The sequence below is a fragment of the Mytilus edulis genome, chromosome 8, assembly GCF_963676685.1.
Source record: "Mytilus edulis chromosome 8, xbMytEdul2.2, whole genome shotgun sequence".
In the NCBI taxonomy this organism is placed as follows: domain Eukaryota; kingdom Metazoa; phylum Mollusca; class Bivalvia; order Mytilida; family Mytilidae; genus Mytilus; species Mytilus edulis.
This window is the reverse complement of record NC_092351.1, coordinates 49,659,946-49,732,034: the sequence shown is the minus strand read 5'-3', so window position 1 is coordinate 49,732,034 and position 72,089 is coordinate 49,659,946. Positions and strand designations below refer to the sequence as shown.

Sequence of the window (72,089 nt, the reverse complement as noted above, 5' to 3'; positions counted from 1 at the left end):
AATTCAGAATGGGATTGAAATACCTGTTGGTTTTTACCGATGGAAAACAGTGTTAAATATTGAGTATATTAAGAGTGCAGCATGTAATATACTAAAATCTGTTTATCATTATTTGAAAGAAAATAAGTATAAAGTGTTTCGTTGGAAATTGTTACACTTTATTTTACCTTGTAACACTTTATCAAAACAGTGGAATATCTGCAATACTTCAAATTGTAATTATTGCAATACTACTGAAGATTATGATCATATGTTTCTGAAATGTCATTTTCTTGATGACTTCTTTAGTAAAATTGAAAATCTTTTTGGAAAACTGAATATTGATAATAATATTCTAACATTGAAGAATCTAGTATTTGGTTATAAAATTAATGATGAACAATATTATGAAAAAAATTATTTGATTACATTAATAATGTTTTGTAGATATAAATAAAATTGAGAATGGAAATGGGGAATGTGCCAAAGAGACAACAACCCGACCATAGAAAAAAACAATAGCAGAAGGTCACCAACAGGTCTTCAATGTAGCGAGAAATTCCCGCACCCGGAGGCGTCCTTCAACTGGCCCCTAAACAAATATATACTAGTTCAGTGATAATGAACGCCATACTAATTTCCAAATTGTACACAAGAAACTAAAATTAAAATAATACAAGACTAACAAAGGCCAGAGGCTCCTGACTTGGGACAGGCGCAAAAATGCAGCGGGGTTAAACATGTTTGTGAGATCTCAACCCTCCCCCTATACCTCTAGCCAATGTAGAAAAGTAAACGCATAACAATACGCACATTAAAATTAGAAAAATATGTCAATCATGTATAAACATGTATAAAGCTTACTACATGTCTGAACAGAAAATGCTGTATTCAAAGCAGAATTTATGTACAGTTACAAATTACAGGCAAAATGTAAGACTACACAATAAAATTGTTTTCTGGAAAAAGCTGTCAAATTGTTGAAACAATTTCTTTGTTTGAGAAATATATGATCTAGCAAAATTAAATGAATGAATAAGTTAATTAAAGTTATAAATTTTACAAATTACACATCAGGAACTGACTAAGTAATATAAATGTTACTGTTCACCACCACACGTGACGAATAATAACAGCTATTTAGATCAATTTATCGCTATAAAAAAAAAGATTAAAAAAGAAACAAGTATTTATTCTTGATCTTCTTTATACTACTGATTCATTTTGATTTAAACATACCTGTTAAAATGCTACATCACTTCTGTGTGTTTTATTTCTAAAGTAATATAAACCGGTGTGACAATTTTGTTTCAAACCAGGAAGTTATTTGATAGAAAAACAATGCACACGTTAATGGAGAAAATATGGAAAATTTCCGAAAACAATACTCAAAAGTCATTTATTGCTAGATGATATATATATTATATAGTATTTGTTTTTCTTTATATATATATATATATATATAGGTAAACAAATAAGTCTCGCTGATACTTACTTGTTTATTATTTCATTGCTGATGATAATTTTATAACTTAGTTGTTAGATAATAAAACTAATGTTGATTTAATATGATGATGCTTACCAGAAAACAACCCTGGATTCCTGGTATTAACAAACAGGGACTCTTCACTGGTATGCTGGACTAGTGAGGTATATTGTTAACAGCAGAAAGTGCAATTTATTGTTGAATAAAAAAAAAAAGAAAGTTACCTTGTATAGATTTTGAGTATATGAAACGTTTTTCTGGTGAACTTACAAAAAGCAAAACAGGAAACAAACATCGTTTATTTTGGAAAAAGTAAAAGGTATGATAACGCTAACTTAGTTTTCCCGTAATCCAAAGCAATATAACAAAAATACCAGAAAGTTCCTATTCCAATGGTTAACGCCTGTACAGACCCAACGAATGGAGAACTGCATATTCCTGAATTGGTACAGTGGAGTTAACACGGTTTTATATTTCGATAAACCTCTCCCTTGTATGACATTTGCATACATTCCCATTACATTAAAAACAATTTGTCAACAAAACAAACAGACATAATAGGTAAACATTTCAAATATAGGACTACAGTAGTCAACATTGTGTTCTGATATTATTCACTATAAAACAAACATTTGTTTTTGTCAAAAATGTTGAATGAATTAACAGATCTGATTCATTGAGAATAAACTTTGTATAAATTGCCAAGAAACTATGTCTTGTGTAGAATATCAAATGGTTGTAATACCCATGTAAGAGTTCAAGTTATGTCTTTTCATTACCTTTAAATCATTTTTTTTGTTCACTTTTCTATTATTTCGTTAATATTTCTAAACTTAATTACTGATAATGGAATATAAGTAAACTATCGTCGACTCTTACAGGCACATATACCTGATGATTGTGTTGCTGAATAGTTACCAAATAAGTGTATGTCATCATGCAAGAATGTGCATACATTGTACAAGTTTGAAATGTGGAATACGTTTATCTAGTTCTAATGTATTTTATGTAGTATGTCTAGGTCTTTATGGAAGATTATAGTTTAAATTGTATAAATATCCTAAAACTATAAGGTGATGTTAACTAAGGTCAGAGCAATACTGGACCGAACGACCTCTAAATTTCGAGAGACCAGTACTTATAAATCATCATGATCATATATATATAAAAACAGTTATTTGATTTTTTTTAATAATTGTATATTTTTAGACAGGTATTTACAAAACAAAAACATTTATAAACTACTTACCAGGTACAAATCCTGTTTCTGTTGATTTAGTTCTGAAAATACAATTTTATGTATTTGACATCCTCAGAAGAAGCAAGGAGAATTATTACGAATGATAATTGTTGTGACATATCAATTTATATTCTGTTACTGTTTAACTTCTTATTTATTATATGCAAATGTATATATTTTATCAACTGTAACAACTTCAAATGGCAATCTGGATTATTTTTTTTTTAGATCAGCTATCAAGTTTTACGAACCATAAAACTTAAAATCGTTTTCTCCATATGCGACAAAACAGCTTTGATATATATTTGTATTTGATATCGTATTCTGAAACGAGTTATACCTTTCCCGATCAGTGAATTAAAATAGCTTGAAAATAAACATGCTGTTTGATAACAAGTAAAGTTTTCCTGTTTTCCTCTAAATAACTTTTTTTTATGTAGAAAAATGGGCAACCATTGCATGATGACGTAATTCATAAAGAACATATCTTTTGCAGATCATTGAAACAGAAATATAAAGATGTTCTCATTTATTTGCTGCTTGTTCTGTTTCTACAATTTTGTCATAGATTGATTCACCATGTTATATATATTTAATATCATATGTAATATTGAATATCAGAATGATATACTAGTATTGGTTTTATTTTTGTTGAGCGAATTTTCACATAACAAAATCATATATGATCAAACAAAGTAAAACAAACAAAAGCTAAAATGATAAGAACGACAGCTGTCTTATTTCGATCTCATAAAATGTTTTAACACTTATGATATTAAACGTATCAAATTACTTTGTAGGGATGCTGGGGTCGTTTGTTGTGCTTCCATTGTAACTTGAACTTCCTGTTACACATTGATAACCTGTAAACAAATATTTATTTGTATCAAATGCAGATAAGAACAAAACTTTACACTTTTAATAAATAGTGTTTTGAAATTGGCTTCAGAATGGAGAATGAAAAAAGATTAATGCTTATTAATTAATTGTTGGTTGCTTAACATCAAGTGTAAAATAATGCATGCATATTCAGGACGAGAAAAATATTATAATAAATACAATGGATAGGTTCTATAAGAGAGGTGTCCGGCATGAAGGTCGGCGAAATTCAGACTACCATGGAAAATGAGTATATTGGATTAGGACGGAAATTTAGCACTGTAACACGTCACCTACAGGCCGCTCAAAGAGTTGTTGCAAACCTTCCGAACTTTCATAGGTTGTGGCACTCTTTTATCACGAAGCATTGGATTAAACGTCCCCATTATGACTGGCGTGGATGCAAAATATGTATATTCCGCACGGCCAAATGAGCACACTTCTGTGTCGAGGGTTTTACTGCTGGTCGGAGGAAGACCAATTGTGACCATACTTCTATTTCCTAGTCTTTTTTGTTTGTCCTTGTCTGCAGCATGTTTTGCAAGTGCATGTATTTCTAAATGATTTGGAAAAAACATTAAGTATAGTAAAATTTAAACACAGTTGTATTAATCAAAATCCATATGACTGTATGATTGAGCGATGGGTATTAGTGGTCAATGTTTCCCGTGCATTTACAACAACGCTAAATTGAAATCACGATGCTTTCAATAAAGAATCAACAACCGGATATAAAAAGCAAACATTTTTATTTTTTAGTTACGTTTCTCATTTATGTCATAAACGTTACCAGTTTTTACTACTTGTATGTTTATAGTGATGTACCTTTATTTAGTATATATCCACCAAGACATTGTTTATTGTAACATGAACAGTCTTCCTTAGAAGGCACGCAATAAAGGATATTCTTTGGTTGTATAACAAAAGAGTACCCTCTCATGTAATCACAACGGCAAGTAGTATCGGTCCTGGTTAATTTGTCAATAATCTGACCCTCTCCACTGCACAATGATTTTTGGAAGATACATTCACTGCTTCCGTTTGTCCAAAATATAAATGGCTGGTATCGGTTAAAGGCACACATTTTCCTATTCAAACTACCCAAAATTACCAGTTTAGATCCTAAAATAAATTATGTTATGCACTTAACTCACATTTGGTAGAAAACACCTCTAACATGTCTAAAGTAACATCTTATAAATAAAAAAAATACACCTTTGTTTTTTAAAATAATTTATTTAAACTCCAATTATTACATAACTATTTGATTCGGTTGAAACTGAAAATATGTCAAATTTGTAAAAGACCTTCAAGACTAGATCAGGCTTACAGTTTTGGCGTTCAGATTTTTTAATAAATTGTCATAACCAAAATCACCCCTTTACAACTTAACAACACATAGTAATAGGATCAAAATCGGATTGAGAACAGAAATTGAAAGAACATCTGTGTAATGTTGTGATAATATATGTTTTATTAATTTGATACACGTTGAAATGTATACTATAATTCTCTTTCAGTGTATCCATTTCTGATACTGTAAGTACCGGAATAAGTGAGTAACACAATAGTTCATCATGTTGTTGAATAGAGTGAACAGATGGTGTCGAAAATAAGATGACAAGTAGAATGACTTGTGATGCCTCAGTTTCGATGAAGATATAGTTTTAATAAATATTTTTCTAGTTTTGTTTTCTTTTTCATGTCCGAGCCTGATATTTGCGTTTTGGTATTTTTTGCACGACAAACTGTGACGTTTTAATATTGCCAAACGATCGATTGAGTTGACATAATTATATGAATCGATCAACTTTTAACAATCGCTCAATTGCGTACGCATGCTGTTTCAAAATGCTACAACAAAATAATCGCATTCTGGTACAAGTTTGTAGGTTTCTTTTCTAGACACCACAAATAAGCGATATAATGCTAAGAGTTACAAATCAATTCAAAGAGGGTCAATCAACAATTTGAAATTATTTTCATCAGTGTATTACTGTAAGACACATTGTAACATAGAAAATGTAGAAATTTGAAATGCAATATAAATCAATATGTTGATATGATAAGATTTTTAGATATGGATGTATCACAAATATAGTTACCTTTTTACCATTTTGCCAAAATATCAAATAAATTTCACCAAAAAATCACATAATTTAGAATTGAAATAAGATTGTTGTTACACCGATACATACACTTTACTATTAATTTTATTAAAACTAATCATATCAACATACTTATTTATACAGGACTTTCACATTCGTGCATTTCCTATGTCAAAATGCGTATTTTATTATATCACAGTACGGACATATAGTTCGATGATGTAAATAAGAATGATTGATTACTGATCAACAGATATATCATAGATGAAAAAGAAACACGACTTTTTGGCGGTTTTTTTTTTACCAAAAAAAAACTTTATTGTCGTCTTCGATCCTACATAATTATTTTAATATAACGAAAGTGTTTTGTGATATAAATTAAATATTCACACTTTAATTCAGAAACGTCAACTGTGAAGTAATTGAGGTGTCACAAACACGTTGATATTGACGCATACGAGTAAAGCATCATATCTCCAAAATCTCTATAGTTTGTACTAGTTTCACACCAAAGACGATTTTACCTTGATGTTTATGTATATATATCATGTGAATTTATCACCTTTTTTAAGCAATTTAAAACTATGTTGATTGACGTCACTACTAAACATTGGAGTCTGGATTTCGGAAAACATGAAATAGTATTTTATGTAGCACATCTACCATTCAATTGTAATGGAACGCTTCGTAAATGCTGAGGTTCGATTCGTTTACTCAAAAACTCCAGAAGAAACAACTAACAAGACTGTCCTTTAACAATCAGAACTCATATAATTAGAACTACACGTTATATAACCATCTGCTCAAAAATGTTTAAAAAACATGTAATCTATTATAATACACTGTTCAACTAAACTTAGTATTGCGTTTGTGATTGCAATAGGTTTAGCTATCATAGCAAATCTCCATATTTCATAAAGCACCGTTGTAGTGATTGTTCTAAGGAGTGTCAGTTGACAATGCGATGGTAATCAATTACACTGATTTTGAAAAATACTTTAAAAATGAAGACAGCTGACCCAGAGTGATTAACGAATGCAGTGTACCATTGTTGGAAATAACTATAACATATGTAGTATACATCATGCCAACAAATTGTTACAAATACAATTTGAGTTCATAGAATAAATATCATCAAAATTAAAATCACAAAAATACTGAACTCCGGGGAAAAGCAATAAAAGTGTTAAGCAAATAAATACCTGATCTTATATAATTTGGTGTTCCCCTACAAAACTCGATGTACATAAGGGTATTTTCGTCGAACAAGCAGTAATATTGTGAAGTCTCTATACAAAGTTGATATGCCCTCAAGTTCCAATGTGAAGTATGAGGACACTGGATATCATATGTTTTGTATAAACATATGTATATCAAAATCTGAAAACATTATTATAAATAGATATCAATATGATGTAAACACAAAATTAAAAAAAAAATTAAAAAAATTGCAGTGACCCTTAACAGGTTTAAAATCACTAACTTGTGGAAAGCAATAACACACGCCAAATAGGGAAAGCACATCCAAACTGTGATCGCTATTACAAGAGATAAGCTTAAGTAACCGTAGTTGTTGGTTTGAAAATGCTGCCCTAGAAAACATAACAACGTAATACGTTCTTATATCATTTGCTGACAACTTACACATTTTTCGACTTTACAAAAAAGGAATTGTGCTTTCAGCACGAGTAAAATATAGGGGAAGAAACTTTCGATTACCCGCATCTTCGACAATGGCCATATTTTAGTAATTATCGTCATTAAAGGGTATACTGATAATTTCAACCATGATGACATATTTGTAGATTTTACACTGCTAATTATTCGTATTTTTTACAGATGATATTTATCTTTCAAAGAGTGCAATATAATTGGCATTTACATTTTTCAATTGTTAAATTCATCATTTAAGGGCAACATTTATAAGAAGTCGCCTGACAGTTATGACGTAAACAAACAATAGGAAGAGCTCAACATTCTGTACATGTTTGTTCTGTCAGATGTTCTCTTTTAATTGTGCTTTTAAAAATAAATAGGCAAACATATTTCCCCCATGTTCTATTTGTAGCCAGGTAGACCATCTAGATTTGCAAACGGAGTCTTTAGACACATTTTAAAACAGAACACCCCAATAATGTGGACAGATTTGATTAAATTGCAGTTGATTGGCTTTGCTGTATCAGAAGAGGCGGTAAATAGTGTTTTAAACATTCAATAATAATCTAATTTAAATCTAATTTGAGCAAATGTATATACATATATTACAATTGTGTTCAAATTTATTTATATACTCACCATTTGTGTCACACAGTGCTTGACCGACATTTCTAGTGTGCAACTGGAATTAAAAATGTTAATGATTTGAGTTTGTCAAATTACAATGATACTTTAAACGAAAGTTTGTTACCATAGGTCATCGTACGGCTTTGTGCAATAACCAAAGCGAAGAATTCTAAGCTATGAAAGAATGCCTCCAAAATGACAAATCAATAACAACTCAAACGAGAAATCTAAAGACATGATTTATGTATAAAACAATAAACGAAAATATATATATATATATAGCAACAAACGACAACAACTGAACGAAATGCTCCTGACTTGCAACAGGCAAATTCAGAATGTTGGAGGAAATCCATCCCAAATGCATAGGACAGTGGTGTAACAGTACATTATAAGAACAAAGTATAAATATCATTTGAAAATGTAACCACAAAAAAAAACTAGTCCTTAGCAACTACTAAAATGTATGTTTCTAAGACATATATCAATCAGTTCACATCTGTACAAACCTACTCTATTTCATATTAAGACCAATTACTAGTACAATGACTATGTCAAAATTGATAATCTCTTCAGGAATTGAGCAGTCGAATGTCGTCCAACCATTCAACCTCTCTATATATATATATGAAAAGAATACGTTTGACAAGTGTTTGAATAGGAAAGTAGGAGCAATCGTAAGTATAACTTTCTAAGGTTTTTTTACACACTGGATGTAAGTGCGAAATAAACAAGAAGTGTAATATACAAAAACAACTTTCAAAAATCATAATTACAATAAGTGGAAGATAATCTGAACACGAAATACAAAAAAAGACGATGAAAACATAAATCAGCCCATAACATACTTCATAAAATTGGTATATTTCACTGAATGAAAAATGTAACAGATAAAAATCATTCAACATGTTCAATATGGAGTCGCCTTACAATAATTTTTGTTATCAAAACAGAGAGAAGATATATCTAGACATTGCTTAAATTGCTTCTCTTGCCAGATATTCCTCCTCTTTTATACATCATGCGTTTCTGTATGTTTTTTTGTTCACCGTTTATATTTAATAAAAGTATCTATGAATAAAATTTTCAAACAAAAACACTTAAGTCATTCAGAAATCGTCGATTTCCTGCAATAAACTCTCCTTTTAAAAGGACTAACAGTATATGCACACTTTTGTGAAAATCGAAAATAGATCCATTGTGAAATTACTTGCATTTTGTGACGTGTAAGATTGTCCTTTTCGATAACACATTGAAGATATGACATAAAAACGCATCCCTCCACCCCCCACCCCTCGCCAAAAAATAAGAAAGGGAAATAAATCTTCATTAAAGGGTAATAACTCTAATACGGAGTTTCCGAATATTTTGGCAAGGAAGACTTATTTGTAGATTTATTGTATTGTCTTGATAATATTTTATATCTTTTCAAATGTTTCAGTCAATTATAATGTTGAAGATGATAGACACGAATCATTAACTTAAGTCTCTAAAGAGCATGTATCGCTCATCTTGGTATATGTGCATGTAAAACAAAGGACAACCAGAATAGACTTCTCTATTTCCCTATGGTGTTGATCTTGAATCACAGATCTCGTAATTTGTTTAGTTTTTCTTAAACTTTTTTAATTTTTGCTCAAAACTCAAAAGAGGGTCAACCGATCCTCAAGTAAGGGCAATCACTCCTATAAAGAGTGACAGTCTACTAACTATATGGGCAAACTTTGACTGTTTCATAACTATTGTGCTTATTTATCTACCTTCATTTAAGAAAGAAAGAAAAAGTTTCTCTCTAAATATCATGCCTTTCATTTTATAAGGCAAAGATGAAGACAAAAATAGTAAGATATTTCATTAATGAACGATTACTCCTATAAGAATTTATCTAATAGTTTTGACGTATATCATATAGATGGAATTTGCTATAGCATATTATTCGGACCAATTCTTATAAATATAACTGTTCAAAAAGTAATAGACAACACTTGCATTTTAACCCTATGTTTTTTTAGCTATGTCGGCCATGTTGGTTGGTAGGCCGATTCATCGGAGATATTTTGTAAAACTAGATACCGTAATGATGATTGTGGCAAAATTTGGTTAAATTTGTCTAAGTAGTTTTGGAGTAATATAAAGATTACAAAAATTGGCAAAACTTTTTAAAGATTTACAAGAAAGACCATTAACTCCTTAAGTGTCAATTGACCATTTTGGTTATGTCGACTTATTTGTATATCTTACTTTTCTGAACATTATGGTTGCTTATAGTTTATCTCTTTTCTTAATAGAATTCAAGATAATAACCAACATCTGCAAAACATCATTAAATTCACCAATGCGGGGAAGCAACCGAACTACGAGTCGTCTGATTGTCTAAAAAAAGGAGGGCAGGTAGACCTTTAGAATTTTTTTTACACTTGTCAGATCTGCTTTTATGATTTAGTTTCAGAGATATAAGCCACAATCTTTATATTTAGCAATATAGACCATAATGGTTTGTAGGTGGGGTCATCTCACACATTTTTAAAACTTAAAACCTGTCAGGTGATTATGGCCAAGTTTGTTTGAATTTGTCTGTTTCAATGCAGAAGTTTTTTGTTAAAGAATACAAAATTTATGAAAAAGTGTAAAAAAATTACTAAAAAGGGCAATTGCTCATTAAGTGGTCAATTGAAAATTTTGGTCATGTTGACTTATTTGTATATGTGACTTTTTGAACTGTATTGCTTTTTACTATTTATCTCTATCTATAATAGCGGTCAACACAATAACTTTAAACAGCAAAATTGCCTTAAACTACTAACTCGGGGGCAGTGAACCAACAATTGGCTGTCTGATACGTCTCATATTTTAGGGCAGATAGATTTTAAAATGTTCACCTATGTCAGATTTACTCTTAATGCATTTAAATAAGTTTCAGAAATATGAATAGAAAAAAACTGCATTTTGTCCCTATGTGTTTTTTTTTTACCATGGCGGCCATGTTGGTTGGTAAGCGGTGGTTTTTTTTTAAATTAAGTACACTTACCCCAAAAATAAGTTTAGGAAAATTTTCCCCAATAGTTTCAGTGGAGAAGAGTTTTGTAAATGTTAACGGACTTCGGACGTTAAGCTCACTTGGCAAATAATTAATTATTATCAAAGTCATTGATGATTTTGAACAAGTATGGTTCAATTTGGTTCAGTAGTTTCGACGGAAAAGAATTGTGTAACAGGTAACAGACGACGATAGACGACGGACATCAAATGGTTTTAGACCATGTAAGCCAAAAATAGACTATATTTATTTTTATACTTTGGATAGAAGGGATGAAATCGTTTTTACTAAAAAATTACTCAGTATGGTATAGATCACTAGCCTACCTGAATAATTAAATCATGTATAGCGTCATCCGATGGCGATACAACGAGAAGTTGGGCACGTCCACAACATTTTTGAATTACAAATTCATCCACAAAAATATTTAACGTCCCCTAAAAAAAAATTTACAATTCTTTTCTTCTCTCGTTAACATATTTCGACTTTACGTCGGGATTTATTTGAATCGATATTTTGAAAATATAAGTATTTAATTGGGTTTATGGTATAAACAAATGTATAAAGTGCTGACTTTCAGTCTCTCTTATTTAACAACTTCAAAACTATATTTAACTATAACTATATTCAAAATGTTGAGAGCTATTTTGTTGATTTATGCTACATGCATAGGTCCATTTTTTTCATTTCACGTTTTGCTGAACATTTGTTTAACATAGTCAAATTAGATCACAAGGACCTTAACTTATTTGTCAACAATAAACTTATTTAAATTTTAATGCAGATTTTTAAATCATTTTTCAAATAATTTCCACTTTTTTCTCCAATGTCTCCTACATGAAGTCTCTTTTTTTGTGTTCATATTTCTTTTAAAACCACACAATCTTCACTGTTCAGACACTTATAATATCTCACTAGATCCCGATAACAATGTGTGGACAATGAAACTTGTATGTGCCTTTGAAGAAACAAAGGAAACGTTTATCATATCGAACTTTTGATGTCACATAATGTTTTTATGTATATAAAGGCAACAGTAGTATACCGCTGTTCAAAACTCATAAATCCATGGACAAAAAACAAAATCGGGGTAACAAACCAAAACCGAGCGAAACGCATTAAATATAAGAGGAGAACAACGACACAACATCGAAACGCAACACACACAGAAACAGACCAATCATCAGACAAAACACCACGAGAATAACAAATGTAACATGAAAACCAAATACATGAATTTGGGATAGACAAGTACCGTGCCACGTCTTATCTCAATATCTCAAAAATAAGAGAAAACACAAACGACTCAACGTTAAAATGCAACACAAAGAGAAACGAACAATATATAACAATGACCATCTTCCTGACTTGGTACAGGACACTTTTAAAGGGGAATAAAAGTGGTGGGTTGAACCTGGTTTTAAGGCATGCCAAACCTCGCACTTTAATGGCAAAGTTAAATATAACATTGAAATGACAACATAATATTACAGGACTACAATACAAATAAATAGGAGAACATATTAGACACAGAAAAACATGATTAATAGATAACAAAAAGCATCAGGTTTAAAATTCAATACGCCAAAAACGCGCCTTGCCCACACAAGACTCACCAGTGACGCCCAGATATAAAAGATCGAAAGTGAAAAAATATATGTATTTATAAATGGTGCTTTCCAATGTATATATAGATATATACATCATCAGTCTATGGAAGAAGCGATTCGATAAAAACTTTTCTTATATCAACGAGTGATATTGTCTTATATCAACAAGTTGCATTGTGGGAAATTTCAGACAAATGTTAGCATTTGTACGAAGAAAGGCAGATTTCTCGGTATAAAGTAATGACTCTTTTCTTAAAACAGGATGACATTTAACACGACATACGTATGGTGTGTAATTTCCATGAATTATTTTATGTAATAACAAGCAAGGTGTATTTAAACGAGAAAATTGAATTGTTGAATAAATGAAACATAAATGCACGATTTATTATTTGTAGATGTAAACATTCTATAAATATCATGTAGCAAATTCAGTGGAATGCAATTGAGATGAATTCAATTGTTTGCTAAGCCAAAATCACCTATAAGTCAAAGATACTGCTATATTTTATTATATCAATGCGATATTTGTCTTATATCATAGCGATGATTTTTTAATATCCAAAATTAATGAATGCGATACTTTTCTAATATAACTGCTATACTTTTCTAATATGAAAATTAATACGATGACATGTCACAATGCATGTCAAGAAAACTGCAAACATAATTCACAAATTTAGATCATGACTGGTTTAATGTTTTAGGATCAATATCACTAAAATTTCGTAACTGTACAAAATAAACGCTTACATGAACTTATCATTTCAAAAATGTTGCTTGACCCTATTGATAGTTGAAAGTGTTAACAACCTGTTCAGTCTATTGTTTTCAATCACATGGTTTAACGGACTAACTAACATGTTTAACCGCGCCACATTATTTATTTATGTGCCTGTCCAAAGTCAGGAGCCTGTAATTCAGTTGTTGTCGTTTGTTTATGTGTTACATATTTGTTTTTCATTCATTTTTTTTTATATAAATAAGGCCGTTAGTTTTCTCGTTTGAATTGTTTTACATTGTCTTGTCGGGGCCTTTTATAGCTGACTATGCGGTATGGGCTTTGCTCATTGTTGCAGGCCGTACGGTGACCTATAGTTGATAAGTCTTTGTTATTTTGGTCTCTTGTGGACAGTTGTCTCATTGGCAATCATACCCCATCTTCTTTTTTATAATTCTATTTGAATAGATGATGCAATGGCGGAATTTAAATGCGGTTGCACATACGTCTACCGACCTATTAGATTCTAATATACTGGTCACACTGCTATAGCCTATCCACCTTGGTAATATCGAAATAGACAAAAAATATCATTACTTAAAAGTAACATTCATTCAAACAATCCAATCCATTACAGCTCCAAATTACAATAAATAGTCAAATGGTAAAATAAATAATCCAAAAAAATTGCAATGTACATATGCTGATGTCCCGAACTTTGAAGATACCAACTGAATAGCCTCAGCCTATAAATTGGACAACTTCAGATACAACGAAAATCAAAAATCTTGTCAAACAAAAAATGTATTTATAAACATAGAGAAAAATATTGAGAAGGAAAACAGTCTTTTTGGATATCAAAGACTTTCCCGTTGGTAAATCGATATCTCTATGAACATAGTAAGCTCGCCGAGTGGACGCTCTTTTCTATCGCGATGACCATGAGGAATTCCGATGTAGTGTTGCCACAGAGATTTAATTTTCGTTTTTGACTAGTTAACGATCGTATAAATACACGAACATTTCTTAGTGCAAAATAACAATCCGTATCGCTTGTTATAAATTCATTTCTTCAATGAGTATTGAAAAAAAATGTTTAGAACACAAATAAATAAGAAGTAAATGTCTTTTGACGTTAGAAATGTATATATATATTTTCTATAATTATAAATTTAGATCGTTCAGTTGGAGGACTGGAAAGCAGTTATTTATAAGGGGAAATTTTAAAGATTTATAGATATAAGAAGATGGTGCATGAGTTCGAATGAGACAACTTTCCATCAAAGTAATAATTTGTTTAAGGTAAACCATTATAGATCAAAGTAGGGCATTAAACACGAAGCATTGGCTCACAGCGAACACCACGCTTTATAGGAACAAAAACATTACTAGTGCTAAACCATTCAAACAGGAAAACCAACGGTTTAATTTTTATAAAAAAGGAGATTCAAAAGTACAGGTCAGATTTTGTCGAATCAATCTGAACGAGGACAGTATGATTCATCTTTGTCATAAGTTAGTTTCGATGTTATCAATAAAGAAAGTCTTCCATGCGTGCGTTGCGAGTACATCGGATATATATTATTTCGGTGCGTTCATTATAAAATTTTCTAAATGTTATATATGTGAACAATCATTTTAATACTAGCTATTTGATTACGGTATTGTTTATTAAACCCTTATTTGATTAGTTTTGCTTCCAAAACTAATTGAGAAATTTGTAAGATGTTACCAAAACAATTTGAATTTAAGAAATGGTCTTAAAACTGCTTATTTACATACAATACTACTAAGAAGAATAATCACAAAAAACTCCGAGGAAAATTCAAAACAGAAAGTCCCTTATCAAATGGTAAAACACACCAAACGAATGGATAACAACTGTAATATTTCTGACTCAGCACTGGCATTTTCAAATTTTGAAAATGGTGGATTGAACCAGGTTTTATAGCGCTTAACCTCCCACGTGCATGACAGTCTCATCAAATTCTGTCATATTTACAACGATGCGTGAACAAAACAGACATAATACGTAAAATTGTCAAAATATGGGTACAACAGTCTAATATTAATACTAATAAGTTCTAATATTTATATAACAAAAACACCGCTATGATATTTAAAAGTATTGCATAGATATAAGAACTAATAGCATTTGTTTATTTATGTATATAAGAAAAACACAGCGCTTCAAATTTTACACGGACATAAACTTTAGCTTCTTACTAAGTTCTGAATGTATATTTAGACTCAACTGTTGTTTATATTTGAACAATAAGTTTTAAAGTTAGTATTTTCTTAAATTATCGTTGCCGAAAACAACATTTTCTGCATGGAATGTCTGCATATTTACAATTAATATTAGACAATATCGCTATATGATATAAGAAACGTTTTTATCGATACGCTTCTTCCATAGACTGATCATGTACATATTTATATCTATATATTAAAGATAAGTCTTACCTGTATATGTATATTCTTTTTAAATGCGACTCTTAAATCTAAACATAGTAGGGACTGTGTCAAAATATATTAGTTTATTGATTTTATTCAGGTATTCAACACACGATATTATTCATTTAAATTTAATCATGTATAACATATATGGCCATGTTCACATCTCGGTGAAGTGTAACTTATCTTATTATTCTGTTGTAGCATCAAGGTTTTGTTTACACCAAGGAGGTTATATACATCTGTAAGATATACCCTCCATGATAATATGCAGTTGACAGACAATGTTTGGCTTGTTTGTGTTAAGGGATTTAAACATGAATATTTAAAAAATAAATATCAGTGAAAAAAATATATGATTTTAAATGGTATTACAAATTAAGTCAAATACCGAATTCTTTGTTGAAAACCCCATACATTGTTATTTTATGTTATGTGTTACAGAAATATTCATACTAACTTTTTCTGTTATAATATTTTGAAAAGTTATATGTACATTTATATAGTAGTATGTCGTTTAAGCACAAGCAAGCACTTTTAAATGTTCTTTTTGTGTTTTGATACGATACCCCAATTTAAAAACCATTCAATTTTGTGAACAGGAAATATTTGATAACAAGGAGGCCATTGAGGGGAACGATAATTACGTTAGAACAGTAATAAATATAGGTGCGTTTTGCTGTACTCTCGGTCCTTTGATTGACAATCTATACTCAATTTTCACAAATCAATCTTTACGTCCTCTGATGATTGAATTACAAGGATTTGACACCTAAAGCCTAGCTCCGACCAAACCTTTAAAGGGTTGAGGGGATTGAGGTCTTTGGGGGCATTATGTCGACTAACTTTTTAAAAGGAAAACTACGAGGAAAGAGGAACAATTTTTTGGGGAAACTCAATAAGGAATTTATTTACTTTTAAGTATTAAAAATGTTGGTAAATCGGAAATGGAAATATACGTTTTTTTTTATTTATTTCATTTTCTATAGAAAAAACACATGAAATTTGAATAAAACAATGTATTTGAAAAAAAAAATTACTGACCCCCCTCCCCCTCCTCTTAAAAATGTAATTGAAATAACAGTATTGCATTTAATCATGTTTTCTTTAAATAACTTTACATACATCAATCACTGAGTGCTCTGAATTTCAGGTTACATATACTTTTGTGAACTTAAGTTTTTTTTTTAAAAGAACTATTCATTTTACTCCGCGTATTAAATATAATTTAAACATAAAGTTTTTTACTTGAATAAAAAAATATATTATAAAGTTTATTAATAAAGACTTGGATGGGGAGTTGTCTCACACCATATCTTCTTATATCTACAACAGCAATAGTTTTGACTAATTTTGAAAAGCATTATTCGATTATGGTGTAGCTGAAATAACGTGAGCTCAAATCGGTTAAATGCAAAAGATCAGTAATGGGCTGATAGTATGGGTATTACATCATGTGCATGTATTAAGCATGAGGGAACGACTAGTTAGCTTCAGGAGGAGGGAGTACAGTTTTTCATAGAAAAAATATTCTGATCCCTAATTTGACAAAACAATTTATGTAACCAAAAATTCTGATCAAGCAGATGACAACACGTTAAAAACATTTTGACCTTATAGTGATAAATTTTGAAACAAAAAGTTTGATAGACGTTAAATGGTTGCTCCCTAAGTGTGTAAATAACTGGAACTTTTCAGAAAGGAAAACCATCTGTGACCTGAAAATATTGACACTATTTAAAGGGGCACTAGCTGTCAAATTCATGTTCACCGATTTGACTCAAGTTATGATGCTGAATTTATAAAAATATAAAACATTTATCCAAATGAAAAAAGAGTCTAAAATAAACAATTTACAGGGCGTTTTCATGAAAAATGTAACATTTAAGTATAGACGCCAACTTATTAACTATAATAGCCATATAAGCGATATAAACATACACATAGATACATGTATAAAAAGATATGGAGATCGTGCATTTAAATTTTTCCTGCTCTGTTTAATGTCATATCATAGACGATAATCAGTCTAAGAATGAGTTTTTGTGGATCGAACCAGTCATTAAGTGATTTACTTTTGTTTCGCTTTCAATGTTGACATTCGTTTCCTTTAAAGATGCTACACGCACGATTCATGCGTAATTCATCTCTAGTAAAGGGGTTAAATTGAAGTTCACATGAGATCAAAGTATTCACTTGCAAGTTAATAATTCATTGTCAATGTTTCTTAGCTTAATTCGGAAAAAATATGAACCATACTGGCCGCTAAAAACGAATTATTATTTCATACTTTTTCAAATGGTTGAACAAAGAAAATCATAAATTAGATATTTTTTATGTACATATATGTCGTAGCTAGTGCCATTTTGAGTTGTTAAACGTCTTATGTCTAAATCACACCATAAATATGTCGATTATTGGCAAGCTATTTTACATTCTAATAAATATTTATCGGGTAGAGGTGGCAATAAGCTACGAACGTACATATTGTATTAAGACAATTTTGAATGAGTATTTGGCACAACTTTTTGTAATTTTGGATTCTAAATGCTCTTCAACTTTGTACTAGTTTGGCTTTATAAATATTTTGATATGAGCGTCACTGATGAGTCTTATGTAGACGAAACGCGCGTCTGACGTACTAAATTAGAATCCTGGTACCTTTGATAACTAATTGAACCGGATAAAAACTGCATCATAGCTTTACCCTTCAATCACAGAGGTGCTGTCGTCAAATTTAAATGTGGTGTTGCTCCCCTAAGGATTAAAACTGAAAAATATGAAAATATTGTTTAAGTAAGCAGAGTGGGCAATACATGTGGTGTTTCTTTTTTATATATTGTAAATATCACTTTATTTCATAGTGTTTAATGCATTTCATCTATGCATTTTGATAGTCTCTTATAATTCTGTATAGAATGGCTCTCATTTTATTAACCAAGTTTACGAAGTAAAAATCTGTAATTGATATACAGCGGGCGGCGGTCAAACAGATTTTGTGCATTTTCTCATGAACCTTTCATATTTTGATATGTTGTTAATGATGACATAATGGAGGTCAAGTCTGACATTTTACTTTAAACGTTCAGGGGTTATGGTTCTTGAAAGATCGATGTTTCCGGTCGTTTCCTTGCTGTAACGCATGAGCCATTTAATCAAAGCTTTTCAAATATCGATAGGTTGTTACTGATGACATCATGGAGGTTATGTAAGATGGTATTTCTAGTCGTCAACAGTATTTCAAAAGAAAACTGATAAAAAGTGGCAAAGACGTTACCGTACTACGAAAGTCAGGTACACTTTAGTTGTGTTTTTGTTAACATTTTTTGTTATATATGTTATGAATAATTTTGCTTCAGTTTCCTTTTCAATGATTTTGTTCTATGTAAAATTTTAAAAATTCTTATCAATTAAGGAATGTATCTCCCTCATGTAAAGCTCTGATTCCTTTTACGGATTTGGCTATACTTTTTGAACCTTTTGTATTATAGCTCTTCATCTTTTATATAAGCTTTGGATTTCAAATATTTTGGCCACGAGCATCACTAAAGAGACATGTATTGTCGAAATGCGCATCTGGTGCCGGAAAATTGGTACCGTTAATTTAATAACGACTTAATAAAGATTTAATAATTGAATATTCCCCATCCCAACCCCGTCACATTTAATTAATGAACTGTACTTCATAGCTTAAAAATGAATCATGTTTTGTAAGTGATTTTTTTAGGTCATAAATGACTGTCCTTCACCTCCAAAATTGTATAGTCTACCCTTATACAAAATTTTGAGATGAAATTTGTTGATTGTTTTATTGAATTTTAAAAATCTACCTGACAACTACTTTTAATAACAACAGCTGACAAAATGTTTTAATTCATATTCAACGTATCTTAGCAACTAGAAGACAAGGTGTACTTAATTTTCATGTAAATATTTCCGAATTCAAGATCTATATATTGAAAGTGCTTCTATCGGGAACGGCTCTAATTTCACGATTGAAATAGTTGCATTATGAGCAGTTACTTTTGACGAAATATTATCATAGCTACATAAGATATATGATCTTTAATGAAACTACTTACAAAATGACGATGCTTGGTTCATTACTTCGAAAGATAATAATTAATCTAGTATTACCATAACATCCATTAAACCATTTGTTTTGAATTGACACCAAGTGACATATTAATGATTTAATATAAGGAAATCACTCTCATCATCAAAACAAATTTTGAATTCCGGACATTTTGTACTTGATCGATTCCGGTACTCTGATTTATATAGTACATTATAAAGTCAAATGTTTCCTTGCTTTACAACTACAGCGAAGATGTAAACCATGTATACAAAATGAAAGTGTACATATTATTATTAATACAGCATTTGATTACGTTTGGAAATGGAGCTAGATTTTTGCCAAAGTCAGGGGGGATTTGTCATAGGTAATTTGTATACATACATGTCTGGTATGGTACTGTATTTAATCTAAAATCATTTGCACATATCTTATTGGAAGGTGGATGAAATTATGTAATATTCTGCCAAAATGTAATGTTCTTTTTAAATTATAAATTTTATAAACAGGTACGATTCACAGTCTTTTTCCAAGATATAGGTTTTCAAAATATCTGGGCCCAATATTATTTTTTTTGGATAGAAATATGTATTGATTGCTAATTTGCTCAACTTATGAATAATTGTATGTACATGTCAATGTATGTTTTTATCCATAATTTTCACATTGGAGCCTTAAAAGAGTCTCTGTACTCGTTTTTTTAAAGCTTCTCTTCGACCAATTTCAATCAATTATTTTCTTTTTGTCAAGGTAGAGTTTGAATTAAGAGCTCACAATAGCAGCGTTGTTTGTAGAAATATACAAATGTTCATTTACACTTAGATATTGTAATTGTTGTGTTAAAAGATATTGGAGTAGATCTTGGGTCACATTTTCAGATTTTTCATCCATTTAAGGTGCAATACCACCATTGATTTCCACCTATTAATCTTTGCTAAATTTACACTTTTCGAAAAAATGTGCAGAATTAATTTATCTTTGTTACAGATAAAGAAATACTTGGCACGAGTAAACTTTTTTCACGTCCAGTACTATAGAAAAAAATTCACATAACATGTCATTGCATGTAAACAAAGAACCATCATGGTGAAGGAAAAGATACTATACTTAAGAAATACCGAAAGCACGTTTAGTATGAAGCGCGGAAGTACTTCATTCTATAAATGTACCCACGATCAATATTTTAAAACCCTTTAAAGTTACTAAAAGAATCATGCAATTCTCATAATTATATTTTAAAACGATGGTTATGGAAATGGATTCCTATCATTTACTTCTTTAAGTAACTAGGGCACTTTATTGTGATGGCACGTTTCATCATGAGTGTTACTCTTCATTGGGACATATAAGGTTACTTTTAATATGACGCATAAGCGTTGTTAACCACATAAAATGACGGATTCTTTGGAAACATACATGCAATGTAAGTATTTCATAATATAAATGTTCAAGGTATGCTAATAATTTCTGATCGGACTACAAGCGTATTTTATTCCGGGACATAATGGATGTATATTCAGTTAATGACATATACAAAGAAAACTACTTGATCAATAATAAATTTGGCGTTTCAAAAACCCTCAAACACTTGTTCAACGTGAGAGCCATGTGGATCGTGCTTTAAAACCTTTCAATCGTTTTCTACATTTGAAAATGCCTGTACAAAGTCAGGAATATGACATTTGTTGTCCATTCGTTTGATGTGGGTTTTTTTTATTGATTTTGCAATTTAATAAGGGACTTTACGATTGAATTTTCCTCGAAGTTCAGTATTTTTGTGATTTTACTTTTTATTGGTAAATTTAAATTACATAAATAAAATTAAAAACCTAAAAAGCGATGAATGAGGTTGTTACATTTGATATATGCCTTTTTGTGCATCTTTGTTAAGTATTTGTTTGATTGTATTGTTATTACGATACATGTACGTGTACATTCTGTCATTATTGTTTATGATATTATTGTAATCTTGTCTTTCATTTTGCTAATGTGCTTTGTCTATATGCCTTTTGGTGCTACTTCGAAAAATTGTTTGTTGCTCGCCTTCATATTAGCTATGAACTTTGTCTATATGCCTTTTTATGGTTCTTCGTTTCATATATGACATGGCTATGTTCTTATACATCCCGTCATTGCGTTATTGTATTATGGTAGTTTTTTTTTATTCTTGTCTTTCATTTTTACAAATATGCTTGGTCTGTATGTCATTTTGTGCTTCTTTGGGACATGTTTGTATATATTCTTAGTGATAAGATTATAGCACAATGTTGACAGATGTATTATTGACATTTTTACCTATCATGTCTGTTTGTTCTGTTCACGCATCGTTATCAATATGATTGAATTTGATGCGACTGTCATACAAATGAGAGGTTTAGCTAGCTATACAACCAGGTTCAATCCACAATTTTCTACATAAGAAAAAGCCTGTACTAAGTCAGGAATATGACAGTTGTAATCCATCCGTTTGATGTGTTTGAGGTTTTTATTTTGCCATTTGATCTCGGAGTTCAATATTTTTGTGATTTTACTTTTTGTGATCGAATTTTGAGAGTAAAGTCGTCTGCAGTGTTACATCATTCAATGGTTTACCAGGTTCAACCCACCATTTTTATCTTTAAAAATGTCCTGTACCAAGTCAGGAAAATGGCCATTGTTATATTATAGTTCGTTTCTGTATAACATTTTAACGTTGTGTTTCCGTTGTGTCGTTTGTTTTCTCTTATATTTGAGTGTGAATTCACATTACTATAAGACGTGTCACGGTACTTTTCTAAAAAAAATTCATGTATTTGGTTTTGATGTTATATTTGTTATTCTCATCAGATTTTGTATAATGCTTAGTCCGTTTCTGTGTATGTTACATTTTAATGTTGTGTCGTTGTTCTCCTCTTATATATAATGCGTTTCCCTCAGTTTTAGTTTGTTACCCCAATTTTGTTTTTGTCCAGAGATTTACGAGTTTTGAACAGCGGTATACTACTGTTGCCTTTATTTACTTGGAACCAGATTTTAAAATATACCATAATCAGGCAGAAAACCCTAGCCGTATTGGGCACAACTTATTCAAACTGTTGGTCCTCAGTGCTCTTCAACTTTGTACTTGTTTTGGCTTTCGAACGTTTTTCATCTGAGCGTCACTAGTTACATGTAGTCTTGTGTGGACGAAACGCACGTCTGGCGTATCAAATTTAAATCTGGTACCTTTTGTTAGCTATTATTCGTGGGTTTCTCTGTCCTATATGTTATCCCATTTATTTGTATTGTAGTCTTGTCATATATACATGTCCTTTAAATGTTATATTTAACATTGCCACAAAACCAGGTTCAACCCACTATTTTTCTCTTAAAATGTCCTGTTACAAGTCAGAAAAATGGCTATTGTTATATTATAGTTCGTTTCTGAGTGTGTTACATTTTAATGTTGTGTTTATGTTGTGTCGTTGTTTTTCTTTTATATTGATGCGTTTCCCTCAGTTTTAGTTTGTAACCCGGATTTGTGTTTGTCTCAATCGATTTATGAGTTTCGAACAGCGGTATACTACTGTTACCTTTATTAAAACCAGCACAACGGTTAGAGTGTATACTTGTTTTATTTATTGGTGCCTTTAGCTTTCTTTTAATTTCTACACGATTCGTAGCTATATATATTTGCAAACGATATGTACGCAATCAAGAAATTCATACTTAACAAGTGAAATGTATGAATGGTTTCCTTTTGATTTGACTATCGTATGCATTACTTAACATTAGTTTGTAAATAGATAACTTCCATTGCACTTACGAAACAACGAATAAAAGGCTGGTCCTTCTCTTGTATTAATGCCAACGTTAAGACATATTCAGTTCAGTAATACAAGTACTTTTACTACTACATTGTGTAACAGTTTACCCGAAGATTTTTGCGCCTTTACTGTTAATACAGTTATAACTGATAACATATCGCAAATATAAAATACAAGCGAACTTGTTTAAAATACACAATTTGCGAAAATAAGTACAATTACATTGTTTCGCTCGGTTAATTTCAGATGTGACAGTATAAATGGGAACTGTATGCCATGGACTCAAACAATTGGAACATTCAGTGAACATTCGACTGTTATGCGTAAGAAATATTTGCGTATAACTCGGTAGATAAAAAATATATGCATGCTGTCTTAATCGTCTTTTCAAACAATGTTTTTGAAATGTTAATGCAAGTTAAAACAATGATTAGTAATAAGTTGCATTATAGTTTATTATGCATTATTAAAGTTGATATTTTTCAGTTAGCAGTTTACATTTGTCACTTTCATCTTATCATTTTTGAGTAACAAGTCGTCATTTCTAATATTTATCAAAGTTGATATAGCAGAGTTGATATAAGCTGTAGTTTATTTAAAATTGTTTATAAAAAGAAGCATTAAATACTCATAATTTAAGCTGTATGCTACAACCTTGGAATTCAGAGTTGTGTCAAACTTTTTCGTTCGGTTTTTAGTGCATCATTTTAACACACGAATGTATATAATGTGTATACTATACGGAAATAAAATATCATTTTGGAATGCCAATCGAATTGACAGACTCTAATAAAAGATATAATTATGTAATGTATCATAAATAGACATGCTGTTATTTTTTTCTATGGTCGGGTTGTTGTCTCTTTGGCACATTCCCCATTTCCATTCTCAATTTTATACCTCATTTGAATACGAAATATAAGAGGTCTAGAATTTTATTTGTCATCGCATTTATCTGCTGAAAGTTGATTCTTTCTGTCCTTATATCATTTTGTATATTTTTATTGTGTATGTTATGTGGTTGCCATAAAACTGTGATTTAAAAACATACAAGATGATTTTAGCATACACAAAATAGGTCAACTGGAGAAGACGAGAGACGAGTTGGTGCAAATCACACAAGATCTATTGGTGAGAACTACAAATTAAATGTTAAATACTTATCAATGTTTATATAGGATAGTTATCAAGAAACATTGGCTTTCTTTACACCGCTGTATGCTTATTTCCAACTATTAAAAATGACGTCTTCTATACAAATTATAACACACGTGAAAGACTTTCGTATCACCTCAGTTGAAAGGGAACCATTACAAATAAAATATTAACTGGTGGATTTCTATTATGATGATACATGTATTTCATTAGATTAGAGTGGTGTGAGAGAATAAGGCAGATGTAGTTCTACATAATATCACGTGTATACATACAGCCATGATATAAGTATAAACATTCAAATGACATGCTCAATGTCAATGTATCGATTCAAGTAAAGGATAAATAAAACATAGTTCAAACAACTGTTTAATTTAAGACAGATCTTATAAAAAGACATTATTTCTGACTAGAAACATACATATCTACATCTACCTTTTGAACACAGGTCTGCCAGAAATAAGTTCCGAAAATAAAACTATGCGTGTTGTTTAGTGTTTTATTTGTATATATAAGTACTAGAACACACCCGCGAAATCGCGGGTAAATAGAGCGTATGTTAACTGTAACAAAAATTATAACTGAAGACTTTCAGGAGAGGTGTCAAAAGTCAAAGGTACTTGGGGACTGGGCACATTTTTTTGCCCTCCCCCTTTTTTCCAAATACCGATTTTGATTCCTTCTGATTTTCTGTATACTATGAACATACATATATACTATAATTACTATAAACGGTCACTGATTTATTATAAAAAATTTATCAATGACCGCCGTAAATAGTAAAGAGCCCCCCCCCCCCCCCTCCCCACCCACCCACCAAGTAAACCATATGAATTTATAGTAAATCATAGCAAATACAATTGTTTCAATGTATATGTATGTATTAGTATGTAGTATACAGAAATATATCAGTGACCGCCGTGGATAGTAAACTATTGATGATTTTTTGTAAAAGATTTTATGACTGGAAAATTTCAGAAAAGGTATCAACAGTCGTAGGTACTTTGGGACATGATAATTTTTATTCTAAGCCTGCTCCTCATTTTTTGGTTCCTTTTTGTGGTCTTTAAATTTCAAGAATGTTAGCGTTTATCTGTATATTATGAACATTCATTATAAATCGAGTGTCCCAGGTTAGAAGAGGGTTGGGATCCTGCTAACATGTTTAACCCCGCAACATTATTTATGTATGTGCCTGTCCCAAGTCAGGAGCCTGTAATTCAGTAGTTGTCGTTTGTTTATGTGTTACATATTGGTTTTTTTGTTCATTTTTTTTTTATTTTTCTCGTTAGAATTGTTTTACTTTGTCATCTCCGGGACTGTTATAGCTGACTATGCGGTATGATCATTGCTCATTGTTGAAGGCCGTACGGTGACCTATAGTTGTTAATGTCTGTGTCATTTTGGTCTCTTGTGGTTAGTTGTCTCATTTGCAATCATACCGTCCACATCTTTTATATATATATATATATAATGCTTTTTACTATCAACTTCCTCAGTTTACAAATCGATCCACGGCGGTCATTGACATTATATAGACCCTCTCTATTTAATAAACTCTGTGGCCGCCGTGGATAGTAAACTTGAAAATAATAGCAGATAGCAAATACACTTTATTCATAGTCGTTGTATGTTCAAAGTACAGAAAAACGCTTACCCCAAGGGTAACTGGGGTATAGAAATATGGTCACTTGGTCTTCTCCCGACCGGCAATAAACGCTTGCCGAAGTGGGGCGTCCGTTTGGCTGTGCGGGATGCATCAAGTTCGCAGTCACGTCCGGTCAGAAGGGTGACGTTAAATCCGATGCCTCGTGTAAAGAGAGTGCCACGCTCTTTGCACGTTAAGAACCCTTGCAACAACTTTATGAGGGGTCCGTAGGTGTCCCTATCCAATGTACCTTCATTTTCCAGTGGCAGTCCAAATTTCCCCGACCATCATCCCATATGGCCTCTATTGTATCAACCTACCTATTGTATTTGTTGTGAACTTGTTCTCGTCCTGAATATGCATGAAATGTTTGCCACTTGACATTAAGCAACCAACAATCAATCAATCGGAAAAACGCAAACAGGAAGTTAAAATTTCGCCCAATGACGGAAAAATATCCGGACGCATTCTTTTTCGTTTTTCTCCCAAAATAACCCAAACTGAGTAATCATAAGAATGGATGACAAATGTGACTATACATGGTACCTATAGGACACAGATGTATGATGATTAATCTATTGTGGAAGGAGGAGAAGCGACACACAAAACGAGGTCTTCTCGTTTAATAGTATAGATACACAAAAATTTGCAATAGGCTATCGACGCAAATGGGATTGCAAAAATAATCTCTACCGAGAGTCATAGCTCAAAATAATGATATGAGAGCTTTTTGTAAAGAGTGTATATATTGTAGTGTATTGATCTAACATCGACAAATATCCGTGCTTGTAAAACCTCAAATTTAAGGGATACACATCAACTATAAGAGAAAAACAACGGAACAACAAACATACTGATCTACAACCAAATAACACGCCAACATAATTAAAATAGACTATTAGATCACAACTGTCATATTAATGACTTGGTACAAGACATTTCAAGAAACAACGGTGGGTTGAACTTGGGTTTTTTTTGCTAGCTAAACCTCAAAACTTAAAATGCAATGTAAAAAATACCACTAAAATGACAACATAACGACTCAGGAATACAGTACAAACATCCAAGTCACAGACTACCAACGGACACCTCTAATCATTTTATGACATAACACAAATACACCGAGATAGAATTATGAATTGTGTCACTGAATTGTATCAACGACCAAGTAACGTATTTTTTGTGACGTTTATTTTTTCACTAGTAAACAACAATAGAATATAAAACGTGATTGACTTAAAAATGGTGTTATTTTGTTTATATTCTAAATATTACAAGAATATAAATATAGAATTCTGTTAGAAATTATCTAATTGCTTATATTTTCTGACCATATTGGTTTTTCCTAAGTTCCTTTGAATATAGTTGCTTTATACGAGAGGGGAGAATAGTGGATCAGTTAACATGTTAACAACACCTCGATTGTGGCAAAAACAGTAAACAACAAATGCAAACATGCTGATAACAGTTACACAGTTGGTTGAAATTTATCTCAGATAACAGTTAACAATACTTTGAAAATGCCAAAACACGTTAACATCACAAATTATTGCCCCTCTTATACTTAAAATCATATAAATAAACCAGGTCTTTATCTGTCTTAACTTTTGCATACATAGAAAAAAAAACAAATAGAATTTAAACCACATCCGATACGATATCACACAATATATAACTAGACTTACTTCAGCATTCACTCTATCGTTTAGGTCAACATAATTGTTTAAAATAAATGTATGCTTTATAAACCTGAGGTATATGTTGCTCATATTCTATGTTGATTGGACATATGCATCATAAGATCATTCGTGTATATATTAGTTTATTGAAAAGCTTGTACACATTTTTAAATACAATGACTAGTTGAAAGAAGATATCATACACAATTATGTAACATGTTTATCCTATTAATATTTCAAATAAAATAATCACCATTACTTTGTACAGCATCTACAAACCATGTAATCCGTATCTACATGATTTGCGCCGGTCTCATCATAATGGTGTTATGCGCAGTGGCTGCAGTATATAAATACCAAAATAAGCAAAAGAATGTACCACAAAGTTTTCCAAAACAAGAGACAATGGGTTTAACTCCTCCACCAATTATTGCAAGATCAAAGCAGCCTAGTATGTTTATTGAATTCGAAAACAGTGGGGGTGCATATGAACTAGTTGATGACAACAACATTCTTGACCTTGGTCATTAAAAAAAATACATTATTATGATTCAATTGTATACTGACACAATCCCATGACATGAAACAAAAATGTATTAAACTATAATATATTTTATGCATACAATTGTTACAACGTGCATCTATCTTATATTTGCAAAGAACAGTACAGATGAATAAATGTTTTCATAAATTGTACGCATTTTAACTTGTATATATCATGTATATGCACATTTCGTATTTAAAAATTGATAAATTGAATTGCCTTGAATATAACATGTTATGTTAAATAAATGTATTGAACATTTCATTTGAAAGAAAAGCAACCGTTCAAATAATCGAAAAAATGCATTAACATTTCGATTTTTTATGTTTCTAAAAGTTTAAGAATTGTAATTATCTGTACATTTAGAAAACTTCTTACCGTGATTAACACTTATTTTTTCCTCTAGATTGTTGATTTTGCTCAATGATATACATGTAGCTTTGAATCATGTAGTCATGAAGTTAGGTCCAGCGATAAAAAGAACTGTGTTTGGCCTCTGTAACTTTTGTGATTCGAGCGTCACCGATGAGTCTTTTGCAGACTTTTGGCGTACAATACTTTATTCCTGTGATATATGATGAGTTTATTGTCTTGGATATACGCAACATGTTGAGACCAAGTTGACATTGTTGTTTTTTGCGCTAGACGAGCGTTTCGTCCACAAAAAACACATTAGTGATGATCGAATAAAAAAAACGTTAAAAAGGCAAAATAAAGTACAAAGTTGGGGATCATTGCACTGAAAGAACAGTGTTGTATCTCTAAACGTCTTTGACACAGTATCACATTGAAATAATCAGCAAAAAGACACAAACACTTCTTTCACATAAATAAATGCATTCCTTTTAAGATACTAGTTACCAATGTTGTGTCTTGAGGTACATTTGTATATCCAACTCATATCAATGTACATGTATGTTGTGAAATTGGTGTCAATCCTATAGATGTATTTGATTACATAATAATGCACATGGTGAAAAAATGGTCTATGATTGTTCATGACAAGAACAATGTATTAAACATCTTGCATCACTTTAAAAAAATTATAAAATAATCACATTTCTGCAAAGGTTAAATTCCTGAAAATCATTCTTGTCTGAGATTAGATTATCACATCCTTATATTTCAAGCGGCTTAGTATTTTTGTAAAACAAAATTTACATGACTAATATCAACATACATGTAGGTGTGATTGAGACCATGTAAATCGTCATGAGGCTTTTCAAACATATTTTATTAGTAAAAATTTTCAGATTGATGACTAGATTGAGAGAGTGCTATTATTTAAAAAAAAAACTGGTTACATTTAACACATATTACAAATTTTAATTTGTGCAAGATTGGTTGTTAACAGGCAAAGTTGAAATATCAAGATTAAACAATGCTTAAGGGTGCGACTGTTTTTCTTTTTGCATTATTCAGATATCAACAATGATCAAGACGATTCCCGATAATATATGTTTATACATTTTCAAAAACATAGGAAATGTACCTTTGTTTTTTTTTTGTTTTTTGTTTTTTTTATTAACGACCCAATACTGCAAGTTGAAACATATTCATTTACTAACATGTATCCACATAACTTCATTATAAGTCATATATTGTTGCATCATATCTTTGACAAACACTCCATGTATTTTTATGATTGATCTATTGTTTTATACTAATATTGAATGTATCAATATTCATGTAATGTGTTAAATAATAAATTTGTTTAATCTTAAAGTTATTGTGTTTTCTTTATTTGGATTAAATAATGAGCCAATATTCCATGATTTCAAGTAAGGTGTATTACCACATGTATTACCACATCTTTTTGTTAATTTATTGCAGGTGCTCGAAACATTCCGCGTACTAACTCTAATGAATAACCTTGTCTACGCTGCGTTTCTTGTCAAACATGATATTCTCACTTGCTCATGTTGCTTTCATTTCATTTAAAATTAATATTTTGTAGTTGACAACAATCAAAGAATTACAAAACACAGTTGGCCAAGATTCAATTAGCTGTACGTAACAGCTGGGGGTGCAAGTCTGATTATAATGTGTATGTGTATTTCTTTGGTATTGGTTTAAAAAGGGTCCTGAATGTCCGCCTTAGAATTATCATACCACCAGTGATTGCATTGAATAATCCTGTGTCAAACCAAGCAAGTGAAGCAGTCGCACTCAATCGTTTGTATCATGATTATGAAGAAATAGACGAGACAGTTTTGAATGACCTCCCAACATTTCGGAATGTTCAATCAGAAGAAATCGATAGCGATTCGACAGAAGGTTCCCATAGCAAATCGAGCGAAGACGTCGAAGGATATCTAAATCCCTATCATACGTTAGTCCATCATTGTAGGAAATGTGAATTTAAAACTGTTAATTTAGTGAGAAAATGTGGTTCACCGTCTTTAAATCAAAATCCATATGATTTTCTGATTTTGTCAAAACCTATTGGTTGCCTCACTACAAAATCAATGAGTCATGGTACAATTGTGAAAACCACAGAGAATTGTAATCAGCACACCGCTGTCAACAGAGTTACAATTTAAAAACCAGTAAACTGAGCACGTATATTCCTGAAATGAAAACAGCTTAGTTGGGTGTTTTTATTTTATTTTTTTTTGGGAGGAGGGAGGTTTGACACTTCTCCTTTTTAAACCTTCGTTGATTTAATTGTTTGACCTGAAGACAATAACAATCAAAACAAAGAAGTAAACAAAGACTCACAAAACCATAGGACATTTACATCAACAGTTATAAATAATAAATAAGAAACAACACGAACTGCACTACAAACCGGTAGTGAAATCAGGTGCTCCGGAAGGGTAAATATTATTTCATCAATTGTGCAAACTCTTGCAAACTTTAATGTATTGATTTGTAATATATTCATGATATTTAAAGTAAAACTTTACATTTATTGTGATTATTGCATTTTCAAACAAATGCAGATTTATGGCATTTCACTTTACATTTACCTGCCGCATTAATCATTGTTAAAAGATATTGCAACTAATTATATATTGTGCTGGACCAGTGGCCATTTAAAATAGAAATCAAATATCCATTTGGCGTATAAATAATGTTTGTTAAAGAAAACCGATTAAACCTTGACCAATCAAGAAAAAATCAAGTTATAGCACAATGACCTCTATCAAAAGCCCAGATACTCTGGAAGCGTTTCGTAGTTACTTAAACATCTTACTTTTTGCACACAACAGCTGATAACTGATATCTGATATTTTCACAACATTGGTACTCTGGATCTGGTAAATTTCATTGGTAATTCTTGAAAAAAAAATCATCATTGTCAACCAAATCAAAGTGAGTTCATTAAACATTCGAGACTATCGTTTTATTTTTTTTTTCATTAAAAACATAGTTCAAAAGCTTTCTCCTTATTCCATGAAATCATGAAAGGCTTAGTCTTGGAATATGTTATACACTTTGAGATATATAATTATATATCACTTATCTTCGATAATTTGTTAATAGGAGCGTGGGATTTTGATTGCAAATAGGTGATAGTTTTTCTTACAATTTATTAACAACTTTTAAAGAATCGTAATGATTTTTAGCTTGAGATATCGTAGAAACTCTGTTTATTGTCGAAGTGTATCTTTTGGTTAATGTTGTATCGTTCGATTGAAGTCGCATTCAAGAGAAACCATAATTTGGGTTTATTCAAATTATTCCAAAGTTCATTTGAGATGTTTTAACACTACAATGAAGTTAAAAATTTATAAAAAGTAAAATCATCAAGTAAATGTATTCTGCTTAATGTAATTTATGTTTATGTCTTCTTGGACAGACTCTTAGGAAAACAACTGGCATGGTGAAAATAATCGTGTACTGGTTTATAGGTTTAATCAGGTTCATTTCAGAAAACGGTAGTTTAATGAACTTAATATATAATAGTGCGTATTACTATATAATGGTGAACAGAATACCGGAAATTGTTGGTATGTATGTCCTTAACTAGTTTGACATACTCTGGATTTACATAATTTAAAACCAAATATTCAAACTTACAGAATAAGAAAGCTTGACGGAAACATGAATAAAGCATCTAACATGTTAAAATGACGACTGCTTATTACTCGACAACTTTTTGGAGTATTCATAAACTTGCAAACCAGACCAATAAATGTATCTATCTCGTCGGATTTCGTAATATTTGAAAATTTAAAAAGTCATTGTAAGCATTTAACATAACATTATACAAGCCATATTAGCACTCAACACAATGCATTCTACGTGTTCCATAAAAGCCACAGTTAAACTGTTCTATCTTTTCATATGACATTCTTTTGTTGCAGATTAACATGAATTTGTTTATCAGCATTTTGAAGTAAGACAATTTCAAATAGGTATCTTGATATGTGTGTTGAAATACATTAACATATCATACGTTTGTGTCTGTTCTGTGCATATTATTATGTCCTGGTTTGTTTTATGCATATTTGTATGGCTTTTTTTTCAATACAGAGCGCCAATTAGGAAGGTGAGGAGACCTAATAAAGAACGACAGTAAAATTACATTATTTTTTTAAAGCATATGACTTTGTTTGATTTTGCTTTGTAGAGACTTTTATTTTTACTTACACAGATATTTGACTCAGCAGTTAGTGTTTTTTTTTCAATATTAATGTTTTCATAACCTAAATTTCTTCGTAATCACATTTCTATATAGTATGTCTATCCAAGGATAGAAGGTCTTCAAAAGTAGTCATAGCGAAGTTATTTTTATTTTGAATAGCTTAAAGAGAGGCTACAGATACCAAAAAGGTATTATATAAGTCTTAATTTAAAAAAACAAACAACTAGACGCTCTTAAGATACCAGTATTTAGGTATTCTTGCCGACTTGTGCCTTTATAATTATGAGGCTGAATTCATTCAGGACCATTTTATGAAGAAAGATAAGAAGTTAGCAATATCCTTTAACTTTACTTTCCGCTATACAAATGATGTTCTCTCGCTAAATAATTCACAATTTGGTGACTATATTGTACGCATCTATCCAATCGAACTATACATAGTTATCAAAAGTACCAGGATTATAATTTTATACGCCAGACGCGCGTTTCGTCTACATAAGACTCATCAGTGACGCTCAGATCAAAATAGTTAAAAAGCCAAATAAATACAAAGTTGAAGAGCATTGAGGATATAATGGATATAGCATATACACTTACGTCTGTCCTATATCTTGACTTACATTTAGCAATTGACAGTGAGGATCGGTTGAAAACAAATCTTTACGACAAAAGAGATGAGTTTAGCTTCCCAATTGTGAACTTTCCATTTATATGTAGCAACATTCCAGCAGCGCTTGCAAACGGAGTATATATCTCTCTGTTTATGTATATCCAAAATGATAAGATATGCCCCATTGTATTCCCCATCATGTTTTCCTTGATGGAGGGTTGGTGCTCACATAGAAGCGCTATAAAACCAAGAGTTCCAAAAAGCGAAGTTAAAATCATACCTTCGTAAATCGTACAGACGCCATCACGAGTTGATTGACCGTTATGCATTATATGTTTCATATATCGGATATGTTTTTATGTTGTTACTGCAATCCATTTCCCTTTTCACGAATGTGACCTTCCGAATTAGACTTTTTACCGGGTGTGTAATAACATGACCAACACGACGAATACCCCATGTGAAGCAGATTCTGTGTCCCCTTCTGGAACACCCTTAGTTTTGGTTGGGTTCGTATTGCTTAGTCTTTACTTTTCTATGTTTTGTCTTGTGTACTATTATTTTTCTGTTTGTCTTTTTCTTTTTTTTTGCCTTGGCATTTTCAGTTTATTGTCGATCGATGAGTTTGACTGTTCCTTTGGTATCGTTCTCCTTTCTTTTGTTTTCTATATTGTACCTTTTTATGCTGCAGTCACAAAACAAAACTTATTCGGGTGTTATACGGCTTTCTTTTTGGATTATCGACAGAACAAAAACATCCCACTAATATTTTCAGGCAAGATCTATGAGGTTGAATTTAACGAAGATTAGATATAAGCACTTCTACATTGTACATGTTCTGAACGATTTAGGTTACAAATATGCATATATTTTGGATGTATTTTGCATTCAGAGCTGAAAGTAAACTATACATACCGTAAACTGTGAATTTATGCTGACCCATCTTAGGATTTTCTCATTATGAAATATTAATAAAACTTCATTTTTGAGTTATTTCATTAAAATCTTTGAGATAAACTAGATCTGATGTATTTTTTTTATATATAAAAGAATAAAGATGTGGTATGATTGCCAATGTGACAAACTCTCAACAAGAGACCAACATATCACAGAAATAAACAACTATAGGTCACCGTACCGTCTTCAACAATGAGTAAGGCCCATACCGCATAGTCAGCTATAAAAGGTCCAGAAACGACAATGTAAAACAATTCAAACGAGAAAATTAACGGCCTTATTTATATAAAAAAAAATTACGAAAAACAAAGATGCAACACATAAACAAACGACAACCACTGAATTACAAGCTCCTGACTTGGGACAGGCACATACATACATAATGAGACGGGGTTACACATGTTAGCGGGATCACAACCCTTCCCCTAATCTGGGACAATGGTGTAACAGTACACCATAAGGACCAACTATGAAAATCAGTTGAAAAAACCTTAACTCATCAGCTGGACAAAAAGCCAAGTAGACGTTGCCGTATGTTCTCTTTTTTAACCCTATATACATGATAATGATTGCATTTCTGTAAAAATCGGCAATGCAATTGTCAATAGAAGCTCCCTTTTACGGCTAAAACTAAACCACTTCTACTTTGCAGTTTTGAAAAACAAGATATATCCTAGGATGGAATATGTACTTCTTTTGTTTCAAAGGTAAACATATAGGGCTGTGTGGCATATTTTGAACGTTTATATACCCCGAACTTCTTTCCCGAGTTCAAATTTACACTAAAACTATGTACTACCCCTACGTAGACTAGGGGTTCTACAGATTTTAATTTAACCACTATGCATTTGTTTATTTACTGGTAACATTCCCAAGTTATATATATATATGTATCTACGAAATGAAAGATAGAGATCATATCTGGGAACGAGTACGTACACAAATCAAATGACTATGAATATTATATACGCACCGAAAGAGACGTTGTTTGGGAAACAGCTGTATATACAACATGCAACCTATAGAGGAGACGATTATTTCAAAAAATTGCAAAATTTTTCGAAAAAGATTAATAATGGACTCTAAATGGCAACTCATTATTAAGGGTTCTATTGACAATTTGAGTTATTGACTTATTTCTTGATCTTACGTTAATAAACACTATTGCTGGTTACAGTTTACCTTTATTCAGGATAATCACCAAACACCAAGAACTGCAAATTGTCTTAGAATTGACAATTCAAGGGCAGTAACCCAACAAGGGGAAAACTGATTCTTTCGAAAAATTTAGGGCAAATATATCTTCACCCGATGAACATAATTATATCATAATCATATCATATACAAAATGCTTCAATTTTAGAGATATAAGTCAAAATCTGCATTTACCCCTATGCTCTATTTAAGGCATGTCAGTCATGTTGTTTGCCAAACGGGGTCATCAGACTCCCGTTTTGTAACAAAAAAAAAATATGACGAAGACGACGGACGACGGTCACCAAGTGATGATAAAAGCTCACTTGGCCCAATGAGACAGGTGAGACAAAAAGTTGACAATGCCAAACAAAACAATAACATAAAAACAACGACGAAACAAATAATACAAAAACACAACATCGAAAACAAGCACTTTTATATAAAGCATCACGAGTTTAACCAAAAAGCGGTGGTTGTCCTTGGTGTTCCTGAGGGGTAAACAGATCCTGCTTCATATGCATAAGTGACACCAGTATGTTGCTCACCAGGCGATCAATCTAATTCGGGAGGGGTCTCATCCGATCACATATTTTGTTAAATAGATTCTCATTTCGTTATTCTCATGCATTAACACTGTAAAGAATGTTAAGGCATGCACATACATGTATCATACAAATATATACATCAAATAATGGTTTTAGTCTGTATGATTTGCATGAGACTTCACAATTACCTACTTTATGGAAAATAACTTTGGAACTAAAACAGAAAGGATATATGTCTGAATCATACAAGTCAAACACTGGCCTTAAATTTAGTTTAAAGTACTTACTAACCATTTGCTAACCAGCAAAACTACATTTTCTGAATACGAAACCAGAAAAAAATTTGCTCAATGTTGGGTTCATTTCCGGCACAATACAGATACTTACCTTACTTTAAAAGTAAAACTTTCTTTCATAAATTAGTTTCGTTTCTTTCTATTTGTCGAATTATATCCTTTCTCGGCACAGGATTTAATTTTTTAATGTATTCATGTCTAGTCCTTTTCCACAACACCTACATGCAATATGTAGGTCGCCTTGTTGATATCGCAAAACTATTTGTGTTGCATTTCACATTGTTCATCAATGTAAATAGCTGTCTTTTATAGAATAACTTCAAAGCAATACATCAACTTTGGCTTATACATGTAATACACGGGTGTTTAACTTATATTGACAATATCCAACGTTATATTTAGAACGGAATCGTCAATGTTGCACTTATATCGAGTTTGATTGCAAGTGAAGTATTACACACAGTATATTGATCAATTTCGTTCAGGAACACATGTCTTTCAATACATCAATAAGTTGATGGAGACTGTGGACAAAAACATGATATGATTGGTAGTTTCAAATTCATAGAACTCATGTCAGACCTTATCCGTTTTTGGTAACTGCCATGATAATCCATGTGTTTGGAAACTTTGTTGATTACTTATTTATAAAGTCAGATGAAAAATATTTTGTGAATGTTAAAGACGAAATTAATCAATGACTAATACAGTATATAGAGTCTCGATAATGGTCGAGTTGGAAAAAGTCGGGGAATTGGAATGTCATTTTGAAATTAGGGTCCAAAAGGTATCCTTGCAACGGACTGCCTACTGAACCTTAAAGATGTGCTGCAAGGCTCCCAAACTTGCATTGGACTACACTTTTTTTATCCGAGGGTAAAAGGTCGTCAGTTAAGACATCCCACACTCTTAAAGGTTGCACTTTGTAAATACATCTGTTTCTCAAAACACGCCTCTTTTGGGGAAATCTTGAATATTCATAGAAAATTAATTTTTGTTTACATACTGGTTCCCAGTTATGCTCTCAGTGTTCCATCTCACAGAGACATAACTTTGGAATGTTATCACTAAATAAACATGTGCATATTGTTAACATTGAAATCTGTGGTAACCTTTCATTCGAGGTATGGGTAGTTAAGAAAGTTAGTGTTAGTTTAAACTCTGAGAAGTTCAGGACATATAAACGTTGAAAATATGCCTCAAAGCCCTATATTTTGACCTTTGAAAAAATTTGTGGTGCAAATGAACTTTCAATTCTAGCATAAGAATTTTTTCAAAACTTCATAGAAAAAGTGGTACAGTTTTAGCCATAAAAAGAGTTCCTATGGCAAATTGCATTGTCAATATTTACAGAAATGCAACCTAAACGGCTACTCTACTTCTGCATGGTTCTAGAACGGTCAGAAGACAAACCCATGGGATAATTGAATCTAAAACACATGAATATTTGGTGACTAGACCTTTTTTCATAAACTTTCAAATAAATTGGTACACCAAGTTTACCAGGGCCTATTTCATTTTATCATGATAAATTACAGACAGTCATCACCAATATCATTTCCTTTCCTAACTTCAATCATAACACACGCTCAAATTATCTGAATTGGAAATCAAAAACCTACTGTAAATATTGTATCATCACTATGAATCGGTTATCTTTTTTCGTTCTCAACATGCATGAACTATTTGCCAGTTGCGGATACCTACCAACGATAAATCCTCCTTTCTTGCACAAAGCCTTCTTTAATACCGTCAAATTAGGTTTCATCACGCAGTCTTAAAAATATAGAATCAGCACGTGTTTTGAAAAAAATGGCGAGATGAAAAATGTTTGACAGCTTCCAAAAAAAAGGATGAGTAAGGAACATAATTTTGCAATTTAAAGACGGTCAGAGATACTTTTTATACATTTTAATGTAGTTCCTATTAGTTTTATTAGTTTTTGGAGTGGGTTATAAATTTTAAAATTTGCTACGAGAACCACTGAAGTACAGGCTTCTAACTTAGGCCAGGCACATACACACAGAATGTGGCGGGGTTTAACATGTTAGCGGGATTCCAAGCCTCACCCTAATCTGGGACAGTGGTGTAACAGTACAACATAAGAACAAACTATAAAAATCAGTTGGGAAAGGCTTAACTCATCAGATAGATACAAACAGATATACTACACAGAGTGGACGTGGAAGCCAGTTTACAGTTTACATGTAAGGCGAGATGTTCAATAACGTAATCGATGAGTATACGAAATTCGAATAAGACTATCAAGTCACATCAAACAGCGATTTATTACTTTTAAAAAACAGTCCTTTTAACGTTTTGCATACAATGTGTTGGTAAAAATTAGGCTGTTAGTTTTCTCAATTGATTTGTCTCATATTTTTCATGTTGGAGCCTAATATCACCGACTACACGATATGTTTTTTTCCAATATTTGAGCCCTTGTGGTTGCTGGTAAGTGCTCACAGTCACTTTATTTGAATTTGATGATAAGTTGACTCATTGACAAAGACAAACATAAAATTGAGAATGGCAATTGGGAACATTTCAAAGAGGCAACAACCCGACGAAAATGCAGACAACAGCCGAAGGCCATCAGTTGGTATTAACGCAGCAGGAAAATACCGCATCCGGAGCTGGTCGACATCTTCTTATTGCTATATTTATCCAAAAAAAATATCCAATTAGAAGCAACTTTTCGTTGATTTTATTCTGAATACACAACTATTTTATCTTATTTTACTCGAATGTTTGTGATGTATATCTACAAAGTTTTCGCTGCTGGCTTCCAATTATTGTCACGTTTATCTAGTATGTCTTAAAGTTTTTAGATTACTTATCTATGTTTGTCTTTATACAGGTTCACTAACCAATTATTGAGCAATTAAAAGGGTTAGCTAGCTTAGAAACTAGCTTTATCCCACCATTTTCATCATCTTGCTTCGATTCAAAAATACAACAGACTTTATATTGTTTCCCGGTCGTCTTGTATGTTAATATAGTATATCGTTTGATTTTGTCAATGGTAATGTACTTTTCCTTTTACAATTTACCGTGGGAAGCTCGGTATTTTTGTAATAGTTTTTGAATACGATACTAAAAGATTAACCTGTAACATTGGTATATCAGAACACAGATTTGCTGCATTATCATACATTTATTTTTACAGGCTATTTTCATTTCATAATAATAGCATACCCTTATGTGTCCAACTTTATCACGTTATAAATGAGTTGGCTATATTGAGAAAAAGAAAAAAACACAAATTAAGTCTTTATTTAACATGTTTAATATTTTTTTCAAAAACATCCTATAACATTACAATTGACTGATGCGACATATTTACATATAAGATAATATAACATATGGTGAGGCATTCCCCGGTCTTCATTTATTATTACGATCACATTTTCAGAGGTTATTTTCTGTATAAAAAAGCTTTGTTTTCATTTTTTAGTCTATGATCGTTGTTTCTAATTATATGAATATTGACGGTAATATAAAAAAATCTAACTTAGTTCAGATCCGGATATAACGCGTTCCTGTTAACAATTACTGTAAATCATGACGTCAATAAAATTGCAAGTTTGTGAAAAGGAGAACTCAAGAATTTGATGATAAATACAGACAATGTACCGGTGACTTATCTTTTTTTAACGTAAAAAGAATAAGAAATTATTGTATTAAAAAAGTAATGTAACTTGCATCGAGTTTGGTCTGTCCATTTTGAACTTAAATTGATTATGGTCGAACAACATAACTGATTGCATTGGACTCCGATATATTGTACAAAAACCAATGAAAAGGGGTTTTCAAAACATAATAACTCATCATACAGTGACTTGGTTTCTTCTGCAGAAACACAACAAATACATATTTACCGTCTTCACATCGCTACTGTTGTCAAAAACCCTTCATGTGTAATATATCGCAGTGCATATGAGGAATTTTCAATAAACTGAATTTTTCATTACTGTAGATATATGATCTGCATGTCAATATCAATTTAGTTTTCAAACTTTGACTTACAGTTTGAGAGATTGAATCTGCATTTGCTCTCCAAGACTGCAAACTATTTTCTTTCAACGAATTTTCCCCTCCGATATCATCTATCACGAATATTTGTTTTTCGTCTATATTAATAGTCTGAATAAGTTTCACTGGATTTGATACAAAACATATCTTGTAGTTGTCTGCCTCGCCAAGTTTCATAGCAGCGTGATATAAAAAGGATGTTTTCCCACACCCTGGAGGTCCTGAAATAACTGTTATCTTAGCGTCTTTTAAAGTTATATATATGCGCAAAAGTACTTTTGTATTTAAAACGATATCTGTATGAGTCTCTTCTCCAAAATAATCTAAATGAATTGGCTGTTCTGAAAGTATACCATCAACGTATGATTTACATTAAGCTGTAATCAGTAAAGTTTGAAAATAATTTAATATGTACATCTTTGTGTAAACACATTTTAAAATTTGAAAAGCAACAGTTCATAAGTTATTGCCTGTAGACGACATCAAATGTAATTTTTGTCAGATTATCAGTCCCCGAGGGTATCATCATCTCAGAAGTCAGTACCTTGGTACTTACATGATTCATGACAAAAAAAATTATGAAGAACTTATGTTTAATCTCCCTCAGTCAAAGTTGGCCTTAGATGGCTTTTTTTAATGGTTAGATCATTGTTGGTCATATAGTTCTTCAAATGTGTCGGTTCTTATACATCCTCAGCTTTCAAATATTTGACTTTGAGCATTCCTGGTATACTTACATACAGAAAAATGCGCTTCTAACACCATCTAATCAACCATCAAGGTGACTTCCGAGGATTGCCGACATATAGATATATATAGATATAGATAGATTTGAATTTTCTAGGTCAGTAAAACATATAATATGTGGATCATCGGTGTTTCCTGTATAAGATTGAGATTGTGTGGATCGAACCTGTCAATCAAATGGTTTACTTTTGCTTCACTTTCTATATTGATATTATTTTCCTTTCAATAACTTAACACGCATAATTCATAACTCATTGAACTCTCGCTAAGGAATTAAATTGAAGGTTATATGAGTTCGGATTGGTTGAGGTCGAATCATTAACTTGCATGTTAGTAATTAATCAACAATGTTTCTCAGCTTCTTTAGACAAACATGACAAATATGAACCAAACTGGCCGGTAAAAGTAAATTAATATTTTCTATTTCACTTTTATTTCTGATTGAACAATAACAATATTTTTTGGGGTTATATCTCGTACCAAATGTCCCTTCAAAAGCCATATTGACAAAATAGTATACATTCAATAGGTATTCATTTCCAGTTAATGCTATAAATTTCTCTAACAATTAAAGATGGCATTGACACCTATACAACGTTGCATGCAGATAGTATACTAAAAGTATTACTGTCCTATAACAACGTTTTGTGAATTCACTAAAGCAGAAAAAGAAGTTCAAGACAACCTAACTTACTTTTAGCAGCTTGCTTTTCAAAATGTAGTGTATTGACTTCCTCAATACAAATTCCTCTGGTGTGCTGTAACTCTCTTTTGTCAATAACAGTGTCTGTCTCTGTTTACAATTATTGAAATAAAGATTTTTCTATCAGTAATTAAAGTAGAATAATGTTTTGTCTCTTTCAGTATGATGAATAAAACAATGACAACAGCATACGCAATGATATTTGCCCGATTGCTTCTATTTCAATCACTAAATTAAATTTTTGTTTGTTGTCCTTTATCAAAAGTTTTATATACAATGTAAAAGCTTCCAAAATCAATATTAATACGCTAATAAATTGTTTTTAAGAGTTTTTCCCATGTGATGTGTCAAGTTTTGGCTGTGACTTCATTATTCGCCTCTGGATGTGAGGCGATACTATTCAATTTCAAATAAGGATTGCAATAGATAAACACGGTAGTTATAGTGTCCGTCCAGAATCGTGGTTTTTCGAGTGATTTGATCGGGCTTTTTTCCAGTGTGAACACTTTTTTCGAGTGAATATAATCAAAATATAAACAAACAGACTTCATTTCTGACAAGACGTGATATAGAAGCTTGAGTTTGATATATAAGGTTATACATGGCATGTTAGTATTGGAGATAATAATATATTATCATTCTGACCTTGTCTTTCGTTAAATTTGGCCGTTTAATGCTTTTATTCCAAAATACTGTATAAAGCCATTTTCTTACACATACCAATGCGAATGTCGACGGAAATGCATACATGGAATCTATATATCATTAGATATACAGACACTTTACAAAAAAAATATTGTTATTGCATTGAAAACGACATTTTGAGACTAAATTCATTTCTTTATGTCCAGGATTTTTCGAGTGTGTCCTTGTTTTATCGATTGATTAAACACATTTCTTATAGCTAAAATGTTATGTGTTGGTGTATTTACGTTAAAAAAAACTATAAAGTAAAGGTTCAAATGAAGTACTCTCAAGGCACATGGTGTATTAACACTTGAATTTTATAAACAAGTATCGTTCATTTGTATATATTCTTTTCCTTACATCTTATAAATCGCATGTACATTATATATTGGTGATATCAACAATCTAATATAGGTTGTGTAAGGTGAGATATTGATATATGTTTGTTTTTAAAAAAAGTATACATCCGAAATATTTCATTTACTACTTGTCTTGTATCTTGTATTAATTATTTTATTGTTTAAGAAATGACAACCGAAAATGTTTAAATGCTACTACTGTGAGAAGGAGTCTAATCATGCATATATAATAATTGGTCATACAGGAACTAAACACCATGAGAACTTTCTTTCAGTAAAAGAAAAGTGCCTAAAAATGGAAAATATGGATATAAGACATTACGATGTTGTTCCTGATGTCGTTCGAAGCACTGGACAATCTAGCTGGTGATAGCATATACTGTAAACCAACATAATTTCGCGAACGATCGGAAGGTACCAAGGCCTTGTTGATAAATATTCCGTGTCAACTTCACAAATAATACATGATGGTCTTGATGTATAGAATCTGCGTACTGATGTTGTTTATCATCATACCAACGTGTGTTATTGTTCTTACATTTGTCTTTGTTCTATTATTAAGATTACTTTTGCTGTTGGATTGTTCTATGTGATATCCGTTTGACGTGGCTCGGTACTTATACATCCCGTCGATGTGTTAGTATTGTTTTTCACTTTTTGCTGTTGTGTTTTGTATATGCGACTTTTTGCATTTCTTTGGTTCTTATAACGTGATTCTGTACTTAAAAAAGATCCCGTCAGTATGATTTTGTTCTATTTTATGTCAATATAATATTCTTTGGTTCTTATAACGTGATTCTGTACTTTAAAAAGATCCCGTCAGTATGATTTTGTTCTATTTTATGTCAATATAATATATTTCTATTATAGACATTATGAATTACAAAATACGTTGAACCACAAACGTCAAAATTATTCATTCGCGTAGTGGAATTAACTATTTGTGAATTCTTATAAATTCTATATAATTTTTTGACTATTTTAAATCTTGGTCTATTTCTGAAATTGATTCTTGCATACTTTTGATTTTTTAATCCTGTATGCTTACATTGCCTATGTGAAATTTTAAAATTGTTTGTATATACATTGAACGACAAATTTATGTGACGTATACAAATTTTCTGACGTCATCCACACGAATCAATGAATGTGTTTGTAGATAGATGTTTTTGTGTTCTGTTAAATTGTTTCTTTTAAAATTGTTAGACGATGATGACTGCTATACCCATGTTTTGACTATTTTATTTACTATGTCTGTTTAGTTCACGCATCATTGTAAATATAACGGAATTCGACGAGACTGTCATCAAAGTGAGAGGGTTAGCGCTATAAAACCATGTTTAATCCACCATTTTTTACATTGGAAAATGCCTGTACCAAGTCAGGAATATTACAGTTCTTGTCCATTCGTTTTTTATGTATCTTGTTATTTGATTTTGCCATGTGATTATGGACTTTCCGATTAGATTTTCCTCTAAGTTCGGTATTTTTGTGATTTTACTTTTTAGTTAAATACAAGGAAATGGTGCCTCTTTGTTGATCAAAACGTGTATAGTATTCAATATAAGATAGGTAGTAATGCAAAAATCTATTATAATTACGAAATATCAGTTAATTGAACTTATCGCATGTTTCGTCACTCGAAAAATCCCGAACTACACTAGGAAAAAAAAAAACCGAATCACTCGAAAAAAAACACGATCATAGCCGGACACTCTACTAACCGTGATAAGCTTTAAATATTAACATAATGAATTTCAAACCATTTTCCTCTTATATCGCAATACTAATACTTACTTATATCTAATGTTACTATATTGTAACAAATCAATAGAGTGGCAAGTATAACTGCAATATAGAAAACAGTATAAGTATAATGACTTTTTAAAATTTATTTTGCATAATACTAGTTTAAGGTTGCATTCCTGTACATATTGACAATGCAATTTCCCATAGGAACTCTTTTTACGGCTAAAACTGTACCATGTTTACTATGAAGTTTAGAAAAATCTTATCCTAGAATTGAAAGTTCATATGCACCACAATTATTTTCAAAGAACCAAAATATAGGGCTCTGCGGCATATTTTCAACGTTTATATTCCCTTAATTTCTCATAGATTAAACCAGCATTAATTTTCTTAACTACCCCTACCTCGAATGAAAGGTTACCACAATTTCAATGTAAACAATGTGCACATGTATATTCAATGGTAACATTCCCAAGTTATGTCTCTGTGAGATGAAACACAGAGAGCATAACTGGGAACCAGTATGTAAACAAAATTAATTTTCTATGAATATTCAAGATCTCCCCAAAAGAGGCGTGTTTTGAGAAACAGCTGTATTTACACAGTGCAACCTATAAGATTAAGAGATATTCCGCCGTATCCAACCAATAATATATCAATGTTATTTTTAACAAATACTTGAATACATTCCGATTAGCCATTACAACATAGAAAAGACATACATAACAGATATAAATTGATAACGTGTCTAGATTTTAAGGTATCTTTTGAAAGTATTTATAAAAGAATTTTAAAGCAAATTTACAAGTGCATATCAGTTCAAATTTTGCATGGTGAAAGATCATTTTGAGTAGAAATATCCAACCGTAACTGTAATGCTACATGTAGGTACATGGTAGTACATGTAGCTGTCAAAAGTGTTCCCTTATGGTTATGGTCTATAATCTTTTTTCATATATGAAACGAATTATTTTGTTTCAAAAAATGAGGGATGTTAGAAAATGATACGATGAATTCTTGTTGGCTGACCTATCATGCAATATAATGCACAAGAGACGAAATGACATAGAATCAACAATTATATGTCGCATTTAACAATTTTATTTAGTATGTATGTGTACATAAGTTACGGTTTTACTTACTGTTGACTGATATTACAGTGTGTGTACATGTGTGGAAACTTATGTAGGGCACGTACTTGTTGCAGTTCTAGACAATGTAGACATACATCAGTAGTATGTGAAAATAAGTTAATAAATAGAAGTAGTATATATAGAACAGTGCATCGCAAAATCCGTATCACATGTTGTAACGCCGCTAAAAAACAATATCTGTCCCGATGGCCAACATTGGTCAAGTGGTGATATAGCATGCAATAAGGATTTTGCCATGTATTATTCTGTATATCATATATTTTAACAAAAAAAAATATATTCATGATACGAAGAGAAAAATCATTTGATTCTAAGGTAGGGGCCTGGCTGATTCTATAAATACATATATTCTTGTCCCCACTTAGATGAAAATATAAAATTTTGGCATATCACACATGAAAAATAAATATTCGGGTCCTAAATCAATATACGTTACAAGGTATCTAATGTTATCGGAAAATCCAGAAAGAAGTTTAACTGTTGTTGTTTTCACCTAAATGAATATACATGTAAACTCAAAAAGAAATAAAAATCATTACGTTCGTCAGAAGACTCCTCTTCTTTTAGACCCACCATCGATTGTACTTATATTATGTGTTTGTATTATATATATATTCGAGACTTTATTTGAAGTACTCTAGATAAATTGTATTTGTTTGAAGTTGTATGTGTATCAATATTAAGGTGATCTTAATCACAAAAGATAAATGATTACTTTACGGGGTGAAAAGTTTATCATGACGGATAGCGAATAGTCAATCCGGAAAATGATCAGAAAATAAAAAATCTGGCCCAGGCGGAGTAAACAGGTTTAGCCCTCTTGCTGACGCTTATTTACATTTCGTATCATGAAAGGAAATACGGCAACCGGACATTATATATGTCAAAATTTGACGTCATTTGAAATATGACATCGCACTTTGATGACTTTAAATAACATTGGAGCAAATCCTTGGAAAAAGATTTTTTTAAAAATCATATAATTATACAAAATAAAAGTATAATTGTACTCCTTGATAGAACTTATTTGAACATATATTTATTCATTTGATTTAAGGAAGTTCGCTTGTCATGTTTTGGAATTTTTGTCAGATTTTCGGAATCCTCTGGTTTTATCTATTTGAATGCGTTAAACAAATTTGCTCATTGACCCCAATTTTTCTTTTTATAAATCTTTGACATCTATAATGATATTTTATAATTTTTTAATTATTTTTTAATAGTTTTTGAGAACTTAAACAAGCTATGAAAAGTCAAGAGAGATTATTTTCCCGCCAAAATTTCAATGGCTTATATCTCTAAAACAAGCCCATTGACCTATATATTTTGTTTGCCCTTTTGATTCCTTTATTCATCCCCTATCAATATGAACCAGTGTTTTGAACAGATAATTATTTTGAAACTGAGAAGCGAACTCCCTTAAGGAACTGCATAAGCCATGTCTGTGGTATGACTTTTGTTAACAACTGCTTCCGGTTCATATCAACTGCTTCCGTTTAATATCAACTGCTTCTACTTATTATTTAAATTGAAAATGGAAATGGTTGGCATGCATGCTTTTCTGTAACGTTATCGCATGAAACGACGCCATTTGGTGAATTCCGAAAAAATACACCTCAATGATACGTTTATTTTGGTAAAACATAACAAAGTTGGATGAACATATTAAGTATCAGGAAAATATATAATTAAGCAAAACAGATATTCATACAACAAATGCTTTGTTACAAAGTTTTAAAATAGTTTAAGTGTGTATGTGTTCTGCTGAAGTATATGATGAAAATAACATAACATGTCTTTTTTCATATCAGACGAAATGCCATGTTATAACCTATATATGTATATATCATCTTTGGTCTATCATTTGAAAGAGATGCAGAGTAAAAAATAAAAAATGCATTAATTTAAAGTGGATTACAACAGAGGAGTTCCGGATACAATCTCGAAATGTTAAAAAGGTGTGCGATATGTGGGATGCGATTGATTTTGATTGGATGAGAGACATGGTATTTTTCACTCATTTCTCTATGTATTGAGATTTCTATTTTCTGCCGTTGTATTTGTCATTAGGAAACTCCATGTTCCCGGGTATTTGCTACAAATACCATGATAGATGGGGAATACCATGACTAACAGATTATGGTTATTCTTCCTATACTGCAACTCCTACAACTGTTCCAAATGAGAAAAAAATGATGAAAAAAACATAATTTTTGAATGTGGAGCGAATTACGTAAAAATTCGGAACCTCAAGTCGGTTTCACAAAATAACTTACGACTAAGATTTATCGTAGGTATACGGAATTGTCAATGATCCATCATTAATTTTAGCTTAGTTTGATTCTTCGAGCTGATAGTATCAATTTCAACTTTCTTGATTTATTCAATTTAACCTAAGATCACTTAAGTACAAAGTCATCCTTAATCGTACTAAGTTATTTTTGTGAAACCGACTCCTGTACTTGACGTCATACATAAAACTCCACAGAAACGCATTGTCGACGTCTTAAATAATATACGTTCATTAATTTATATTAATCATTAACTTTCATATTTAGTTACTTTAATTTCATTAAAAAAAAAGATTTTGTACAAAAAAAATCCTTTAAATAACAGTACAGTACATCGTCAGTAGCTTAAGGAATCAGTTCAATGCTGTTATATTTGCATTATTGTTATCCTTACATAATTATATTCAGTGTAATAAGTTTTTTTCTTCTTAAATAATTGAGGTACTTTACCTGAAACTACTAGACATGTAAGGGCATTTGCTGTTTTTTCTCTTGTGGATCCCTTTCTACTAAATTCTGTATTGACTGGAAATGAATAAAAACAAAACTAGAAGCATGAACGAGCAGTTACATATAAATTACAAATTCACTCTGGTTGGTTTTTATTGTTCACATGTTATAATGATGTTATATAATATACTCCATCTAAAGTTATTGTACTTTTTGTTTACATATTACAAAATTTCTAAATAAACTAGCTAATTAACAACTCACCAATTACAGGTAGGAACTCAATTTCAGTTGATTCATTTCTGCAAAATATAATGCCATTTTTAAGAAATGAATTTTAAAAAGTTTAAAATCACATGCAATTTCTTTTTGACTCTTTTTACAACAGTGTAAAGACCAATAATTAAATATGAAGATATGATAGCCATTGGGACATTTACCCAACAGAGACCAAATTAGCATCTACATAGATGTGTATAAGTTACCAAACGATATTCAACAACAAGCAACATGCATACACAATATCAAGCTATAAAAGGCCTCAACATGCACAGAAATAAATCGACGATCTCGGGCAATGTCAAAATTAAAATCATATCAAAGTTTTATTTATTGTCGATTCATAGTAAACAAAGTAACAATAAAATAAAGTTATTTAAGGAATGACTGTAATATTTTTGTATGTCTATGAAGAAGAAAAAGTTACATCAAAAATGTGGTGTACACTGAATAACCCGCGTCGCGGGTTATTTTAAAGTGTGCACCACATGTTTTGTATTGTTTCGAATAGGCAGGAACAATATTTCAGTCATATTTCTTATAATTTAATTATTTTTCCATTTTAAACCCGAGTAAATAATATAAATCAAAGCACCAAAGTCGCTGTAGGCAGTTAAGTAAAAAAAAAGCAGAGGCAAACTTGGCAGAAGTTTATATAATAAGACAATATTGTTGCTTCAATTTGTTTTTTGAAGATTTTTTAAAAAGAACAAACATTAAACAATCATATATTGTACATTTATGTTCATTTAATGAATTAATCATTGAGGCAAATAATTCATATTTTGTCAAAGTTTTTAAAAGCAACACATATATCAAGTATATTTTTTCATGGTCATGAGTCTGCAGTGGTACAAGTTTGCAATGATTGCAGTTCGTTAACGTTAGTATTGGTTGACTGTTAGAAGTTCAAATTGACTTTAGTATGAGCTTGTAAAAGTATGAATAGACTTGCTTCCCTAGAAAGAAATCTGAGTTTGTACGTGTTCAACAGTACACTAAGTTATCAAACAGGAATGGGTAGGGTGACCCTAAGGACTCTCCCTTTATTTCATTTGATCAGTTCTCATACATGAATATATATGGTTTAATTTAAAGGTGGGGGTCTCAACTGTTTCTAATTTCTCAATCAGGAGGGGTGGGGTGACTGCAGGGACTCTCCCTATATTTCATTTTATTTAGAGGTGGGGATCCCAACTGTTTCCAAGTTCTTAGACAGGAGGGGTATGGTGACCACAGGGACTTCCCCTATATTTCATTTGATTTGTTATATAGTCCCATACATGAGTATATATGGTTAAGGGGTGAGGATCTCGATTTCCAAGTTCTCAAACAGGAGGGTGTACAGTGACCATAGGGACCCCCTTATAATTTATTTGATTTTTAATATTATCCAATACATAAATATATATGGTTTAAGATAGTGGATCTCGACCATTATAAATTCTCAAACAGGAAGGGGTAGAGTGGCCCCAAGAACTCCATCTATATTTCATATGATTTGTTATATTGTCCCATACATGAATATATATGGTTTAGGGGTGGGGATCTTGACCGTTACCAAGTTCTCAAACAGTAGGGGTGGGATGACCTCCAGGGAACCCCCTATATTTCATTTGAATAGTTATATTGTCCCATACATGAATAAATATGGTTTAGGGTAGAGGATCTCGAATGTTTCCAAGTTCTCAAACAGGAGGATGAACAGTGACCCTAGGGACCCCCACATTATTCCTTTGATTTGTTATATTGTCCCATACATGAATATATATGGTTTAAAATTGGTGATCTCAACTGTTTCCAAATTCTCTAACCGGGAGGGGGAGAGTGGCCCCACGAACTCCACCTATATTTCATATGATTTGTTATATTGTCCCATACATAAATATATATGGTTTAGGGGTGGGAATCTCGACCGTTTCCAAGTTCTCAAAAAGGACGGGTGGGGTGATCCCCAGGGACTCCCTCTACATATTTCATTTGATTTATTATATTGTCCCATACATAAATATATATGGTTTAGGGGTGGGGATCTCGACCGTTTCCAAGTTCTCAAATAGGAGGGGTGGGGTGATCCCCAGGGACTCCCTCTACATATTTCATTTGATTTGTTATATTGTCCACTACATAAAGATATATGGCTTAGGGATAGGGATATCGACCGTTACCAAGTTATCAAACAGGAGGGATGGGGTGATCCCCAGGGACTCCCCTATATTTCATTTGATTAATTATATATTGTCCCATACATGAATAAATATGGTTTAGGGGTGGGGATCTCGACTGTTTCCAAGTTCTAAAACATGAGGGGGTGGGGCGACCCTGGGGACTTCCCCTATATTTCATTTGATTATTTATTTAGTCTCATACATGAATGTATATGGTCGAGGGTTGGGGATCTCATTCGTTTCAAAGTTATCAAACAGGAGGAGGCGGAGTGGCCCAATGGACTCCACCTATATATAATAAGATTTGCTTACATTCAGGTATAATATATATAGTTGCACTATTTGTGCCTGTCCCAAGTCAGGAGCCTGTAATTCAGTGGTTGTCGTTTGTTTATGTGTTACATATTTGTTTCATAGTTATTTTTTTATATAAATAAGGCTATTAGTTTTCTCGTTTTTTTGGGGGTAGATAAAACTAGAAAGCTGACATTGTTTAAATTAAAGTAAGGTAACCAATTTCCCGGATTAATTGTTTCACATTGTCTTATCGGGCCCTTTTATAGCTGACTATGTGGTAATGGTATCGGCTTTGCTCATTGTTGAAGGCAGTACGATGACCTATAGTTGTTAATGTCTGTGTCATTTTGGTATCTTGTGGACAGTTGTCTCATTGGCAATCATACATGTACATCTTTATTTTATATAAGAAACTTCCATCTTTTTTAACTGACCCATCAAAATTGAGAAGAAAAAAATACCCCTTGAAATTGCAGTAATATGTTTAACTTTAAAAGCATCTAACATGCATTACCAACATTTATCACTGATAAAGAAAATTTATACTGTTACCAGGAACATATATATTGTTAGATAAACTGTTCCCAGCTGTCACATTGTATTGGATTTTGACATTAAAATTTGTGTACAAAATGTTTTCTGCTTTTTCTTTCTTTTACATATATCTTTTGGTTTTCTATTTTAGTGTTTATATTTATTTACCATAGACCATGCATAGATGTATTTTGCCACCTGTCTGGTTTTTTTTTAAATGATAGCCAAACCCGGGATTACCATTATCCGCTTCCGGAATCGGATCCGATATTGTAATTGTCTTCCCCGGCCGCCATTTTATTTTTAATGTTGTTTTTGACAGATGGAGTGAGATACGATTTTACTCGGATTTACACATTATTTGTCGGCGATTTTCTGTATAAATCTAGCGGTTGAACTAATTGAACATCGCTGTCATGGATAGTTATGATGAAAATAAGTTTGAGATCGTTTATTAGAAAACTTTGGTAAAATTGTTTGGAAAGTTATTTTTTTATTTTCTTTCAAGGTCCGTCGGGCATGTCGGGCGTAGCAAGTAACCAAGTAGAAAGTCCGACTGCAAAAATGGAAAGTCGCAGACCTCGGACCACCGCTAATTTGAACCCCTACGTCCAAATTGAAAAGATACGAAATTTCGTATTCTAATTCAAAATTGCCGCAAACAGCGTGATCAGTCGAACTTATTTTAATAGACTGCTGACGAAAATGACTACGTATTGATGACAAACAATATTCCTACGACTTTTGCAATTTCGGAAATCTAAACTACTTGTCTTTAGAGATTTTCGGCGATTAAATATTTCATACATTTGTTCTTTGACATATTATCCAAGAGATCAGGGGAAAATAAAATACATAAGGAATCCTAATGTGCTCTACTTCCTATGTGCAACTTCAAAACTTTTGGGAAAATCGACGATCATTTAAGGTTTTTTTGGTCATATTTTTTGTAATCCAGAATGAAAAGTATGAAAAAAATGTCCAATAAGTTATAAATGACATAATATCCAGCTAGATAATAACAATGGCACGTGTTTCAGCATTTATTGAGTAGAACACAAATCCAGGGTGCTCGCATAAGGTCAGCTTAACTGCCTAAAAATTGATGACGTCACGGTCACATGACAAAATTATGTTGATGAGCTGATAAACAAAACAGAATCAGCCAACCAGAAGACACGTTAAATCCAAAATTAAATGATTGAAAAATTGCAGAGCAGTTTGTTTATAATTATAAAGTAATAATTTTTAGTTACGCTTTAATGTATTAATAACAAAATACTTGGTGTAACGATTTATAAAAAAAATCAAAGATCGTATTGTAGTGTTACATGTAAATTAATTATCTTTCAGATTAAGTTAATGCAAATGATTGATAATTATACACTAATTGGATCTAAGTTTGCATGCTAACAACATCATCAGTTACAGAAATAGCTTAAGTTACCGACGATGCGTTATTATCTTTCATGTATCTTGCTTTCTGTGACATTCGTGTCTAAACTGTTTCGTCCTTGTCAAGGGTACTCATCAGGTGGCTTAAAGGCTACCACTACAGTTTTTTAAATCATGTTTTTTCTTTTCATGCGTTCCATTTTAAACATTTTTAGAATGAAGTAAATAATATAAAAAAATGATGATGTCACGGTCACATGAAAAAAATATGTTTATGAGCTGACAAACAAAACGGATCAGCCAACCAAAAGACACGTTACATCCAAAATTAAATTATTAAAAAATTGCAGCGCAGTTTGTTTATAATTATAAAGTAATAATCTTTAGTTACGCTTTAATGTATTACTAACAAAATACTTGGTGTAGCGATTTCATATATCAAAGATCTTATTATAGTGTGACCTGTAAATTAATTATCTTTCAGATTAAGTTAATTTAAATGATTGATAATAATACACTAATTGTATCTAAGTTTGCATGCTCTATAAACAACATCATCAGTTACAGAAATAGCTTAAAATAGCAACGATGCGTTAATATCTTTCATGTATCTTGCTTTCTGTGACATTCGTGTCCGGCGAGCCATAAACTGTTTCGTCCTTGCCAAGGGTTCTCGTCAGGTCGCTTAAAGGCTACCACTACAGTTTTTCAAATCATAATGTTTTTCTTTTCATGCTTTCCATTTTAAACATTTTTAGAGTGGAGTAGGAAATGTAATGTCTTGTGATATAGTTTTTTCTAGAAGCCATGCATAACAGAAGCCACAGGTATAGACAATTAAAGTCCACCAAACTTTCAAAACTCCATTTTTGTAATTCAGGAGAGTCTTGATTCACAGTTTATGAACAGAACATGACTTATAAATATATTTCTTTTTAGTCTTTTCCTGTTATATAAGAATATAAGATGTGAGATGAATGACAATGAGTAAACTACAAAAACCATGTATATACATGCATGTATATAAATATAAGTCTGAACAACAGTGTTAAAATTATATTGTTATGCTGACAAATTGTATATACTTATCTAGTATATCTACCACAGTTTTACAAAGAAATCGGATCAAAATCATGTTTGAGAGAAAATCAGCTGATCAGCCACTTTACTTAGGAAGTACAATCTTTTATAGTATAGAAAGTCACCGGACAAATGTATTAAAACAATTGTGCTTATATTAGTTGTACAAATGTTAAAATAAACAAGATTTCAATTTATAGTCTTATTGTTCTTGTCCCGGAGTTGTAATATCAGAAACTGGACATATTGTGTATAATTATAATCTCCACTGTTGACAAACTCTTTTTTTTTAAACATTTGTTTGTTGAGTAATATTATATCATCTGTGACTTTATCAGCATGATATTACAGATCCATAGCTGTACTTAACCATTTTATAATTGAGAGAAGGATTTAGATGTCAGACTGAACAGAGAACAAATGACTCAGACGTAAAGTAATAAGTAACAATATAATATGTTCCTTACATTTCTCCATTAAGTTTTTTTCTTATTCAAATACATTGTAAATGTATGGCGTTCATTATCACTGAACTAGTATATATTTGTTTAGGGGCCAGCTGAAGGACGCCTCCGGGTGCGGGAATGTCTCGCTACATTAAAGACCTGTTAGTAACCTTCTGCTGTTGTTTTTTCTATAGTCGGGTTGTTGTCTCCTTGACACATTCCCCATTTCCATTCTCAATTTTATTAAGTATATCTGTGCAGAATATCAAAATTGTAAGGTGAAAATTTAAACTTTTTAAATGACATCCCATAGTGGGTCCGTGTATATCTGCGTCCATTCGTTTTTCGTTTTGAAATATCAAAAACAAAAACAAAAAAACGAAAGCGTTTTCATTTTTCGTCTTTGATTTCTTGAAAACCAAAACGAAAAACGAAAGTGTTTTCATTTATCGTTTTTGATTTCTTAAAAACCAAAATGAAAAACAAAAGTGTTTTCGTTTTTCGTTTTTGATTTCACAAAACGAAAAACGAAAAACAAAAGTATTTTTATTTTTCATTTTTGATTTCTCAAAAACTAAAATCGAAAAATGAAAGTGTTTTCATTTTTCATTTTTGATTTCACAAAAACAAAAAACGAAAAACGAAAAACGAAAGTGTGTTTAATTTCTCTTTCCCACACTGTTTTTGATTGTCATTCAAAAAATGACAATGTTGTCATTTGTCATTCATTTAAAGGTGCTTTAGACAATGAAATTATAACAATGTTGTCGATTTTTGTTACATACCAAAAGGTTGAACATAAAGTTTTGTATATAATTTTAATTATTTCTCGATTTATAATGCAAATTTTTTTCTTTTCTTGATGTACAGTCATTGATAATAAATGTTGCTAATGCAAACGATCGTTAAAGTATACATGAACAGCGGTTGTAAGATCAATATTATTTTAATCGAAGAAAATGTCGACTGATGCAAAAGTCTTTATCAATCTAAACACTAAGGATGCGTGATCTTAACTTTTAAGTTTGGAGAGGTTGATATAAGATGATAATATAGAAGCGTAACTAGCCTCTATTACAAATAAAGCAAACTATATTTTGGCGAGTGAAGGGCTCACAAGGACCCCGGAAGAACTGGAAAAAATTTTTTGGACCTTTTCTTAATCTAAAGCGCAAGTTTTGTCTTATTTATTTTATTATGTTCTGGTCTCGGAGCAAAATATATAGATACAGTGTAAGACTTTTAGTATTTACATGTAGAAGCAATATCAAAAGACATATGTAGGATGAAGAAAAAGCAATGTAATCTACATAATCAAGTGTGTGGCTATTGTTAGTTTAAACATATTTAATATGAGGCAGGCATTACCTGTAAATGGGGACGAAGTCTGTATGAATTATTTTTTTGTAACTTAAATATTTGTTTAAAAAAAAAGAAACGGAAATACCGTAACGTTTCCGATTTTGGTTCTGTTGTTAGGGATTTAGTTGTGACGTTATTATTAAATTATGACGTCATATGCAATGTAAACAAAGAAACGCTATCATCAGGTAACGTTTTTTCATATCAAGGAATTTTTAAAAATGAAATTGGTATTGCGCGTTCCTTCCTATTTTATACTAGACTGATAAATATATATTTTACTCAAAGTTTCATACAAACGAGACCGGAAAAAGGAAGTACATTGTACATTTCTGCGCAGGTCCGGGATTTCAAAACACGACAAAAAAAATTTGAACGATTTTGAGTTCATTAGTACAATGAAAAATTTGGGAAATTTTCCCGTATTTTTTTTTTTTTTTTTATTGAATTTTCTACTGTTATTGGGGACTCCGTCCCCATATTAATAGTGGATGGGCAACGTTCTCCCCGGAACGGGGATCGAACCAGGAACTTCTGTTTTTGTAGTCCTATGCACTAACCCATGTTACTTTTGTATAATGAGTATCAATGGTCCGGTTCCTCGTTGAAGACCCTCCCGCTACTTTCAAGATAAAGAACAGGAATAAAAGCCCTTTTTTATTAATAATTAATTGTATTTTTTCTATATATTGTGTGCGATTTTGTCCCGTGTACATTTACTCCACATCTCTTTATTTTCTATTTAGGACCTGGATCCCTAGAACTGTTCTAAGTAGAACTGACTAAATCAGTTCTAGGGTAGAACTGTCTAAATCAGTTCTAGGTAGAACTGTCCAAATCAGTTCTAACCGTAGAACTGTCAGCAGAACTGACTAAATCAGTCAGGGCTGTAGAACAGTTCTAAACTGACGTCACTGCAGTAAGGGCACTTTAGAATTTAGAAGAAAAAAATCACTTCCAATTACTTTGCTATATAATAGCAGATTTTCAATATTTCTTTCTGATCATACGTTACATGTACTAATATCGAAGTGAATAGGAGGTTATCCAACTCATCGGAGAAATATTTTTATAAGATTGCATAGGAAACATCATTGTTTACGTTTCTTCGTTCCCCGTTTTTAACAGTCTCTTCATACATGTCATAAATATATCTCTGCATTTAATTCATGGAATTTTAATCGTAATTTACCTTGTTTGCCTTGAATTTACATTCATTTAAGATTCTGTTTTGACAAATGTTCAAACGAAAATTGTACAGTGGATGAATTATGGGATATTAATGAAAAGGTGTTGTATAACTTAATAAAAAAAACTATATACATTTGCACCATCTCGTCAATTTAGCCAGACTTATCCATAACGTTTGTAAATGATATCTGGGAGTCTGGAACTCAGAAAAATATACTCGATCTGAACATGAATGAAACATTTGCCCCTGGACGTTCGGCTACAAACAAAGTCATGCATTTTTCTTTGCCTTCTTCAAATTATATTTACAGTATACTATTCCAAGAAGAGAACTTCCCATACATGTACTTTTTATTTTTAAAATAAAGTATATGAATCAGTCATGTGAGTGTTGGATGATGTCGTTAAATAGTTTTGTTTAAAAAAAAAACCATCACAAACTACTGACTTAAACATGTTAAAAAGTCACTTTAGTGACGGTTCATGCACCTTATCGATATTTGTCCGCATTACTGGATATCACACAGGTTCCCGTAAATTTTTGACGTCACAAAACAAAATATCTGATGCCATAATGGAAAAGTGATTGTTGTATGCGTCAAAAGTTCAAGCGGCCGGGTCAGCATGGGATTAACGATAAGGTGTATTATTATGGGTACAGAGAGGAAATAAAGGCTCGCTAAATTCTTAGATATGGTATAAATACACCTTGTCGCTATTTGTCTGCCATTACTGGATATCACACAGGTTCCCGTAAAATTTTTACGTCATAAAACAAAATATCTGACGCCACAATTGAAAAGTGACTGTTGTATACTTCAAAAGTTCAAGAGGCCGGGTCAGCCAGGATTAGCGATAAGGTGTATTGTGTTTCAAAGTTGGTGTCATTTTTATCATACGATCCGTCCTCACATAGAAATAATGTTGGTTTACAATGAGGCCATATATATTTACATGATAAAGTAAAAGTGTAAATAAGTTCAGTTTTGGTTGATGCGGTCAAATAATTTTGTTAAAACGACTCAGTCTGATATATCGAAACTACTGAAATTTGTTTACAATTCAATATTTTGAATAAAAAGAGGACTTGGTGATATTCTAAATTGATGTGGAATTTTTTTTGTAGCCAATGTGTTCCAATATTCATTGATATTGCTGTCATTTGAATTATACAATCCATCGTAATATGTATTACTATAAGTGATTAAGTATTCGGCTATATATATATGTTAAGATTTACACAACAAAGTGTAAATATGGTTAGTTTTGGTTGATGCTATCACATATGGTCAGTTTTGGTTGATGGTGTCAAATATGGTCAGTTTTGGTTAATGGGGACGAATAATTTTGTTGTATTCATGAGTCAGTCTGAGATATCAAAACTACTGAAATTAGTTTACGATTCAAAATTTTGATTAAAAAGAGGACATACTGGCACTATAAACTGATGTGATCATAATTTTGTTTTACAATATTGCTTTCATTTATATTAAACAATCCACCTGATATAAAAATATAAGTGATTTACTTTGCGGCTATTAAGATTGACATCATGTACATAATAAAGTGCAAATATGGTCAGTTTTGGTTGATGCGGACAAATTATTTTGTTATACCAGTCAGTCTGAGGTATGAAAACTACTGATATTTGTTTATGATGCATTATTTTGAATAACAAGAGGTCATGCTGGCATTTTAAATTGATGCAAATGAAATTAGGTAGCATTGTGTTCCAATATTTCTATCATTTGTATTTTCATGATTTTACAATCCATCCTTACATAAAAATATTACAGATTTACTACATGTACTATGCGACTATAGAGTTACATAAAAAAGAGCAAATATGGTCAGTTTTGGTTGATGCGGTCAAATATGGTCAATTTTGGTTGATGCTGTCAAAAATGGTCAGTTTTGATTGATGCAGATAAATAATTTTGTTACATGAGTCAGTGTGAGGTATGAAAACTACTGATATTTGTTTCTGATGCGATATTTTGAATGAAATAGGAAATGCTGGCACTCTCAATTGGTGCGAGAAAAACAATTGTGGTCATTTATTTCCAATATTGTAGTTATTTATATACTACAGTCCCTCTTGACCTAAAATTATAACTGAATTACTGTGCAGCTATTTTATAGATTTACATAAAAAAAAGCAAATATGGTAAGTTTGGGTTGATGCGGTCAAACGATTTTATTACACGACTCAGTCTGAAGTATGAAAACTACTGATATTTGTTTATGATTCAATATTTTGAATAAAAAGAGGACATGCTCATTGGCGGATCAAGGGGGGGGGGGGGTCCAGGAGTTGGAGCCCCCCTTTTTTTACGATCAATGCATTTGAATGGGAGCATATAGTTGGAACCCCCCTTTTTTTTACGATCAATGCATTTGAATGGGAGCATATAGTTGGAACCCCCTTTACTCATTGTTGGAACCCCTCACCCCCTTTTTATAATGGCTGGATCTGCCCCTGCATGCTGGCACTATAAATTGATGTGAACAAAATTGTTTTCCAATATTGCTGTAACTTGTATAGTACAGTCCATCTTGACCTAAAATTAAAACTGAAGTACTGTGCAGCTATATAGATTTGCAGAAAGAAATAATGTCAGTTTAGATTGATGTGGTCAAAAGATTGTTGTTAATCAGGTCCGTCCGAGGTATGAAAACTACTCGTAAACAGAAATTACATTTGGTTAATGAGGTCAGATAATTTTGTTATGTGATAACGAGCCATCCTGACTCCCGGAATAACAAATGTAAAACAATTTAAATAATCCCCCCCCCCATAATACTAACGGCCTAATTGATGATCACTGAATTACGGGCTCCTGACTTGGAACAGGCACATACATACAGAATATGGCGGGGTTAAACATGTTCTCTTGCCGATTATAAATCTGAAATAAAACCGGCAAAATAGTAAAACTCTATATAATATTAATCGCTATTTTGCCGAAGCCTTTATATTTAGACAAAACTTACAAATCAATTCTAGCCGTAGAGTTTATAAATCCGACAATTTTAGACGTAGAATTTATAAATCAATTTTGGCCGTAGAATTTATAAATCAATTCTAGTCGTAGAATTTGATATCAATTCTAACCGTAGAACTGTTCTAGAAGTATATAGAACTGACCAAATATTTGGTCAGTTCTAGCTAGAACTAACTAAAACTGCTCTACGGTAGAACTGTCAGGATCAGTTCTAACTAGAACTGTCTAAATCAGTTCTAGGTAGAACTGACCAAATCAGTTCTAGCTAGAACAGTTCTAACCTAGAACTGACTAAAAGGTGTCAGGCTGACAGTTCTACATACTGTTCTAGAACAGTTCTCCTGACAGATTCTGACAGAATTTATCAGTTTATGAGAGGTTAGAACTGATCTCCACTGTACTTTGACCTATAATAGTTTACTTTAAATTTACAAACTGTGACTTGGATGGAGAGTTGTCTCATTGGCACTCATACCACATCTTCTTATATCTATATGTCATTTCGATATGTTTAATTGGGGTTTGGGGCTGGCATGTCAGTTACTGATAGTAGTTCTTTGTCAATGTATGAATCATATTTATTTTGCGTAGTTTCTTTTGTTTACTTTTCTGACATTGGACTCGGATTTCTTTTAAACTGAGTTTTTCTGTACATACATGTATTTGTGTGTGTTTGTTTATTTTACATTAGATGGCTATAGTTGAATTGTTGGAGGGTTGAGATCCCACAAACCATGTTTAACCCCGCTGCATTTTTGCGCCTGTCCCAAGTCAGGAGAATCCGGTCTTTGTTAGTTTTTTATGTGTTTTTTTTTTTTTTTTTATCTAAGTTAGGTGTGACGTCCATTTTCACATAACTAGTATATATCTTTATTTAGAGACCAGCTGAAGCCCGCCTCTGGTTGAGGGATTTTCTCGTTGTGTTGAAGACCCATTGGTGGCCTTCGGCTGTGCTCTTTTGTTAGGCTGTTGTCTCTTTTACACATTTTTTATTTCCATTCTCAATTTTATTGCATGATTGATCAACTGATTGATTGATTGATCATTTTACTTCAAGCAAAATTAAAATCATGATCATTTGAGAATCCTTTATTTTTATCGTAGTGTTAATTTCACCAATGAAACTCTACATTAATTTTTGTCTTAATATTAAATTTCTTTGTAATGACCGTCTGCTTAAAATAAGACACGCAAGAATATGAAATATGAAAACTTATTTGGCCTTCAATGTCTAAACCTTTTTTAATGTGAGTAACTTCATTGTTCAGTTAGATTTCGATTTTGATATTGTTTTTGCAAGCTTCCATAATAGATTTCCGGTAATTGTTCTGCATAAAACCCTATGGGAAAGCAAATTGACTTCTTTTTCCAAACGTTTATTGGAACCCAATAATTTGGCAAGGTGTTGCAACCTTTTATGTAAAGAAGTTACAGCCGATTGCATTGAGTGTGTAGGCAAAGGTAGCATCCTTGGTTAGCTTGCTTGTATTATTAGATTAGGTAAACTACCCTCCTTTCAGAGTAGACTAGTTCGACAGATAACCAATCAATCTGTCTGTAGGACTAGGATCCTTCTACAGGAGGGTAGTATACCTTACCTAATAATGACTTCACGGTTCAGCTAACAAGCAAGCAAACAAAAGATATAAGCTTTGTCTACACAATCAATGTAATCAGCTGTAATGAAAATGCGGAGTTTGTGAGACCAGGCTCAAGCAGCCAGTCGGTAGCATCCAGTTTTCAAATATTTATATAAACACAAATGTTGCATAAGACTCAAACGTACTTCAAATGTTTAATTAATAAATAACCCCTATATTATCAAATCAATCGCTTTCGATATATTACACAGCGTACTGCCCGCTTTACGTTTTAAATAGTCAACACTTTTGAGTGTTTATAGAATCGTAAATAATAATGATTTTTTTTTTAAATGATGGCAAAATTGCACTATTGTGTGAAATAGCTTTCCTTATTATCGGCATCCTGTCAAATAGTTCATGAAACTGAATAATAATTATTCTGCATTAAAAGAAACCTTTAACTTTTTGCCACACAAAACTGTTTTTACAAAACATTCTACCTCTGAACTAGTGGATTCCGCTTAAATATGATTGGACAAAAGGTTTATTTTTTGTATTCAAAGTATCATGGTGGGCAAGAACATTATTTATTAGCTAAAAAAGATTAATCCGTGTTATAAATTAACTTGTAATTTTGATCAAGTAGGCCCTAGATCTCTAACTTACGTTCTCACCTAGTACAGAAAAAAGTATTGCCGCAGATTTTTTTTATTAACTGTCCGGTAAGGGTTAGGTAGGGTATCCGACCTCAACTTTAGACCTACTTTAGAAAAAAAAAACTAAGCAGAACAACACCCTGGACTTTTCTACTGTAGACCTCAGCTACCCAGCTTCCCTTTGCACCTAGTGGGGACAATTTTTATTAAATTTTCGGTAAGGGTGGAGTTGGGTTTTCGACCCCAACTTTGGACCTATCTTTGAAAAAATAAGCCAAACAGCAACCTTGATTTTTTGTATCCAGCTTCCCAGCTCCCCTTTACACATTGTGTGGACAAAAGTATTGCCGTATAAATTTGTTTATTAACTTTTACGTAATGATGGGATAGGTTGGGTAACTGAGGTCCACTTGAAAAAAATGCAGGGACTCCAATGTGGTTTTATGCAAAATAATTACCTGAAATATATGGTAGTTTGCAAAATAAGTAATATGTTGGCAAATAATGAAAGCACGCTTCTTAATTGATAGACATAGAAATAAAGAGAAACCGTATAATAACCAATAACAATCTCCCAGAGACAAACTACATTACATTTTAACACTATTATTCTAGCTATTTTATTTATTTCTTGGTCCATTGTCTCTATCATATATATTTTTGTCCACTATTCTCAATTCCAATATCCCCCATCAACGACCTCTAGTTAATATCACCTTGGCTTATAGTCTTCACAAATAAGCAAAACTAATACCGAATAGGCTCCAAATGGCAAAATAATTGAATGCTTTAATATCCCGGTTTGAATTGTTAAATTGCAGAAATTTGTTTTTTAATCAATTGATCAAGCAAAATACATTATCGTCCTCGATGTTCGTAAAATACTTGCAGCTGGACCTTGGTAATCAATTCTAATAATCTTGGATCGACCTTTCTAAACTTAAAAGTAAAGTTCACCCACTCATATTATTCAGATTGTTAAAGACTTTTGCATCCGTCGACAATATCTTCGATTAAGTAGTATTGATCTCACAACCACTGTGCATGTATACTTTAACGACCGGGCTAGTTTTCGTGTCAGTTTTAAAAGTAGTTACCTCCCTTGTCAGTGTGATGTTGTCATCAATCTATTTATTTGTACCACCTTAATATAATATTATATTGTACAATTTAAATTTGTGATTCGTTTAATATTTTAATATAATAATTAATTCTTTATCAAAGATATAAACAAGGTAATTTGAAAGTCTTTGATTACTTTATCACCGTAGTTCAATTCAGAAGTCATGCGGTCTATGTTGTCTACATTATGTAGAATGATTACTGGAGTGTTTGCATTAGCAACATTTACTATCAATGACTGTACATGAAGAAAAGAAAACATTTTACATTATAAATCGAGAAATAATTAAAATTATATACAAAACTTTAAGTTCACCCTTTTGGTATTTAACACAAATCGACAACATTGTTATAATTTCATTGTCTGAAGCACCTTTAAATGAATGACAATTAAAAACCGTGTGGGAAAGATAAATTGAACACACTTTCGTTTTTCGTTTTTCGTTTTTTGTTTTTGTGAAATCAAAAATGAAAAATGAAAACACTTTCATTTTTCGATTTTAGTTTTTGAAAAATCAAAAATCAAAAATGAAAATACTTTTGTTTTTCGTTTTTTGTTTTGTGAAATCAAAAACGAAAAACGAAACACTCTTGTTTTTCATTTTGGTTTTTAAGAAATCAAAAACGAAAAATAAAAACGCTTTCGTTCTTTGTTTTTTGTTTTTGATATTTCAAAACGAAAAACGAATGGACGCAGATATACACGGACCATAGTGCTTATAAATAAATGTTATAGTTACATGTACCAAATAACAAATAATATAAATTTTACAAACAAATGCACATGACTTGTACAGTATAAACGGTTACAATATCAAGCTTACGTTACAGGCATGGATGAGTCACTTGTGGTGCATTTATTGACAATTGGTCTACCTTCTATGCATTGATAACCTATTAATAAAATGGATTACTTTTAATTTCAACAACAGATCGGAACAACAGTGACCCCGGAACAATCATAAAACATGTCATTTGTGATATCTCAACCCTCCCCTATATCTCTAATAAGCTTTGTTAATTTCCATTCTCAATATCATTCTTTGCATCAGAAAGAAGCATATTTATTCAAAGAACAGTTGTTTGTATGATACGGCTTATTTTTTTACAAAAAATGTTATGATGATAATGATACTAAACCTCTAACGGGGGGGGGGGGGGGGGGGGGGGGGGGATTTTCATATAATAAAGACATACACTTTTAATCTGTTTAATTTTGTTCTGAAGCTTGCATTTCAGTAAATGCTCGAAGTCCTTTGTTAATTTATGCATCATTGTCATTTTACGTAGTTTCACTTATTACCTTTTATGATATCGGACTCGGACTTCCTTTAAAGTGGGTTTTAGGGGATGACCATTTGATATTCTGGGGGGGGGGGGCAGGAGGATTTGTTTTTGATCGGTTATTTCTTTTTGTAAACTAAGAGGACAGATAATCATTATTCATTTTCTGCACTATTGAAGCGAGATTTTTTATTTTCATATTTTTAAATGATTTGTTTATTAGAAATAATACATATAGTATAGTCAAGTCATTATGTACCATTTAATTAGACTAACCTCCCCCTCTGCAGAAATGAATCTTTTAAATTCCCAACTGCATATACATGTATAGTATACATACATAGTATTAAAGTTTAGTTATAACTAGGCACTTTTAAATGTATTTGGCGAACATACTACGCCGAGCGGAGCGAGGCAAAAAATTTTTTGAAGAGTTTTGGAGCCACTGAAGGCCAAAGAAGCTGTAGAACAAATGATGCAAAATCATGCTTTCAGGGTGTTCTGAAGACCCTTTCATAATCTGAAAATGAAGTTTTGTTTTAATAATTTTTTGACAATATTTTGGTCTCAAAGCAAAATGTATAAATTCAGTGTAAGACCATGAAGTTTCTAGGGACAACATCAAAAGACCAATGTGCATGATAAAGCAAAAATGGAATTCACATAGTTAAGCCTGTGGCTGCTGTTTTTTTTTTTTAAACTCATGTCAAGTTCATAACAAAATTACTAGATTACAAAAGGAATGCAGCACTAACAGAATACAGAAGGGCAATCAATGAACAAAAGACTAATAAATAAGAAACATTGATCCCAAAAAATCAGGGCTATAAGTCTGAGGGAAAACAGAACTTTCTTCTTGCAAGGCCGTGAACACAATTTGATATGAAGACAAGCGTTTGGTTTTGAAATTCCCTACATGTAGTTACGGCCCTGTTAAAATAAAAGTGAGGTGTGGTTTCCTGAAACAATATACCTCAAGTTAAATGAAACCAATTTTCAGACATTTCAAGTATATTGAAATAATATTTATACTTTAGTTATTAAAAAAGTTGGGAAGTGTTTCCCGATTTTTTTGGGGAAAAAAGATGAACTTATGAAGAATCTTGTGCCATCTCATACTTTCAATTAGACCTGCTGAGTTATTTATTTTCAATACATTGCAAGTCAAGTAATTTATTTTCAAACTACCACAGAACAAACCATTTATTCTTGTGATTATCAAGGCTGAGTTATTTATTTTCAAAATCCTCCTGCCCCCCCCCCCCCCAGAATATCAAATGGTCGTCCCCTTACTGTGCATATTGATATGTGGTATCATATGCTTATTAGAGGTATAGGGGAGGGTTGAGATATCACAAAACAGGTTTAACCCCGCCGCATTTCTTGCATCTGTCCAAAGTCAAAAGCGTCTGGCCTTTGTAATTTGTGTATGTTTTTTTAATTTCAGTTTCATCGTTGTAAAAATAACGGAATTTGATGCGACTGTCTTATAAGTGAGAGGTTAAGCGCTATAACACCAGGTTCAATCCACCATTTTCTACATTTGAAAATGCCTGTACCAAAGTCAGGAATATGACAGTTGATGTCCATTCGTTTGATGTGTTTTATCCTTTGATTTTGGCATTTGATTAGAGACATTCCGTTTTGAATTTTCCTCGGAGTTCAGTATTTTTGTAATTTTACTTTTTATATGTTTTGGAGTTTAGTGTGACGTCCATTTGTATTGAACTAGTACGCACTTTTGTTTAAAGGTCAACTGAAACCCGCCTCCGAGTGCAGTGTTTTCTCGCTGTGTTAAAGACCTATTAATGTCCTTCGTTTGTTTTCTGCTCTTTGGTCGGGTTAATTACGCTGTTGTTTCTTTGACACATTCCCCATTTCCATTTAAACATTAAAATATTGTTTTGGAGAGTTGGCTTTGAAATGGTGTTTGTTTTTATACACACTGAGGTTAAATTAATTGGATTAGGTTTGAATATACAATACAAATGAATCATATGTCCAGTTTTTATAATTGTTATATATTATGTTCGAATTCTGTCGCACATCCGGTGACGTCAATTTAAACACAGATGTCACTAGTGGGTCAAGAACAGTGGTTGTCTTTTTGAATCACTTGACCTATCTCCAAATTTAGAGGGATAATGATTTTTTTTAATTATCGTTATCTTTATTATAATCATTAGTTTAATATGTGTGTCGGGTTGATAGTATGAACCATTGTTTGCGTTGTCGTCCTTTTTTCAACAAAGCATAATTGTGTGTCAATTCTCGATTATCCCTTCACATTGTTCTACTACTTGTAGGATAAAGAACTAATCTTGTTAATATCTTTATACCAATATATACTTTCCAGAACGAATTATAAAATGTATATACCTGCATTCAGAGTATGTCCATCAGGACATTGTTTAATGTAGCATGAACAGTCTTCTTCAGATGGAACACAATCAGTGATATGCGTAGGTTGAAAAACAAAAGAATACCCTCTGGTATAATCACAACGGCAAGAAGCATCTTTACTCGTAGACTTTTCAGTCCAAATCATTTGACCCTCTTCTCTGCATAAAGACTTTTGGAAGGTACATTCACTGCTTCCATTGGTCCAAAATACAAAGGGCTGATATCGATAGGAAGCGCACAATTCCCCGTCTAAACCACCACGAATTACCAACTTCAATCCTACAATTAAACACCCTTGCATTTACTTGAATGAGTTTTCAACTGTTATCTTTATCTTCTATTTGTACTGTATGTTGCATGTTTACATTTGGTACTAATGTAAAAATACTGGGACTAACAACTTTAACGTTTGCACGCTATTTCAAAAGTAGGAGATGTGGTTGGATTGCCAATAAGACAACTATTCACATGATTCCAAATGTAGTGGATGTTAGCAGTTATAGGCAATCGTGCGACCCTCAACAATGAGAAAATCCAACGTCGCATAGTCGAAACAACGACATCCACTGAACTACAGCCTCCTGATTAGGGACAGACACATGAAGAATGTGGCGGGGTAAAACATGGTTCCCCCACCACACCCCCACTAACCTTGGACAATGGTGTCACAGTACAAAATAAGAAGAAGCAATAAACACGCATAGGGGTTCCACGGAACACAGTGTCTGGCCTTCTTTACTGTTGTCTATGTTTTCAGTGTGATAGGGGCAACACATATTAATACAGTTAATGAAATGGTTTATGAGTCTAGTGACTTTAACTGCAGACTTTATGTTATTTTAACTGGATGAAAAACAAAGTCCATTCAATATATAGAAAAACAGAAAAGAATTGTTTTAAACTGTCCTTCTATGTGTTAGCTTTAATTTGCTCATTAACAAGCTCCTGTCCAAGTTTCGTAGAAACCCAGACAGAAAAACTAAGTACAAAATGTACATTTATAAGTAAAATTTTGATAAGCAGGATTTATTTTTGAAAAAAATACTTCTTGATACTATCTTTATAGGATCATCAACAAGTTTCAGTCCAAGTTTGGAAGAAATCCAGGATAAAATAAGAAAGTTGTTAAAATTTCAAAAAATATTTTGACAGAGTGAACATTTGTGGACGCCGCCGACGTTGAGGGAATGAAGATCGCAATGTCTCGATTTGGCGACAAAAATCAGATTAATTCATCAGACACCAAGCAGAAAAATAATCTAATAACAGGTTATTCATACATCCGTCACAACACAAAAGATTGAAATTTTAGATATAAAGAAAAAAAGTCAAAGATAATGGCAATACGATAAATGATATAAGAATAATATGTCACAAGAAAAAGACACAAAATAAATTTATTTTTGATGATGCATACAGCTATAATAACAGACGGTTTAGAATGAAATTCAAAACAGTGTAGCTGTGGCCATTGATTGACACATTAAAATCATCCATTGACTGGGACAATTTAGGTGAACGTTTGTATGTAACGACCAATGCTCACTATGTACTTTTTAAAGACACTTAAACTATGGGGTCACCAAAGGTTCTCAACACCTAAATAAAGTAATTCGAAAAATTAATCAGAAATAACACGATATTTTGATTCATATCAATTGTATAAATCAAAACACAAAGGTTATTCCTGATTAATTTTTCGAATTATTTTATAATTAAAGGCGTTAAGAAACCTTTGGTGACCCCACAGTTTAAATGTCTATCGTAGGGACGTCGTGAACAGTGGTCGTTACAGACAAACGTTCACGTAAATTGTCCTAGTCAATGGATGATTTTAATGTGTCAATCAATGGCCACAGATACACTGTTTTGAATTTCATTCTATATACACTCATGAATTAGATACAGTTCAGCCCGCATTGCATAATGTACGATCAAACTAACTGTTCGTTAACCTTAAGATTTCCAAGTTTCCTTTTTCCTTGAAAGAACGTTTAATTGACACGAAACACATTCGCGATAAGTAAGTCATTGAACATTTTACACTAATGTATCAAAATCCAGATCCACATCGGTAAATATATAACGAATGAAAATTAGGGAAACTATTTGATTTCGAAATGACATATTGACGGAAAGACAGAACTTAATTGTACTTTACGAATCGCAGATTCATGGACACACACATTGGGAAAAAAACAATTACCTGGTCCTTCAAAATCTTGATTTTTTCTACAAAATTCTGAGTACTTGAGTCTATTTTCATCAAACAAACAGTAATAGTGTGGTATGGCATTGCAATCATGGAGAGCTCTTAAATTCCATTGTGAAGAATGAGGACACTGGCTATCATATGATGTGTATAAACTCACGTATAAAAGTACCTGAAAACAGATAATTCATTTCTAAACACTTTCCAATATGATTGTTTGACCGCGTTCGATTTGGTGGTGTTACATCTTAAAAAGTCCGAATCACTTAATTTTAACAAAGAATTCCGCTCAAACTAAGTACCCGGACACTTCCACATGTATTTGTTTTCTTTCTATCCATCTGATGAGTTAAGCCTTTTTCAACTGATTTTTATAGTTCTTTCTTATATTGTTGTTATGCCACTGTTTAGGGGGAGGGTTGGGATCCCACCAACATGTTCAACAATCCACATTCACTATGTATGTGCCTGTCCCAAGTCAGGAGCCTGTAATTCTGTGGTTGTCGTTAATTTATGTGTTACATACTAGTATTTGTTTTTCGTTCATTTTTTGTACATAAATTAGGCCGTTAGTTTTCTTGTTTGAAGTATTTTTCATTGTCATTTCGGGGCCTTTTATGACTTTGCGGTATGAACTTTGTTCATTGTTGAAGGTCGTACGGTGACACATAAGTGTTAGTTTCTGTGTCATGTTGGTCTCTTGTGAATAGTGTCCCATTGGGGTCCGTGTAACACTTATCAATTCAAAGTTTCAAAAAGTTTTGAAATTTTGGATTTTTGGAATTTTGATCAAAGTTTTAAAATATCAAAATTTCAAATTGTGTAAAAGTTTTGAAACTTTGAAATTTTAACCAAATTATTAAAATATTAAAATTCTAAATATTGTTTTTAAATTTGATAGTTTAGGATTTTGATCAAACTTCTAAAATATTAAACCTTACGTGCAATTTTGATTATTTCACTTTTTGAAAGTTTGATTTTTTAAATATTTGAGTAAAATATCAAAAATAGAAAAGGGGCAAAAAGAGGGGTACCTGGAAACAATAAAAATTGAAAACATACTGATACTTAAAAGTTAATGTATGAAATAAAAACCACAGACAGACAGTTCTAAGCGATGAAAAAATGAATGACAAAATAAATATTTCTCAAAAGAAGAGAATTCATTTCAAAACAAGACGTACGGATCTGATATTGGCCATTTTACTTGCTGGTTTTTCTAGCACCCATATTTAAGAAGAAACAGGAGTAACAGTAAAAACTGAACAACTCGCAGTAGGTCAAATAGTATGTTTAGGTTGAGCATGTATATATATTTTCGGTCCGTGTAACACTTATCAATATAAAGTTTTAAAAAGTTTTGAAATTTTAGATTTTTGGAATTTTGATCAAAGTTTTAAAATATCAAAATTTCAAATTGTGTATAAGTTTTGAAATTTTGAAATTTTAACCAAATTATTAAAATATTAAAATTTCAAATATCGTTTTTAAATTTAATAGTTTAGGAATTTGATCAAACTTTTAAAATACTAAACCTTACGTGCAATTTTGATTATTTTACTTTTTGAAAGTTTGATTTTTTAAATTTTTGATTAAAATATCAAAAATAGAAAAGGGGCAAAAAGAGGGGTACCTGTAAAAAGCGAAACGAAATAAAAGCGGAACGAAACGAAACAATATGAATTGAAAACATACTGATACGTAAAAGTTTATGTATGAAATAAAACCACAGACAGACAGTTGTAAGCGGTGAAAAATTGGATGACAAAATAAATATTTCTCAAAAGAAGAGAATTCATTTCAAAACCAGACGTACGGCTCTGATTTTGGCCATTTTACTTGCTGATTTTTCTAGCACCCATATTTTAGGAGAAACAGGAGTAAGTAGGTCGATCAAGAAAAGCGCTTCGGTCGTAACTTTTAACGTTTTGTTTTCATTTTTATCGGTTGTATGACGATCATAATTATATTGAGTTGTATCAACGATTTTAGTTAATATTTTTTTGGTACTT

General features: G+C 31.8%; 2 protein-coding genes across 2 annotated transcripts in view; both read right to left on the bottom strand.

Moving 5' to 3' along the window:
• LOC139487035 (uncharacterized) overlaps nucleotides 1-7,066 on the bottom strand; it is an 11,665-nt gene extending 4,599 nt beyond the window's left edge. The window contains exons 1-5 of the mRNA XM_071272052.1: nucleotides 6,895-7,066; nucleotides 4,410-4,706; nucleotides 3,499-3,568; nucleotides 2,715-2,746; nucleotides 1,562-1,621 (exon numbers count right to left, since the gene is read on the bottom strand). Coding sequence (XP_071128153.1) covers nucleotides 1,562-1,621; nucleotides 2,715-2,746; nucleotides 3,499-3,568; nucleotides 4,410-4,706; nucleotides 6,895-6,940 — 505 coding nt within the window. The 5' untranslated portion in view covers nucleotides 6,941-7,066. The remainder of the gene's footprint in view (nucleotides 1-1,561; nucleotides 1,622-2,714; nucleotides 2,747-3,498; nucleotides 3,569-4,409; nucleotides 4,707-6,894) is intronic.
• A 33,703-nt stretch (nucleotides 7,067-40,769) lies between these two features.
• On the bottom strand, nucleotides 40,770-71,279 carry LOC139484162 (uncharacterized). The gene is made up of 6 exons (XM_071267894.1): nucleotides 71,262-71,279; nucleotides 70,072-70,249; nucleotides 49,061-49,135; nucleotides 45,214-45,264; nucleotides 42,362-42,460; nucleotides 40,770-41,261 (listed from the first exon to the last, which is right to left on the bottom strand). Exons 1-6 carry the CDS (start codon nucleotides 71,277-71,279, stop codon nucleotides 40,789-40,791), a joined length of 894 nt encoding a protein of 297 aa, XP_071123995.1. The 3' UTR covers nucleotides 40,770-40,788.
• Between the last annotated feature and the right edge of the window lie 810 nt (nucleotides 71,280-72,089).

Bases quoted from the DNA above. Each gene is read 5' to 3' on its own strand.
- LOC139484162 (XM_071267894.1), bottom strand. The intron at 45,265-49,060 runs GTAAAGTACCTC...TCTATATTGCAG, and splicing joins TACATGTCTAGTAGTTTCAG to TTATACTTGCCACTCTATTG. The intron at 41,262-42,361 runs GTAAGTTAGGTT...GTATACTTTCAG, and splicing joins TGAAAAGCAAGCTGCTAAAA to AACAGCCAATTCATTTAGAT.